Source organism: Cibotium barometz, chromosome 17 (assembly GCF_041138505.1).
Source record: "Cibotium barometz isolate CiBa-2024 chromosome 17, ASM4113850v1, whole genome shotgun sequence".
Lineage (NCBI taxonomy): Eukaryota > Viridiplantae > Streptophyta > Polypodiopsida > Cyatheales > Cibotiaceae > Cibotium > Cibotium barometz.
The window spans coordinates 13,103,390-13,175,478 of record NC_141062.1 but is presented as its reverse complement, the minus strand read 5'-3'; the positions used below and the strand labels follow the sequence as shown (position 1 = coordinate 13,175,478).

General features: G+C 42.8%; 1 protein-coding gene across 1 annotated transcript; it reads left to right on the top strand.

Moving 5' to 3' along the window:
• The first annotated feature begins 43,219 nt into the window (after positions 1-43,219).
• Positions 43,220-71,172, top strand: LOC147629699 (SWI/SNF complex subunit SWI3C-like). Its single transcript, XM_086811240.1, has 7 exons — positions 43,220-44,118; positions 44,867-46,089; positions 67,949-68,452; positions 68,561-68,655; positions 69,758-69,855; positions 69,946-70,148; positions 70,241-71,172. Exons 1-7 carry the CDS (start codon positions 44,085-44,087, stop codon positions 70,598-70,600), a joined length of 2,517 nt encoding a protein of 838 aa, XP_086667366.1. The 5' UTR covers positions 43,220-44,084; the 3' UTR covers positions 70,601-71,172.
• Positions 71,173-72,089: the final 917 nt, after the last annotated feature.

The following is a 72,089-nucleotide window of genomic DNA, read 5'->3' as shown; positions in this document are numbered from 1 at the left end:
TTACCATGAAAAAGATGTGGTTTTGATGGTGATTTGGTGAGGATCGGCTCTCTTTTTTGTTTTGTAAAGAATGTTTTTTTTGCTTAATTTTTAGCTTAAATCATTGTTTTTGTTGTATCATTGTTAATTTGGTTTTTAATGTTCCTAGGGCTTGTACATAGAGTGTATTAGGCTTTTCTTGCTTCCATTGCATCAAAAAATGTAATAGAATGCATTTTTAGTGATTTTTAGCAATTTTTAGCTCTCTTTTTTAGTTTAACATAGAGTGAAAATCGTTAATTTTTACTTGATTTTTATGTTTTTTGTTAGATTTTTTTGCATAAGTGTGTTAGCAATTAATTAGGGTAGCTTAATCTCTCAAAAAATTTCTCAAAAATATTAAAAAAACTCTTCGCATTTACTAATCTTCACTAATGGACTGGTTTTTCTTGTTTAATCCATTTTGAGTTAAAAAATTCATAAATATGTTGTTTGGAGTCCATTTCAATCATGTAAGAGGTCGAAATTAGTGTTCTTGAGTGTGTTGAGAGCATTTAGATGCATCAAAATACCTAATTACATTAATTTCTTCCTTAATTAGAGGAATTTTGCTCTCTTTTGCTTAATTTTGCATAAAGAGAAGAGACTAAAATTAAGAGTTTAATTAATATCTAATTATAGATTAATTTACACATTAATTAATGAAAATAGCTTAGCAATTTCATGCCTTATCCAATGATGTGCTCAATGGTGTGAATTAATTAGTGATTAGTAGTTAATTAGAGTCTTTAATTAGTCCAAAAGGGGAAAAGATTAGTGAAAGAGTTAATCCTTAATTAATTTCTAATCACATTTTTACACAACTCATTAGTGGATAATGAGCATTTAATGTAAAGATGCCAATGAGTTGTCAACTTGTCCATTTTGGGGGTCATTTATGAAGGGTGTAAGGGGGTGTCATAAAAGTGCAGACTTTTTTTATTCCCATTTACCTTTTTTGGGAAAATGCCCATATCTCCCCAATTTAAAATTAAAAAATATTTCCTCCAAAAACTCGAATTTCCGTTGACTCCAAAAAAAAAAAATCATGGTGTGATGAGGTCTCTTCATTTCACGGCATGAAAAGGTCCATGAAAAAAAAAACCCTTCATGGCGTGAAAAGGTCTCTCTATTTCACAACATGAAATGGTCCCTCCAATTCATGATGTGAAGAGGTCCGTGGAAAAAAAGAAGAAGAGCTTTAAAGCATGAGATCCATTTCACAAGCGTGAGATCCTCTGTATTTCACAACGTGAGATAGGTCTGTGAAGCCAAAAAAAAGAGTCCTATATCTCCTAAACTGTGAGGCCGATTAACTTGTGTCCTGGTGCTCATCGAAAAGCCCTAATTGAGCTCTTCAAAATCAGTCTTGTGCATCCAAGGGCAAAATCCATCGTTTTGGCCTCTGACCAAAAGTCTCAAAACTCGAGGCAAAAAACGGGCTTAAAAAGCACTAAAAATCACCCAAAATAGCCCGAAAAAGATCGCATACCATATTCAGGCTACTTTTTGAGTGTCTAAACAACAAAAATCATGAAAACGCCAAAGACACAAAGTTGTAGTACTCCAAAAATACTACAACTCTCTCACACACATTAGGAATTTTTTGGACCCAAAGAGGGCCTCTTGGATTAACTTTTGATTAGGAATGGACCAATAGGAAGAGGGCTGGGTGCACATTTTTGACTTCTTTGACCCTAGGGGGCCTAGGCTTTAGTTTGCTAATAGGGCCTAATTACTACTCTTGTCCCCCTACCTCTTGGGCCCAAACTTAGAGGTCCCCCCACCTAGAATCGCGCAGATTAAAAACCCTAAAAATTGAAAATTTTTAAATTTTTTTCCCAAAAGTGTGTTTTCTCTCTCAAACTTCCCCCCAACATACTCTAGGTTTGGAAAGCTCATTTTGAACCTCTTTCTTCCTCTTCTAAGCTCTCCATTGCTACAGAAACTCCATACCTCTCAAGCTCTCCCTCCTTGTCAAGCTCCCTCAGTCTCAAGCTCCCTCTCCCTCTTTCTTCCTTTTCTAAGCTCTCCGTTGCTACAGAAACTCCATTCCTCTCAAGTTCTCCCTCCTTCTCAAGCTCCCTCCCTCTCAATCTCCCTCTCTCTCTCTCTCTCTCTCTCTCTCTCTCTCTCTCTCTCTCTCTCTCAAGCTCCCTCCCTCTCCATTGCTGCAGAAACTCTATCCCTCTTTAGTTTACTCTAGGTTCAGGAAGCCTATTCTCAAACTCTAACCCTCTTTTAAGCTTTCCATTGCTGCACTGAAAACCCTGAACTTTCTCTCCTCTCCACTCCTCTGTTGTAAAACAAGATTTTCTTTTCCCTTCTTCTCTTTTCTTACCACCATGGCCTCTTCCAGTAATGTGAGAAGACCTAGGGAGAAGGTGGAAGAGCTTGTGCTGCATAACACAAGAGATGAGAATGGAGTTTGGGCTCCAACAAGATTCAGGGTTGGGGCTTGGGTCTACATGCAGCCTACATGCAGCCAAGCTCTAAGGGACCACATCGAGTGCGTCAACTGGGGAATATGCTACATCATTGGAAGGGGCGGCTACAAGGCTTCAAGCATACTAAGAAGGAAGAACTGGTTGCCATAGTGCAACATGTGTATACCCTTCCAGACCTGTACATTCAAGGCCAACGACCAAGGTTTCTTCAAATGGTCAGTGTAACATAAACACAGCTTTAACAACATGCTAATATTGGATTTTTTGTTTCAAATTTTCTTATGATTCTCCATTTTCTTATGTCTCTCTGCAGATATTTTCCCCTCTAATTATGTTGAGGAACAACCACTCCAAAGCCTCACTGGAGTTTTCTATGCTATGCATGCATCCATTGGAGAGGCAATGTTTGTATCTCAAAGTCCAAGTGATCTTGTACAGAACAATATCTTTTTCTTTTCTCACTCATATTTTGTAGATAAAAAACAAGGTTTATTTGGCAAGCTAGAAGAGATCCCCAACCCCCCTCTTAACAATCCCGAATGGCCCAAACCTGATGCTTGGACCATCTTATGCTTAAAGTTTAAGATGGTAAGTGATATCAAGACATCACTCAAGTTTTCAAAGGCATCTAGGTCAGTAGGGCTAAATTGGTTTTGTCCTTTACATGTTTTTGTGCACATGTTCAATTCCATGCCAATGCACCAAACAAAAACAATGTATATTTGTAAGGAGGTACGGTCTGACCTCATTCAAGGATTACTAGGAGAGGGTTGGGAGGTTAATGAGGGGTCACATCAAGGTGATGTGTACAAGTGCAATGTAGTAGATTCTACAGTGTCTTTCAGGTTCTTGAAGGCACGCTCTATTTTGTACATGCGTCTGCACTACCAAAGATGGATGCAAAAGCACGGGACATGGATCCCACTTCAAGCCTCAGAAGAAGAAATTATGCCTATTGAGGTAGCTGTGATGATGCAAAATGGATGGATTGAGCGAGTGGCAGCAAGCAAGCATTGGAGCCTAGCAGACCTGCGTCAACACTTTAGCATCATGGGCTTTGACAATGTGGAAGAGTCAAGTTTTAAGTTGATGAGAAGAAAGGTATATCTGATTCCACTACATGTCTAGAATTAACCCTTACACTTTCTAGTTATTGTGCCACTTTCTATATTTTTACATATTGGGAAGCGTAAGGAGGGGACAACCATGGTCTCAGAATCATGGCAAATGGGGGACCTTGAATTTTCAGCAGCAAGGTGCATAGCCCTACCAACACATAGTAGGCATGTGGAAGAGCTTGAAGATAAACTGAGTATATGGGAAAATAGCCTCTGTTTTGATGCACGTGAGGGGCAAGAGTTTCAGGATCGAAGGTGAAGGCAATGACAAGCTTTCAAGTCAACGAGATGGAGATCAACATGAAGTAAATGTCACAAGAGGGGCAAAAAATGAAGACATTATAACAATTTTAGATTAGATGACATGCTTGTAATTTTGTAGCAGGCTCGTTTTTAACCAATCTTTATTTAATTGAAATCTTAATATTTTTACAAACTGTAATTTTTTTGTCTAGCGGTCTAGTGTGAAAAGGCCAAACTTTAAATTTTAACTATAAATAGCCAAAGGTGCCTTCTTTCTCATTTTCACGCGATAGAAACCAAGCACGAGCTCACACTATCTCTTTGCATTCACATGGCTACCCACTTTGATAACTTCTGTGAGTTCCTCTCCACCACCCCGTGGGGCGGGGCAAGAGCGATCTCTTTGTCATGTTCTCTCGTGACGTCGACTTTGAAAAGTCGCTCGCCCTTGCGTCCCAACATTATGAGACGCAGATTGCATACATGGAGCAATACTTGGCTCCATGTAGCAATACTTGGCTCCATTGCATACATGGAGCAATACTTGGCTCCCCACTCCATCTCCTTTCCCCATTGCCCCAATGATCGATGGGTGCTTGTTGAGCTGCTTAAGTACATTCAACAATATGCTCGCCCCTACATCCAACGCCTTGAATGCTTCATCGACATCTGCATCCCCGTAGGAGCTTACTGTACCTTCAATAAGCAGGAGGTGAAGAGGTTGGGGGGGAGGGAAATTTAGGAACTAGGTTCCTCTCGTGGCTCGCCACTTTTGCGTTCCTCATCATTCATCACCGGATGAGGATTCGGATGAGGAGGTAGAGATGCCTGCATTGCAGTTGGCAGGGTATTTGAGGGATGACAAGAAAGTGAAGGCAATAGGAATGAGTGCTGGTGTAGAAGAGCAGCTTGCATCAGAGCACTTTCCAGAGGGTGCACAATCTGCAGCTGAACAGCCCAATGTAGAAGATGCGGGGCCATCTTCCCCACACGAGGAGAGCAAGGTGCTGCCAAAGCTTGAGATCAATCTCTTGAGCACCATTGTGGTGGAAGGTGAAGAATACTTATTTCTTCATGACCTTGAAAATACAGCTGGCTTGAGAATGGATGAATGCTTGGGCATTATATGCACGCGATGTGAGGTGGACCTTGATACGTCCAACCTCAGCCCTCACCTAGATAGTGCTATATTACCCCTTGGAAAATCTATCGCAGAGACAGTTGCTTTGGTCAAGGAAATTGTGGTTGAGACCGCGTAGCAAGCCCTAGTTCTAGAGGAGCAATTCACAACCTTACAAGACAAGCTAGAGGCTGAAAAGGATACCCTTGCTACTGGAGTGATGGAGGAGACCAAAGCACAAAAAAGGATGAGGCTAAGTCCTCGATTGACCTCTCCACCCTCCGCCCTCCGCCCCCCACCAGCACTTTGGCAAAAGAAGACATTGAGCAAGAGGTAATAATCAACCTTTTACAACCTAGAAACATTTGTAATTATGTATAGGAAAATATTTTGATTTTTCCTTTGATTGCAGAGGGTGGTTGAAATTGACGCATTTGCTGGGAGAGGTGGTGGTAGCAGAGACCAGGCCAAGGTCCATGGACATGATGCTGCATTGGCACACTATCTTGGTCGACTTCCTGTGGATGGCATCGCCATTATCCACAGGGACTACAACCCTCAATCTGCCTTCACTCTCTTCTTTTTGAAAGCCCTCTCTAAGGTGCTCTGTGTAGCCTCTATGGCACAGAGCACCAAATGTATAGTTCTGATTAAAAAATCCCTTGCCTTCGATGTTTTTGGTTCTGGATTTAGGGGTAAGCTTCTTGCTCGTATAGGTATAGCCAAAAGCATAGGCATAGAGGATCCTCAAGAAATAGCCCAATCACTCCTTGAGCACACTCTGCCCAATAACAAGAGAAGGAAGCTCGATATTGTAAGAAAGCTTTTGTAAAGATGATGTATCACTTCTTATTATGAATACAATATAATTTTGCAAACTTATTTTCATCAAGTATATCATTGGTTTTTCTAGTTTGTACCATCAATGTTTTTGTGAATGCATCAGAAATAACCGTGGGAGCCTGGGGGAGCAGTGCCAGAACAGTGCGAATTTTGAGCGTGCACCGCTGCTGTAGAGCCCAAATTCGCACTGTTTAGGCACAGCTTCCCCAGCCCTTCAGGAGCAATTCTGATGCATTGGATGATAAATAATGTATTTTTACACATGATTAAAGGTATTTTTATCTTGTAAATTATTGTTTCTCATAATCAATGTACTCAACTTGATTATAAATGCATCAAAAATGATTCTGAGTGGCTGGGGGAGAAGTGCCAGAACAGTGCAAATTTTGAGCCTGCACCGCTGCTATAGAGCCCAAATTCGCACGTTCTGGCATAGCTTCCCCAGCCCTCCAGGAGCAATTCTGATGCATAAGATGACAAATAATATATTTTTATATATGATTAAAGGTATTTTTATTTTGTAAATTACTGTTTTTATAATTAATGTACTCAACTTCATTATAAATGCATCAGAAATGATCCTGAGTGACTGGGGGAGCAGTACTAGAACAGTGCGAATTTTGAGCCTGCACCGTCGCTCTGCAGAGCCTAAATTCACACTGTTCTGGCATAGCTTCCCCAGTCCTCCAGGAGCAATTTTGATGCATTGGATGACAAACAATGTAATTTTACACATGATTAAAGCTGTTTTTATCTTATAAACTATTGTTTCTCACAATTAGTGTACTCAACTTCATTATAAATGTATCAGAAATGATCCTGAGTGGCTGGGGGAGCAGTGCCAAAACAGTGCGAATTTTAAGCCTGCACCGTCGCTCACCGCCGCTGTAGAGCCTAAATTCGTACTGTTCTGGCATAGCTTCCCCAGTCCTCCAGGAGTAATTCTAATGCATTGGATGACAAACAATGTAATTTTACACATGATTAAAGCTGTTTTTATCTTATAAATTATTGTTTCTCACAATTAGTGTACTCAACTTCATTATAAATGCATCAGAAATGATCTTGAGTGGCTAGGGGAGCAGTGCCAGAACAGTATAAATTTTGAGCCTGCATCGCCCCGTTGCGCTCAACTTCATTATAAATGCATCAAAAATGATCCTAAGTGGCTAGGGGAGAAGTGCCAGAACAGTGCGAATTTTGAGCCTACATCGCCGTGTTGCAGAGGCCAAATTCGCACTGTTTTGGCGGCACAGCTTTTAACCGGAACGGATTACCTTAAGATGAAGTAACATGGCAACTCGCCTCTATGTCAGAGGGTTTTGAGCACCTCTTGAATGCATGCAAAGAGGTTTTATGATCCAAAACAATTAAAAAAAAGCTTTCTATAATTTTTATGAATTCACTGTTATGAGGCCTAAATGAAGCTCAAAATGGGTGTGAATGGTGGGTTCACTTCATGAAAGATATGTCATATCAAGTACTATACTTTGGAGGTTTCTAGAGAGAATTACATGAAGATTTGAAGATATAATGCTCAAGCATGCTCTCTTGGATAGTTTTGTACAAGGATAAGTGTTGGTGGCTTCCTTTGATACCTCACTCGCACCTTACTCATACAATGGTCTCTGACATGATGCATGTTTCAAGGACAAAACATACTTGGGTGGGGATGGTTTGTAATGATGTGGGAGCCCGGATACATGTAAATATAATAATCATAGGCTATGTGCCAAATAATGAGGACAAGAACAAGGGTAATGGGCTTGGGCCAAAAGCCCAAGTGTGGGAGCCAAAGGATTAAGTGAGTATGAACATGGGCCTTGGTATAAAGGATAACTTTGTAAGTTTACTGATCATCATTAAGCATTACTAATCACAATTATAGCTTTTCAAGGTTCCATGGCTTTCTTAGCCTCCCTTTGCTCAAAGATATTGACCTATGCCCATGCCTACTCCATGCCCTAAGTAGCCCCTTTCTTGAAAGGTCTCCTTCCTTGAACCTCTTGCTTTGGATGTTTACATCGAACCATCGTTTTCTTCTTTTTTCTTGGCATACATGCCCACCACCACAGAGTGTAGCCTTGCTTCATCAAGTTTCTTGAGCTCTACAAGTCGACAACTTGTTGCTCATCCATTTCATTTGCTTTTTACCCTCAAAATTGGGATTACAAACTCTATTAGGAGCATAGCATCAAGTTCGAAGGCTAAGTTATAGGGGATGGTCCCAATTAGAGTTTTGTAGGCAGATCTTTATATCCATAATGTGGATGAGAGCTTCTTCTTGTAATTAGTGCATGATGCTTCAACTGCCTTGTTAGTGCTTTTAGCCAGTCCATTGGTTTGCAAGTATCATGGGGAAGACTTACGGTGCATTACCATTAGTTCTAGTAAGAGAAACATCATCAAATCACTTAAGAAGTTGGTCCCTCGGTCGCTAATTAGCTCCAAAGGACATTTAAAGTGATGATATGCTTGTAAATGAGGTTGGTGAGATCATTCTCACATCTACTTTTACTATGAACTTACCCTCAGTCCACATGGTCACATATGCCCTAAGTAGCCCCTTTCTTGAAAGGTCTCCTTCCTTGAACCTCTTGCTTTGGATGTTTACATCGAACCATCGTTTTCTTCTTTTTTTCTTGGCATACATGCCCACCACCACAGAGTGTAGCCTTGCTTCATCAAGTTTCTCGAGCTCTACAAGTCGACAACTTGTTGCTCGTCCATTTCATTTGCTTTTTACCCTCAAAATTGGGATTACAAACTCTATTAGGAGCATAGCATCAAGTTCGAAGGCTAAGTTATAGGGGATGGTCCCAATTAGAGTTTTGTAGGCAGATCTTTATATCCATAATGTGGATGAGAGATTCTTCTTGTAATTAGTGCATGATGCTTCAACTGCCTTGTTAGTGCTTTTAGCCAGTCCATTGGTTTGCAAGTATCATGGGGAAGACTTACGGTGCATTACCATTATCTCTAGTAAGAGAAACATCATCACATCACTTAAGAAGTTGGTCCCTCGATCGCTAATTAGCTCCAAAGGACATTTAAATCTAGTGATGATATGCTTGTAAATGAGCTTGGCGAGATCATTCTCACATCTACTTTTACTATGAACTTACCCTCAGTCCACATGGTCACATAAGCTGTAACTACGATGATGTATCACATAAGTTCTCATTCAGCATGAACTTGCACTTTTCTGGGTTCAAGCATAGTCTATGTATCATCAACACCTTTCCAACACTAATCTTAAATGGGCTATATGCTCTCATCTCAAATTTGAATTCACGTAGAGGTTATACTTTTAATTCACACAATGATCATCCATGAAGTTCTCCAAGAATTTCCTTAGGAAATCCTTGTACGTGGTACTACACATGAGTCTTTTAAAGTAGCTAGCATGTTGGCTAAACCAAACGACATTACTTTATATGGAAATTTATGCATTCTATAGTGTAAATGCTATTTTATGGTGGTCCTTTTGGTCTATGGATACTTGGTTGTACCCAAAAAATCTATCTAAGAAGTTGTACCTTCTTTTCCTACCACTCTCTCAAGTACATGTTTTGTGTATGACAACAAGGGGTAATGATCTTATACCATGGTGGTTGCATTTACGTTTTTCAGGTTAACACACATGTGGATATTACCATTCTTTTTGGGCACAATCACAATTGGCAATACTAATATGTGTGCTCAATTTCGTAAATAAAACCTACATTGAGTCTTTTAATTGCTTTGGCATAGGTTTCATTATACATGTGTATGGTCTTCGTTTTGACTAGACTAGGCCCATACACTAAAGGAATTATGGTCTTTGTTTTGACTAGACTAGGCCCATACACTAAAGGAATTATGTCTTGTGGCAAACTTTTAGAGGGACTCCTTTCAAATCTACATAGCTCTAAGTGAAAACGTCTCTATATTCTTTGAGAACTGCTACATGCTCTCTCTCCTTCTCTTAAGTTAGGTTTGTGGTAATCCACACCAATTTGGGCTCCTCCCCTAGGCACTACTAAATCTACCTATTTTACATCTTCTGGTCTATCATAGGACAGTCATGGTTCCTCAAGTTTTTCCCTTCTTGATGGTGGGGCAGAACACACCTTATGGTTTTTGACTTTTTATAACTCTTGAATCGAGGAGGGACTTGTTTAGAGTCCTCCTCTTAATCATCACACTGGCTATTGGACTTGAAGGCTTAGCCTCCTTCTTGAATATCTCTTCCCTTCTCCTTCCCTTATAGCCTTGTTTTGTCTTCTCTGTCTAGACTTGGAAGTCTTTTTGGACTCCCTTGAGATTATATCATAGGGGTAGTTATGGGCTAGCAATTTAACAATTTTAGGATCTATTTTCATAGCATTTATCCTAGGTCTTTTCATTAGATCCTTCCAGCTCAAGCATAACTCCTTTGTTGCCTTTAAGGCTTTTATATATTGTAAGTATTGTTCTTCTCCCTTGAGGCTTTGAAGGGTATTTATCTCTAATCTTCGTTGATTTCTTAGCTCTTTTGAGTATAGCTTCTCTTTTTTTTAAAGGAAAACTTTGAGAAGGGCCTAGCGACACTTCTTCATTGTGTCCAAGCAAGCAACATGGTGCAATGCTTGTACTTTACCCTTGATCGGCACAAATTTTAGCTCTTCGAGAGACTTTTCCCCCTTTTTTGATTCCTCTTTCCTTGGCAGAATTAGTGTCTTGGGCTTCTAAAGTAATGGGGTCATAGTTCTAATTGGATTTATATCTCTACCACTCTCATCACAAAAATGTGTTCCCATTAGAGTATGACATACATCCATCGTGGTGGCTAGCAAGTGCACCCAGTTTTCCTCCTCTTGGGGGTTTGGTAATGAAGCTATGGAAGCTTCATCCTCTCACTCACCTCTTTTGTCCTTCTATCCACTAAAGTGTGGAATGTGTTAAATTTGAGCGAGTAGTCGTATTTGATCCCAAGTCATAGTAGAAGGCATTCTAGTTACCTCTTTGTATCTATGATCTTCTAGGTCTACCTTGATGGTATTTCCCTCTTGATAGAGGTAAATGGCATCATAACCCCAATCATGAATCATTGAGACAAATTGATGCATGAATGGTTTTCCCAGTATTACATCATAATCGGTGGGCCTTCCAAAGTTAACAACAAATGTATGCTTGTAAGTCAGGCCATACAATGTTACCTTGATGTCTTCCAGAGGGGTTCCTTAATTACCATTTGCTAGTTTGAGGACGGTTTTGGCCCTTTTGAGGGGCTTTCTTCCCCATCTTTACAAGATGTCTTTGACAGCAATGCTTGTTAAATGTTCGATAAAAGCTGCGAACTGGTGGGACCTAAAGAACTGGCCATCACAAACGCAACTACGGCAGGTGGCAGTGCACATGCGCATACATTGTAATCATATGTATTTTCTTGTAATAGTCATGTAGCATAATGTTCTTGTAATAGAAAGGCCAATGGTGGGACAAGAAAGAGAGTCCTTCTAACTTAATAAAGTAGGAAGCAGATAGAATTAAGAAGATAGAAAGAGTAGAATTGTACGAGTTTGAAAAGCACAGTAATATAGAGTGTCTAAATATTATTTATTGTGTACTGTTTGAGTGAGCGAGTGAGAGAGTGAGCATTTGTGTTTTTTGTGTGTTATCTAATCAGTCTGTGAATATATGAGTTCTCAACCCATTGGGCTTAGGCATTGGCATATCCACTTTCAATCAGTAAGTGACTATCTTGTTTGTTGAATTGACCATCGACACTTTGGTGATCCTTCTGGATTTAGTCTCACCATTTTTTAGTAAGGGAGCATTCTAGCGGTGTAACACTCCAATAGGGGAGAAGCACTTCTTGCAGAAGTTATAACAAGGTAGCTCCTTGCCAACTCAATGCAACATCGACTACCATAGCAGAATGCCCTACTTGGCTTGGCAAACGTTTCCCCTCTCCCCAACATCAATCAGAGCCGAATGCCTAACCAAGGAGGAAACAACAAGTATCCTACCTGTAAGAGTAAGAAGGTTGAAGACCCTAGCACACATGTCACGAAGTTCGAGGCTGTGTGGAAGGTGAATCACACTTGCGCAAATGTTCCGAATGAAAGAAAGAGGGATCAATTCTAGGCCACATTCGAAGACATACCAACCAAAGTACCAATATGAACCAAACCACTTCCTCGCCTTCCAAACATGCTGAAGGAGGCATTTCTCAGAACAAATAACTCTGAACTGCAAGATAAGCTAAGAAATTTAAAACAAAAGATGCTACCACTTGAAGACTATACAGCCAAGTTTTGCACTCTCTGTGCAAGACTATCTCTAGCAGATAGACTATTAGAAGCAGTTTTTGAGGTCTGGTTCCTGCATGGTCTAAACAAGAAATTGAAGTAGCCACCAACATCTACACCGAAGGGTTCGATGAGATCATGGAAGTAGCAAACCAAGAAGAATGGAATATGGGCTTAGCGAAGAAGTGCAACAAAAAGAAAAGCACGAAGTATGACTATTTAGACAGTGACTCTGGAAGCGAGTTAGAATCAAAAGACTCAGAATCAAAGTCAGAAGATGAGGAGGATACCAAGCGTAGCAAGAAGGGAAAATGCAAGGGAAAGGTGGACGAAGTAGACGTCCTAGCTAAGAAGGTTGTAGAGAAGCTTGTTGAGACCTCTAACTCATCTAACTACATAATAGGTGTTTTCTGCTCAATTTGCAAGAACAAGGGACATCTGAAAGAAGAATGCAAGATGCATCTGACTTGTGACATCTGCAAAACCATCACACACCTGACATAAAATTAGAAATATAACGTCAAGGGCCGTGCAAGCACATCTATCAATGCAGTAAAAATAGCAGCACCTATGGTTGTCATACACACCAACACCATACAGACCTTATTATGGCCAAGGCCAAGGTCGAGGAAGAGGTGGCACTGGGTAATCGAATGGATTCCAATGTTATTAATGTCAAAAGCTTGGCCACATGCAACACTACTGTAAGCTACTTTAAAAGCACCAACAAGAGCTGTAGAGGAGGGATCAGGAGTAGTGAATGCTACAACACCATCCATCACTGTGATTGAAATCAAGGAGAAGATGCACAACCACCTATGGCTGTAATCACCAGGTCCCAAAAGGAAAAAGAGAAGACAATTGTGTCAGACGAACCAGTCAGTCATCAGAAGGAAACCACCATGGAATGGAAGAGGCAAAAACAGGTCAAAGACTTTGTGACAAAGGAGGTGCAAGAAGCACATAAGGGAAGTTGGAAGAAAACCCCTCAGATCGGAGAAGGTCTAAGGAGAATAGAGGAAACCCTGGAGGATGCAGAAGAAGAAAACATCCAAGAAGATAAGCCTCACAACAAGGAGTCAAATGAAGAAGTTCCATGAGAAGATAAGCCTCGCAACAAGAAGGAGTCAAACAAAGAAGTGTCGCGAGAAGATAAGCCTCACAAGGAGTCAAATGAAGAAGTGTCACGAGAAGATAAGCCTCACAAGGAGTCAAATGAAGAAGTGTCATGAAGATAATCTTCACATGATGGTAGAACAAGGAAAGCTACAAGAAGATAAGCCTCGCAAGAGTCAATTGATGAAGTGAAGGGATAAGAGGAGCCCAGGAAGTCAACAAAAGAAAGTGCGCTCAAGAAGTAGGTACATCCTACCAAAAAGCAACAAAAATATGCATGGATAGAAATATCCACAGAAAGATCTAAATCAGCAACAAGAAGTAGCACAATGAGGCAGGGTCCTCAAGCTCGACGGAGAAGAGAGAGTAGCAAAAGACAAAAGAAGTTCCTCAACGGAATAAGCCACACATAAATCCATGACCACAAATGTGAGGTGGAATGTCATGTCACAGACGTTTACCTTGAGGTCATCATCCTCAGTACCCAACTATAGGAAGAAGTTGTTGAGCAATTTGCTAGGACCCAAGGAACATGACAAAAACTTGTCTAATTCCTCCACTAATGAGTTGAAAGCCGACTGCAAATCAATCAAGAAAATATAAATACCAATAATGGATGATGTTGTACCCCAAATAACAGTGATGATGATAAAGGGAAAGCAGATCCAAGGAAGTAGTACTGGGGATGGCGGCTCAGTGCTATGGGCTACCACAGCTCCAAGAGGGAACTCTACACATTCACCTAATGGATGAGCAATAGATCACAAGTAGCATAGGATACTTACCAATGCTTCGATATTGAGTCCCTTGAGGCCTCCAAGCTCACTCGTTAAGCTCCAAACTCTAAGCTCCACCTCCACGCTATCACCATGGAGTTGCTCACACCTTTGCATAGGACAATCACTCTCTCTCTCACTCTCTCACATAAGCATGAATCATACAAGCATAAAAGAAGCACAATGCTAGAATGCTCTCACTCCTTCAATCTCTCTCAAGACACAAAGGGAGAACTCTCAATAGCACAAAGGGGATTGTGTCTCTTCATTATGAGAAAATGCCTTATATACAATTGGCCCTTATTCACACTTGGGCACCCAAAACTTACTTATGAGGCCTTGGGTGGCCAATATCTCATAATGTACAACTTTTATAGTGTCGTTTCATGACACTCAATTGAGGATCATGTTTGTTCCAAAATGGGATTAACATCCCCCTTCTTGATGTAGGTTCTGTCCTCATAGAACTTGTTACCTAGGTTGGAAGACCTGGTCACCAAACTCATGTTGGTAAAAATTTCTTCTGGATTGGAGCTTTTTAAGTGTTCCTCTAAAGGTTGAATGGGATCTCCAAAATCCAATATCCACCATATCTTCAAATGTGATGTGCATGTAACCTGGAAGACAACGAAGATGGTGGTAATAAAGCATAATACCTCTATCTGATGGGCCTTGGTTCATGTCAAACCTAAAATTGTCTGCTTCATGACCATCATAATGTTCCTTTGGTTGGTCTATGAGGACCACCACGAGCTTCAAAAATATGACACTGGATACACAATGGCGGGGTCAGGAATGTTGCGCCATGCTCTGATCCATGTCAATATTTGTTGTCTTTGTTCTTGTATGTGGCCAAAAGTTGTTGGTACAAAGATTGGAAAATTGTAACACACATGAGAGTTACGTCTTTTGGCTTCGTGAAACTCCATGTACACAATGGATCGACCCGCAATGTGGGTGGCACTGTCATGTACACCTAGCTGTATTCGGGAATCTCGAGGTACTCCTTTCTCCATTCGGGTTGAAGTCCGAAATCCTCCAGGCGAGGGTGCTCTTCAGTAGTGGTGATGGTAGCGTAGTCGCCTCTGGTGTGTATAAGGTTTGCTTTTTGCCATCTACGAAAATAGTAGTTGATCATAAAAGTGACTATTCAGATCTCTAGTAAGTCTGCCAATTGTGGGTTGGCGAGCTTTGTGTGCCTGGCCACGTTTGCCCATAAATGACCCTCTCTTGCCAATGGAAGCAGTTCCTCAAGATCAAGTCGTGGTGAACGAAGAGGGTATGGTACATTATGTTGCCTTGTTGGGGTGACCTTTAAGTATGCCTCTAGCATGATCTGTCGGGTAGGCTCAAAAGGAATAATCTGCATTAGTGCTTTGAACATCAATTTGGGCTTTAAAAGCGGATTGCCTTCTTTGATAAGTCCCTCGTATTCTGTAGTTGTCAAATCATCCAAGACTGTGTCATCAGTAAATGATTGAAGATTATCTTTTGGTGTAGTATGTCTTACCTCTTCAGTGTGCCATGGTGGAGATGGGGTAGTTGCCCGTACCTCCTCGAGCGAGAGTGTTAGTGGGAAAATCAGTCTCATCGTGAGGATAAAAAGATGAGAAGATGCATTCAGCCTAAGAGGTGTTAGTAGGTTGCAAGGTAGGATAGGGGTTAAGGAGTTTACTACTAGCAACATTAGCGTAGACATGGTAAGTGGATTTTAAAAATGAAGAGGTTTCTTCTTGACCTTGTTCTATGCTAGGCGGTGGGTGACTAGGCTTATGAGTCTTAATAAATTCCCTTAAGTCTGGAATTTCCTCTTCGTTTATAGTTGGGTTCTCTATATGGGTAGCATCAAAATTGTATTGTACAGTTGTCATCATGGCTTCTAAATGTTTGTAAATATTATTGTAGAGTTTTAGAATGCCATAAGGGTGATATAGAGTGGACTCACAGAGGTTTAGATGTTGGTGAATATTATAGACTTCTAACCAGCCCAAACTGAGTTATGACCCACTGGTAACTTTGTGTTATGACTTCGTAGTTGCTGGCAGGCATCTCTGGGATGTCATCTAGGACAAACAGGTCTAATTTTTTGACACTGTTGTCTCGAATTTATGAGTTTTGGAGCACACGACCCCCCAACTATGAAGTTTTAAACGATAGGGTGGAGGGGATAGAAAAAGATATATTGTGGGTTAGTCAATACTAAGTCACCTCTCAAAACTCCCATTATTATTGTGGGGTCAGCATCTCTTTCAGTTTTTTGTTTGATTAAAGTTAGTTCACCTAAGCCTATATCTTCAGCAAGGTTTATATCATACTGAAGCAAAGAGAGGGTTAGTGTAGTCAAAAACATAGAAAGAGTCTAAGGAGGGGCCCGAGGAGTTACTGGCAACTGTCCCAACTCGGGCACACTCAATGACGAGATGAAGATCATCGCTCGGCTCCGACCTTTGACTTTATTCTTGTATTGCTGTAGCTCGCGCTCGAGCTCTTGTCGGCGGAAGTCCGTGTTGCTAAGGAGGTTGGAAATGGCCATTTCTCGAACCATCCTTGCAGCATCTAAGTCTTCAAATTGTCTTGTGGGCAACTTCTTGGGCTCACCGTGATTGCTTCCCTTTCCTGAGCTGCAGTAATCTCTTGAAGTATTTGGGCTGCCAGGTTCTGAATCTCTTGGAGCTATTGAGTAGTGAGCAGCGTCACTATTTCTTGGTGTTCCAGCTCTTTTGTGTGTGCTTCCGCCTAGCTTGCGCTTATGGTTTCATTGAGGGCTTGGATTTTCTCTGCATGAGCCTTACTGGTTAGTTCCCATTCTTGCTGTAGTCGATTTGCCTTTTCCTACTCTGCTTTGAGCTGTGCTGTTAGCTACATGATTTGGTTTTGCAGCACTTCTTCCTTGGCCTTGGCATTTTCTTGGAAGACCTATGTTTTTTGCACATGTAGTGCTGTGATTTCTTTTGTGTGGTTCACTTCTTTCTAGAGTTGTTCCTTTGCTTGTTCCAGCTTGGCGTTGAGATCAGCATTCTCTTTGATCTTTTGGACTATGGTCTAGCTTAACACAAGGTTATTATTTACTAGGGATGTGTACTTCTTTTCCTTCTCTTCTGCAACCTTCAAACTTTTTATAATAACTTCCCTGTGTGTTACTCTATTGCTTCTAGGTTTGCCAAAAAACTTTTGCACTTGTGCTGATGTTTCCTTGACTTGCTTCCAGAGTGCACTGTTGCGGTCATAGAGCATATGGGTTGTGAGGAGATGGCATCGCCAAACTTTTTGCTCTCGCTCCCTTAGTGTATTGGTTCCTCATTTTGTCTCCAACCCAGTTAGTGGTTGATTGAGGAGCTCGTCAAGTCCCTCGACAGTCTCCTGCATGAATTGTTGGTAATTGATGTTGTGCAATGAGGCAAGCTATGGTAGCCCTTCTTCATCTTCCAATCGTCTCCGCTTGCTTGGACTTGACGGCTCTAGAGATCTTTGGCATTTGCTTGCTTCCATGGGTCCCTCAGCTGTGCTGCTGGTGTTTGGGCCATGGTTGCCTCTTCAATTCTTGTTTCTTCAGCTTGCATGAGTGTGGTTCTGGAGCTGTTTCAATTGGTGTGTCTACCAGTGTAGAATCCTTGAGAGGAGATAAGGCAGTTATGCTGGGCAAGGCTTGCTGGGGGAGTAAGCTGTTGCTGGGGTTCCTGTTGTGTTATCTGTGTGAAGAGAGTTTCCTTTAGTGCCTCCTGGTAAGTCCGAATCTCGGTGGCTACTTTCTCCTCTATTCTTTGTGACTCTTTTGCTTCATCAGTGAGAATCCCCCGCATCTTTTTATCTGTTTTCTTTTTGCGATCTTTCTTGATCTACTTGATGATGTCCTGTGTCTCCACATCAAGATGGCTTTCCCTTCTTCTTTAGTTCCAGATATTATTTGGGGCTGGTCCTGTAGTAGTGCTAGCTGCATTCGTTCTTCTGGTTGTTCGGGCTCTTTGAGAGGCCTTTTCGCTACATGGTTAAGGACCTATGTGAGGAGGTATGGGTTACTTAGCTTTGACTGGTGGGCTTTTAAATAGTTCTCCATCTCCTTGTGTAGGTAATATGCCCAATCATCCTCTTTATCCTCATGTATCTCAGCAATTCTTTTGAGGCTTACCCTGTTGTATCTGTCTACTAGCTTTATTTGCAGTATCAAAGATATTGCTCTACAAGCTTTTGTTGTTGCCTCATCTCTAATATTCTCATACTCAACAGCACCATTCGAATTGTATGATGGCTTCCAATGGCATCTTGTCAATGCTGTGTGGATGGTGTTTAGTTGCAGCTGGAAGATGTAGAGATTCTCTTATCAAGTCCTCGATGATGAGGAGTTCTTCAATGATGCCATTCCTGCTCTTCCACTCATTTTCCCCTCTCACCTCTGGGCATTCATCTCTTCCCTCAACTAGCCCCCACAGATTTTTCCTCATGAGCAGATACATGGTTTTTGTCTACCATGTGTAAAACTGCTCCCCATTCCTGCTCTTCCACTCATTTTCCCCTCTCACCTCTGGGCATTCATCTCTTCCCTCAACTAGCCCCCACAGATTTTTCCTCATGAGCAGATACATGGTTTTTGTCTACCATGTGTAAAACTGCTCCCCATTAAATTTGGCTATTTCTTGTGCTGTACTCATGATGATGTGAAGGGGGTCTTATCTCTTGATCCAATTTCAAGATTCAAGGGCAGTGTCTACCCTTTTACAACTTAATCTAGTGTTTAAGAGATGATTACAACAGATTTATCAGCATAGAATCACCAGAAATTACATTAAATCAAGGGTAACCAATTTGCACAGAATGGTTGGAGTATCAAACCATCTCCAAATTGCAATCTGAAGTTATAGGGATCTGTATCAGATACCTAATAGTTAATTTGAACCCTCAATTGCACCAAAATATAGTGATTAGCATTGATTAATTACTGATTAGCAAATTAATCCTCTATTTTGTGTGCAAAAAACAGAGTATATGGGGAGCCCAGATCTGAGGCCTTAGAGTTCAAATGAGCTCAATCAAATGCTTTCAAGGCCATCAATAGCAATTAGTCTAGTAGAGGATTAAGCCAAGAAACACAAGATTTGACTAAACATTGAATGCTTAATCTCTGTTTTACCGAAGTCACCTACAGATTTGATGAAGAGCTTGGATCTCACTGTAGAATTTGATCAAATCAAATTCTAACTTCACCAGCTTGTAGAGCATGCTTGAAAACCCCCGAGGCTAAGAGGAATTAGACCCATTTGATCTGGAGTAGCAGAGATATCAAATTCCCTTCAGAAAAACGGTGCCTGCAAATCTGCAAAAATTGGGAGCTTCCGAGTTTGCTGCGCTGATTCAATTGGCTGGAGCACAAATGAAGTAGCTATGTATGGCTAGAGTGGCTTGAGCTAATGTTGAGCCTACAAGGAGAGGGAGCTTCTCCACTGGTGGCTGGGGGTGCAGAGGTTAGTTGAAAAAGAGGTGAAAATATTAATTCTCTACTAATCCTAATTAGCAAAGTGAAATTAGCAAGATAATAGGCTCACAAATTGATGGATTCTAGGCTAGGCTCTCATACCATGTTAAAATTATAGCAATGTGATGAGCTATGGTGGATCAAATGCTAGAATCAATATCATTAACAAAGAGATTAGATGATAATTAAGATGTGATTAGTGAGTAATTAACTAATAGCTTAATGTAGGCATGGATAATCAAAAACTAGCAAATTCTCATTAGGACAGTGCCTCAATTTATAGAGTTTACATCCAAGCATCTAATCCCACTGATTTCTCCTTGATTCACTCCACCTCTTTTGCTTGATTCTCTCCACCTCTCCCAGAATATCTCCACACTTCCTAAATCTTCTCATGCTACCCTTTATTCTCTCCCAGTAGATTCTTCTCACCTTTTCATAGGTTCTCTCACATTTACAAATTCTCTTTTATAGCCCCTAGCCAAGGGCTTGTTCTCGCACACACCCTATTCACTTGTATATTTCAACATAGTCGTGGTATCTTGGAATGACCCCCCATTCGTTGCCTCCATACACCTTTGCAGAATCAGGAGTTCCATGTCTTGTAGGAACGTAGGATTATTGATCATCTGCTCAATATCCTTTTTGGTGTAGAGTCGGTCCTCTACTTCAACTACCCTGCCAGCCAGGTTACCCTCTTCTTCTATGGTTGTAAATACTTCCTCCGTTCTGGATTCCTCATTTATGGGTTCCAAGTTTGGAATTTCTCCCTCGCTTCTACCCATAGCTATTTCTGGTTTCTTCCCCCATGACTAAAGTGGGTTAAGACTTCTTCTTCTCAGCTCTTGTTCTACGAGTGTCGAGCTCTTGTTTCCTTAAGCTCAACTCTCGTAGTTGTCATTCCACCTCACTCCATTTGAGGTCTAACTCCACTTCCTCAGTAGTAGGGAAGAATCTTTGACCCGTCCTAGCCGCAATAACCATGTCTCGTCTTATTCGAGGGGTGCCGATATTCGACAGTTGGAATGGCACTTCTTGTCATGGACCGAGTTGTTAAAATTACAGCAATGTGATGAGCTATGATGGATCAAATGCTAGAATCAACATCATTAACAAAGTGATTAGATAATAATTAAGATGTGATTAGTGAGTAATTAATAAAGTGATTAGATAATAATTAAGATGTGATTAGTGAGTAATCACCTAATAGCTTAATGTAGGCATGGATAATCAAAAACCAGCAAATTCTCATTAGGCCAATGCCTCAATTTATAGAGTTCACATCCAAGCATCTAATCCCACTGATTTCTCCTTGATTTACTCCACCTCTTTTGCTTGATTCTCTCCACCTCTCCCAGAATATCTCCACACTTCCTAAATCTTCTCATGCTACTTATTCAGACTTGGGCATCCAAAACTTACTAACTAAAGCTTTGGTTGGTTAATATCTCATAATGTACAATATTTATAGTGTTGTTTCATAACACTTATTAATGTCCTCAATGGGAGAAGCATCTTTGTTAATCCAAAATGGGATTAACACATTCTGAGCAAGAAATATATATTGAACATAACCTTGTGGAGTGTAGATAACATGGTTTCACTCTGAGATGAAGTGATCCTTGGGTGGAGTGGATGAGGCCACCAAGTGTACCGTTTGTTAGCTGGATAAGTTGACTACACTAAAGATTCGATCCACTTCAACAAGGTAGTTGTATAGCTCTATGAGATGAATCAACCAAAGCTATATGTCCCTAACTTGAACATCCCAAACAAAGAAACTCACTAATTGACTCTTGACCTTCCTTGATACTCACAAGACCCATCCTTGATATTCTCTCCAAGTTATGACTCCTAAACTCCTCAATGCCAAACCTTGCTAATGAGAGACAAAGCTTCTTTATCTTGAGAACTCAACCACAAGCGTCACCATCTTGCATATGAAGGCCTTTGCGTGTCAACCATCCTTTCAATGTGTTAAAACCAATTCGATTATCGATAACCTCCACAAACTCCAAGGCCTCAATCTTAAATTTCTCCCCTAAAAAAAGGAGGCCTCTCCATTGAAAAATCACCACAAAGTGCACCCTAGCAAGCACACACTTGAGTGTCTTAAGAAACCTGACCACCACTGAAACGAGTAGTGAAGAGTCCATGGAAGAAGGGTTGAGATACGCTGGGTTTGGGAAAGAGGAGAAACCACCCTCCCCAACTAGGTCCAGTGGTATCATTGATATCGCCCGAGGATTTTTTGGTCTCCAAACTAGCCATGAGGAAGAAGCGCAATCTACGGGCATGGGTCCGTCAACCAGTGCTATGAGAGAGAGAGAGAGAGTTTTAAGGACTATGAGTTTAGGGACTTGAGGCACTAGTCGCGGACTATCAAGTAAGAGAGAAACTTGGTATAGGGTCCAGGTGTGCTAAGATTGTTCACTTGAGGGGAGGTGTTGAAATATACAAGTGAATAGGGTGTGTGCAGGAACAAGCCCTTGGATAGAGGCTGTAAAAGAGAATGTGTAAATGTGAGAGAACCTGTGAAAAGGTGAGAAGAATCTACTGGAAGAGAATAAAATATAAGGCAATTTCTCATAATGGAGAGACACAATCCCCCTTTGTGCTATGCGAGCTCTTATCTTATCTTGTGTATGTGTGTGTGTAAGAGAGAGTGTACTCTAGTGCATGTGCCTCTTCTATGCTTAGGTGTGGGAGAGTGAGAGGATGGTTGACCTGCATTGTGGTGTGAGTGACTCCGCCATGACAGAGTGGAGGTAGAGATTGGAGGATTGGAGTTCCTACAAGCAAGCTTGGAGAGCCTCAAGGGACGTGAGATCAGAACTTGGTAAGACCCTACGAGACGGTTGTTGTCTGTGTTGCTTGTTTCATTGGTGAATGTGGAAGGCAGACCCCATGGAATGATAGTTGTTTGGCAATAATTCGATCACAAAAAACAAATCGAGCCATGTCCTTACAAGTTTGCCAACAACTACTTAAAGACCGCTCATGTGAAGAGGAAGAGAATGAGATGTACGCGTCGCCTCCACCTCCGGACTTCAGTGAAAAATGGATGCATGTACTTGTCACCATAAATGTATTTCCCCCCACAGAGGAACAAAGTATGTTGAATCGAGAACCATTCCTACTAAATCAATGCACATGGTGAATGTGCAACTCATGGAAGAGGAAACAGAAGATGATGAGGCCCCAAGCACAGGAGTGCCTAGGACGCAAGGTCACAACAACACTAAATGCATCAGGAAATGGCAGAAGCAAAAGAGTTATATCACTCGATGCAATGCCCTATTGCGAAGCAAAACCATAGATGCCCAATGGCTAAGATATCTCGAGGTCACTAAGGTGCATGACAAGTTCTCTAAGAAAACTGGGGTGAGGAGTTTAGTAAGATCACCTTGGAAGGAAACGAGAAGAAAAATTGACTCTTCAAGAGCTTGATCCACCTAAACTTACTAAGGCTAGAAGAAGAAAACAAAATAAGGCTCTAGCTGAAGCCAAGCAAGAGGCAAGGAAGAAGGCAATCGCTTGAAAAGAGGGTGATGACGACAACGAGCCAGACCTGCACCTAGTGCCAGACCATTTCAAAACTTACACGATCGATGAGTAGAAAGTAGTCCAACTGACGACAAATAAGAACTATAGCCTGAGGGTGGCCCAATCTGAGAATGGTTGGCGGGGAATTGACTGTACCACCAATTTGCACTTTCTTCCAATGTTGTCGGGAACAAGACCAAGCGTGCATCATCTTGGTTGAGCCCTCTTGAGTTACACATAGTGAGGAATCACCGCACATGGTCTTCTGCATCTTCACTGATGGTATCTTTGAAGGTTGGTAGTTTAACTTGCATGCGATTAAGGATAGTACCCAATGGCTCCGCGGCCCTGGTGGAGCTGTCATAGGGTTAGAAGAGGTAGATGCTGAGGGGAAGAATAAGGGAACGAGGAAGTACCCTATGATGACTAGTTTGAAGCATAGAACGAAGGGGTGGATTACCTCCAGAAGCTCTAGTCTTCTTCGGGGGCATACACAACACTCCTCTCACCACGATCACAAATCACCCCAAAAAAAAAAGTAGAAGAAATTTTTTTGAGACTATCCTTGACCTCTAGGAAAGTCCTACTGTGATCGCCAAATTTTATCTTAGCTCTAGATGACTCCACCAATCCTCGCTAGGGAACTCACGGACTACCTACACAAACACTATGGTTGGAGGAAAGGGAGTGCAGAACCTCTCAAGGAAGTATACATGCCAAGGATGAATCAACCTCACTGGCTAGACATGCAAGACCTATGCTCTACATTGTCTAGCATGCTCTCTGACCACCACTGCCTAGCACCGCAGTATCCCCACAGGCCACTCACGCACATCACACCCACTAGTGACCACTCACTCACCTCACACACATAGAGAGATAGAAAAAACACTACAAGGGCATAACACTATATACCAAAATGCCAAAAAGAATGATACAAGAGAGATTGTGCTCCAATAGAGAATGTCATACACAAAAGAGGATGTGCTACACCCTAGAATGTCTACACTGCAGAGAGAGTGCTCCCCTTGACTCCTCCTTGGGTGTCCTCTTCCTTGAAGTCCCAACCCCTCATCATGTTGTGTAGAGGGAAGATCTTTCGTTGGGAAAAGGGAGATGGTGCTCAAAGAGGATCTCGCCCTACCTTGGGAAAGGGAGAGGGGTGTTGCCTCCATGAGTACCATCGGAGTTGGCCATGCACGTCGTAGTGCCACTGGCAGTCAGAAGACTCGATGGGTTGGAGATGTTGGAGGGCACCAACGGTGATGGCGGTTGGAGATGTTGGAGTGCACCGGTGGTGATGCGGTTAGAGATGTCGAGGGCACCTATTCTTAGGGTGTTCTCTAACCTTTCAAGCTTTGGGTGTGCCATTTAGACATAAAGATTCGCATTATCTTGGTCGTTCATACTAGGTTTGAGGTGTTCACATGCATTGTAATTTGTGGAGTTTTTTTTATATGTTCTTCACATTCAGGGTGGTTTTGGATTTGATTTGAGCACTTTGGCCTCATTCACGTGATTTGTGTATTGTGGGCTCGATTCGCACACTTTGGATGATTGTTAGCCATGGGTTATTCTTGCTATTTCTACCTTTCATATGATCTCCACCATGGTGTGAGTTCTCAAAATCATTGACATCGCTTTGCTACCATCTCAGATCTTGTTTGTAAAAGAAGTCCTCATGCACTATTATTATGGCTCTACACTCATTATCTTGAGCTTCCACTTTGTCTTGGTACACGTATCTCTTTCCACATTCTCACACACCTTAAGCATTTTGAGGCTTAGATTTCCACACCCTCACTTGTCAACTTCATGCTATGACAAGATAGCCTACTCATACCTTGCTTGAATTTCCCTTTGATCTAGGTGGTTACATGGTTAGCTTCTTCATCGAGACGGGAGTTTGTTATCCTTTCCATTTGACCCTTGAGGTCGTATGACTTTTTTTTATGTAATTCTGGAAGGTCATGCGACTTTGGTGTCAACATCGCACAACTCATGTTTTTGGCATCCATTTGCTCGGACATCAACACCTAGTATGGTTGATTTTGGCTTTTGTATATAGCCTTTTATATGTGTCTATTTTGTGCATGACCACCCTTTAATTTCAAGGACAAAATCATTGCAGAAGGGGATGGTTTCTAATGAAGCAAGAACTTAGGGTGCACATACACTAACCAGGGCATGGTTCTAGGCACATGGGCTTAGGACATTTCTATACATGTGGGATTAGGGCACATGTGGCCTTGGGACTATCAAAGGCACATGGCCTATGCACTTTGTACCTTCTTGATATTATTTTGACATTCTATAATTTGACATAATCTTGGAACCTTTTGGCTTACATGGATTTAGGCTTATGGAAGGCTTTTTCCATCCTCTTAGTGAGAGGGCTAAATCACTTAGGCAATACGGATTTGTATGTGACTATCATCCTAATTATTTCCTTTGTCTCCACTCCAACATTTTATACATTGTAAATTAAAGAAGCTCTTAAGAGATCCCAAACCAATGAAGCCATAACTTACTCTATTACTATTTTTTTAATTTGTTAGAGATATTTTATACCAATTACCCTTCTCTAGATGTTATCGAGTCAATTAGAGAGATCCCAAACCAATGAAGCCATAACTTATTCTATTACTATTTTTTTTCCTATTTGTTTAGAGATATTTTATACCAATTACCCTTCTCTAGATGTTATCCAATCAATTAGAGAGAGAGAGAGAGAGAGAGAGAGAGAGAGAGAGAGAGAGTCATGTTGTGCAACCTCTCTTGAAGATAAGGAATCCAATCAATTGTCCTTCCAAATACCATTTAATATCTATATTTTGGTTTCTCTTTTAAAGAATGAAACATGAGCCTTCTAATTACTAGATTGTATGGTTGAAGGAGATCCATAATAGGCATCTCAATTGAAAAATCACATGAATTGAGATTAAAAGATATGTAGGGGTGGATATCCATAGCAAGAACCTTAAACCCCTTGAAGATAGAAGACCAAGGAAAAATATCCATCAAACCTCATTGACATATTTAATTGATTGTCTCAACTTCTAAATTGAGCTATTTCTGCTCAATAATACGCTCCTATTAATATATTTTTGAAACAATAAATGTGTTTGTGGAAATTAAAATGTTTCTACATGTCTTCTATGAAGGGAATACCAATAAGATAAGCCAAGTGCAAAAAGCCAGCCTAAGTCACATAAATTACAATTGTAACCAAAATTTATAACCATGTAAATCATGACTTACTATAGAAGTAATGCTATCAAAGAAATGTTGTTCTACCCTTCAATTCCTTAAAACATCTCACATTAATAGACATTCAAAACCAATATACTCAACATTAATAGACATTCAAAACCAATATACTCAACAATGAAACCTTTATTGTAGTGACGGTGATCGGAGCAATTGGAGGTGATAGTTGGAGGAGTTGCTCTTGGTGGAGTATGGAGGACCTAGCATCCTATCCACAATCTTTTAATGCAGTTGGCCACCACAAACCTGCCTGCTAGAACACCTTCCATCCCAGTGACCTCTCCATAAAAATTCCCATCGCTTATACCTTGATGCGCTTCTTCTAGCACAGCATGTTGCTCGTGCTTGGGGATGCATCTCCTCAGTATCTGGTCGATACCCATCTTGTAGAGCTACCCAGCCACCACCATGAATGACTTGCTTCGAAGAGTCAACTTCTTTGTCTCATATCTGGTCATGTACTTCGAAAAGGACAAGTTAGATAGGAATTGCAGCATTTCGTCATACCACCTAGGTCTCTCTCCTTCTGTGAGAAAAAGCATCCAAGAAATTGTCTTCCACCCCTTCTGGTTCTTCTCTTGTTTCCAGTCTTGACAGGAAGTATGCACTGTTGCATGCTTATTCCCGGGGGTGTGCCTTATGTTGAACTCAAATTCCTGCAACAACAAGAGCATCCATCTAGCCTAATTTCGTGGGTAGGTCTGGTTTGTTTATTAGGTACATGAGAGCTTTGTGATCTACATAAAATTTAAACATCTTACCCAACAAGTAGTACTTGAACTTCTTGATGGAGTAGATCATTCCCAGTAACTCCTTCTCTGTGGTTGAGTAGTTCTTTTCTAACGTGGACAGCCTCTGCTTTTACATAGTAGACTGGTTTGTACCATCCCTCTTGTGCTTCCTACATTAGAGCGCTGCCAATGGCTACATCCAAGGCATTGACAAACACATGGAATACCAGGTCAAAGTTGGGCTACTGGAAGATGGGAGCTGCTGACAGTACCCTCTTGAGATTCTCGAAGGCCTCTTGACAAGAACTAGACCAAACATATTTAGCATCCCTCACCATCATACTGTATAGGGGCACCAACACATTTGCCAGGAACCTCATGAATCTACTATGCCACTTGATTAGCCCCAGTAATCTTGCAAGATCTTTGGCATTCTCGGGTGGATGTTGTACAATGACTACGACCTTGGCCAAATCCACCGCAAACTCTTCTATAGACACTATATGCCCCAAGAGGGATCCATTGGTTACAAAAATGAAGGCACACTTGGCTGGATTTAGGCTCAATCTGGCCCTCTTGCACTTTTCCAAGCACATTGTGAGGTGTGTAATGTGTTCTTCTTTCTTCTCAAACACCTTAAAGTCATCCACACACCCTCATGAAGGTGGTCAGATATTTATATAGCATTTCCTGAACCATCCTTTGGAATGTAGCAGGAGCATTTCTCAGCCCGAATGTCATCACATTGGAGGCAAATCCCCTCCATTCTATCACAAAAGCAGTTTTTTCTTTATCTTATTAGGCCATTCGCACCTAATTGTACCTACTAAATCCATCCAGAAAAGAGTATGTTTCATGCCCCACCTACTGTATCTAGCAAGGAATCAATGAACGGCAATGGGAATGGGTCAAATATGGTGGAAGCATTCAGCTTGTGGTAGTCTATACAGACCCTCAACTTCCCATTCTTTTTTGGAACAATTACTATCGGTGATAGCCATTCCGCCTTATCCACAGGATAGATGAACCCTATCTTCAATAATTTGCCAATCTCTTCCTTCACTTGTTTGGCATAGTTTGGGTTCATTCTGTATATGCTCTGATTGATTGGGGTTTCATCCTCCTTCGGGTTGATTTTATGCTAGTAGGAACTTGGATCAATCCCCTTCATGTCAAAATAGTTCTAGGCAAATACATCCTTGTAGGACTTCAACAATTCCAAGAGTCTCCCTCTAAACTCCTGATTCAGCTTGGCATTAATCCTAATCATCTTGGGTTGCTGATCATCCTCCAAGTTCACGTCTTCGAGCTCATCTTCTTGAACTCTGATGTTCCTTTTCCTGAGCTCAACTTCCTCTTGCTTTAGAGCCACCATGGCCTTTTCCTATTCTACCTATAACTCTTCCACATTATCCTGAGTGTCCTCTTCCTCTTTATAAGTGCTTTCCTCATTCACTATCACTTCAGGATGCGCTACCAAGACCTCTGGATCATACCTTTGCACAATCCTCTCTATGTCCACTTCAAATAGCGATAACAGGTCCGGATTCTCCTTAAAGATTTTCTATTCTTCATCATCTTCTACCCCTTCTAGGTAGTTTAGGCCCTCTGCGTGCATTGGTCAGCTTACTGGGGGTTTAGCCTGTATTTTCCTAACACTGGAATGCATACTTTCTTTTTGCCTCTCTTGATTGTGATCTTGTCCATCTCCTAGTTGTGCTTTATCATTCTGCTCCTGAACCATGGCCTTTCTAGGAGCATGGGATATGGACTTGCTATCTCGGTCATCTTGAGAACAATGAATATAGCAATGAATCTACATTCTTCTACCTCTATCTGTTATCCTCTGATTATCCCGACAGGTCGGACCCTTCTCTAGTCAGCCATGTGTATCTGGAACGGAGCGGGCTGCATGTCAATAATCCATAGCTTTTTAGCCAGACTATCTGATATTACATTTACCCCTGTCCCTCCGTCCAAAATCACTCTTGTCACTGTCTCACCTCTAATTCTGATGGTTACTTCTAGAATAGACGTATCACAGTCCTGTACTATCTCCACATTTCTACATTCAGTTGTAGCGTGTTCCGGTTTCTGTAATGGCATCCATACCAGATTCTCATTCGGCACTATAGCTTGAAGTAGCTTTTGCTTATAACTGGGAACCATATTCAATATTTGATCTAACGTGATGCTTACAACTTTTGCCTATGATTGGGAACTATATTCAATATTAGATCTAACATGATGTTTGATTTCATCTTGCTGAAATCCTCCCACAAGTCATATTCCTTGCTGCTTTTCTCCTCATCTATGTTGGCGTGTCTTGACTTCTATACATCCTTCTTTCTTTCTCCTTTTCTTCTCTTTCATGTCCCTAACTTCCTTTTGTTAGTATTCTTGTCTAGATTCCCTCCAGATTTCCTTCCTTTTGAGCTAACATATTTCAACACCCCCTCTTAAGGGAGGTGTTCTCACTCACCCATCACCCATACAATTTAGCATTGCCCAATTTATATATAGGTGCACTTTGCAATAGAATGGGGTTGTAAAAAGGAAGAATATACATATTGTAGAAGTTGCACGTGCATTGATAAGTGAGAAAGGGATGCCTGACAACTTTTAGACTAAAGCAATAGTAATTGTTGCTTACATTATGAATAGAACCCCCATTGTAGTAGTTCATAGCATGATGCCTGAACAAAAGTTTACATGCATAAAACCCGATTTAGGACACTTGAAGGTGTTTGGGTGTATTTCATATATACATGTGCGAGATAAGGTGCAAAGCAAGTTGGATCTAAGGTAGCAAAATATATATTTATTGGTTATTCACTTAATGTAGAAAGGGTAGTGTTTAATGAGATGAGTAGTGGGTATACACCCATTCAAGATAGGGGTCACCTGGGCACTTTTGGGCATTTGTTGATGCAGTCGTTTTAGCTCTATGTGGGAGTTTTTAATTGTTTCTTCCACCCAACACAATGTTGTTACTGCCTTGTGGTGGAGGGCTTCTATCTGTGTCCCTTTGCTGAACTTCTTTGTTTCTATCTTTAGGTTCCCTATTTAGTTCTGTAACTGGAGTGGCTAATGTCATTTCTTTGGCAATCCCCAACCCAATTTGTTGAGTTGTCTTTTTGCTCCATACAAGGGTTAGCGAGGTTCCTGCTTGAGCGTCTCATTAAGCTTCTCTAAATCAATTAGCCTTTCAGCTAATGTGTTCTCCATCAGACGTTCTTGTACTACAATCCTTAATCTTGGGACTAGGTATTCCATGGGCATAACTACTTCAACACAATAAGCTAGACGGAAGGGAGTGTACCCCGTTGCTACCTTATACGATGTTTGATATGCCCATAGGGCTGCTGTTAGCTTATGTTCCCAGTCTGTTCGACTTGCTTCCAAGGTTTTTGTCAAGATAGTACACAAAATTTTGTTTATACTCTTTGCTTGACCATTGGCCTGTGGATAATAAGGTGATGATTTCCGATGGACCACTAAGAATCCCGCAAGTAAATGATCAATCACCTCATTAAATGAAATGTGAGCCGCAATCACTAACTAATTCTAATGGGCAATTGAACCTCAAGATAATTTGTTCATATAAGAATTTTGCTATTGTTCATGCATCAGATCTCCTTGAGGCTCTAGCCTCTACCCATTTTATGAAATAGTCCATGGCCACGATCACGTATCGGACTTGGGATGGATGTGCCGTTGGACTAATAGGTCCAACAAAATCTACTCCCCATTTCTTGAATGGTTGTCTTACAATAATAGGGGTGAGCGGCATCTTGTCCTTTTGTTGTGGGATAGCGAAACATTGATATTCTTCACACCTTTTGACAAATTCTATGGCGTCTCCGAATAATGTAGGCCACCATAGTCCTACTTTGAAGCACTTTTCGAGTTGTGATCTCTCCAGCCTGCTGAGCTTCATCCAATATTGTGACGAACTCATCCTCTCTTACGCATCTTCTTAGCACATTATCTTTTCCTAGCTTATATAGTTCTCCTGCAATCAGTTGATAAGGTGCAGTAAGCTTGATAAGCCGTCGCATCTTATCTTTGTTCAAAGGTCTTTCTTGCAAAACCATAAGCTAGATAATCTGAGATTTCCTCACTCCATTCGAGTACAATGTCCAACTTGAACAAACAAGCATCAAGGAGATCATCATCAACACCAGTTTTGCTGGTTCCCCATTTGGAATTCTTGACATATGATTGGCTAACACATGTTGTGTTCCTTTTCTTATAGTGACTGTAAAGTCAAATTCCAACAATAATAGCAACCATCATGTGATTCTCCCTGTGGTGCAAGGCTTATTCACCAAGTATAATAAGGCTTAATGGTCCACAAAGAATACGAATTTGTTGGCCAAGAGGTAATGTCAATATTTCTTGACAGCATAAACCATGGCCAACCCTTCCCTCTCTGTGGTGGTGTAGTTCACCTCTACATCATTTAGTTGATGGACTAGCGAAGCAGACTAGATAGTCCAATTTGTACTCACTAGGCAGGGCTAGTATGTAACCAATAGCAAAATTTGATGCATCAATATGCATGTGAAATATGAGATCCCAATTAGGGGGTCGTAGAATTGGCGCCCTAGCCAATAATTGGTTCAGTCGATCATATGCTTCCTGGCATTCCTCAGTCTATTCAAATACAATGAGGAGCTTGTACAATGGTCTGGCTATTTCAGCATAGAAAATTATGAAGCGGCGATAATACCCCACATGGCCCATAAATCTTTGCACACCCTTGTAATTGGTGGTGGGTGGTGGCAGCTCCAATATCAGCTTGACCTTGCTATCATCTGTGGATATACCTTTCTTTGAGACAATGTGTTCCAATATCACACCATGCTTGACCTAAAACCGACACTTTAAAGGGTTCAGGGATATACGATATAATCAACATTGCTCAAACACTTTCCTCAAGAAGAAGGCCAGATGGTCTTCCCATCGAGAGTGTGCACACAGGTCGTCAATGAATACCTCCAACCACTTCTGTAAGTAGTCCTTGAAGGTTGTGCACATCAACCGCCGTTGAAATGTTGTTGAGGCATTAGTGAGGCCGAAGGGCATAACCTTGTATGCAAATGTTCCCCACATTGTATTGAAAGTTGTCTTGTGGTGGTCCTCTGGTGCTATGGATACCTGATTGTAACCAGAGAATCCATCCAAGAAGCTGTAAGCTTCTTCCCCATCCATTCTTTCCAAAACATGTTCTGTATAGGGCAGTGGATAATGGTCTTTCCTAGTGGCTACATTGACCTTTTTAAGATCAACACATACCCTTAGTTCTCCATTCTTTTTTGGCACTATCACGATTGGTGATAACCAATCCGTATGTTTGATTTCATAGATGAAATCCACAAATGAGCTTGTCTATTTCCTCCTTTACAATTGCCTCTATGTTTGATTTCATAGATGAAATCCACAAATGAGCTTGTCTATTTCCTCCTTTACAATTGCCGCCATACTTAGGATTTATCTGGTATGGTTTTTACCTGGTTGTCTTGACCCTTCCATGATTGGAATCGTATGTTGTACTACCTCAGGTGGTACCCCCTTCATCTCTTTGTAATTCTAGGCGAAACAGTCCTTAAATTCCTTAAGAAGAGTGATGAGCTCATTTTCTTTAGCCGAAGTCAAGTCCTTATTAGCAATGTATATGGGTCGAGCTTCCTCCCCTGGTCCCGCAATATCCACTTCCTTGGCTTCTAACGGGCCATCGTATAGCCCATCCTCCTTAACCCTTGTTGGCGTAAGTCAGTGGACCACTTTTTGTTCGTCATCAACAGTATAGGTTTTGAAGTGGTCGGGTACTAAGAGCAATTCTGGTTTGTCCTCATTTTCACTTTTGGTTTTAGCTATGATCTTTCTAGCCTCACGTTCTGCTTCTGCCCAGGCATTATTGCATTTTCGGCGCCCAGCTTTTGTAAGCTTGCCTAGCTCTTGAAGGGTGACTTTCTCCTTGTGTCTTCCCTCCAACGATATCTTACTTAACTCCTCACCCCAATCCTTGGAGAACTCATCATGTACCTTAGTGGCCTCAAGGTATCTTAGCCACTGGGCATCCGTGGGTTTTCTTCACAATAGGGTATTTCGTCGGGCTATATATCATTTTTGTTTTTGCCACCTTTTGAGGCGTTGAGCATTGGTACCTCTTTGTGCTATGGTCCCTTCTGTACTCGATGTCTCCTCTTCTGATGCTTCATCAATGGTCTGCCAATTAACCATATAGATAAAGGTCATGGGGATAGTTCCAGATTCCACATACTGGGTCCCCCTGGGTTGCATCACATACTGGGTCCCCCTGGGCTGCATCACATCTATGGTGGCCAACACATGCATCCAGTTTTCACTGAAGTCCGGAGGAGGAAGTGACACATACATTTCCATTTCCTCTTCTTCCTTGGGATCCCCCACCGAAGGCTGGCATATTTGTACAGAGGTGGTCCGTTTCGTTGTGACCGAGTCATTGCCAAACAATTGCCCTTCCATGGGGTGTGCTTTCCATGTTCTCATATCAATCTTTAAGATTTGCGAATCCCTACATACATACACGTGATCTAAGGTCCAATCATACACCAATTTGGATTCCCTCATGAAGGGTCTCCCCAATATTATGTCATATGAATCAGGTTGGTGCAGGAAGTCCATGACCACAAATGTATGATGGTAGTGAAACGTAAAGAGTTTGAATTTCACATTCTCCAAAATTCCAATGGGCCTCAAAGATGTTCCGTCAACCATTTTAACGCGATTATATTTGCTTTTTTTAGATCAAGTTTCCCCCAGTTTTCCCAGCAACGTTTTGTGATGATGCTAACCCCCGCCCCACCATCCAAGATAGCTAGTGCCTGGTACCCATTATAATGAATCGAGATTATAGCATTTGTGTCGTCGCTTTTGTAATAATGCCCCAATTGATTAACTGGTATCTTAAAACGACTCAGGTTTTCCTTGTGTGTCTCAAGGTTCTTTCTACCAGAGAGGTGGCAGAGCCTCATCTATAGTATCGCGGCTGGCTTTAGTTCCCCCTCTACCCATTCTTTTATGTCTGTTCATAGGGTTGGTGAATTGTGTAACAGTTGCCCTAATGGCATTTGTACAGGCGTGGACATCACAACCGCGAGACTTCCTATGGCTATGGGTTCTTTGGAGATAGAGGGTTCTCCCCACGTGTGTGACTCGCATTCCTCTCCATAGGGAAGGAATGGATGGACTCCCCCAATGCATTTTCCTCAAACATTCTAGATAGTGTGTTTGCTTGGGATCCCTCTTCTGTTTCTTTTGGAATTGGGGTAGGTACGTCCAATTCCCTTTCCCTGGTTGGCTTGTTTTGTGGATAAATTGTATCCATGACCTAGTTAGCCCTTATCTTGGCTTCATGAAGCCGTTGGCATTCTTCGACTAAGGCCCTGATGTCTTCGAGCTTTCTTATTTCCTTGTCGACATTGGGGTATTCACCGACTCCTTTAGGAGTTGTTGGTTGCTCCCTTTGTTCTTCTAGGTCCGGCCCCTTGTGATTGATCCTTTGATCCCCCTCTTCTCTCGATTGGGTGGACCCGGTGTCGATTGTATCTTCTTTGGATACCTCTTGGATTGTGACTCTTGTTGTCACCCTTACCCACTTTTTTAACTCTTCTCCCGCAGCCAGTTCTGGAAATAGTTGCATCCGCTCGATTCTTTCCCTTGTCTCCTAATTGAGTTTGAGCTCTTGTTAGGATATTGAGTGGTGTGATATTTCCAAGTTGTACACTAATGGTTGGGATGGTGGCCTAAATGGCAGTAGAAGTCGAACCACTTGCACGGTATGGACAATCCTTGATCAAATGATCAATCCCACATTTAGTACTACAGGTGAGTACTGGCATGTCATTGGTTGGGTGCAGTAGCCACTTGTTGGGGTTGGTGTGTATGAACCATATTCTTGTTTGGGCACTCGGCGACTCGATGCAGCCCTCCGTAACCAAAGCATTGTAGCGGTCCTCTTCTCAGGTTTGAGTTCATGTCCTTGCCCTTCCACTGTACCATGGTTTGAAACACAGGTACTTGCGTGTTATTCTGTAGGACGTAGAATTCAAGCGTGACTTTCGCCGCTTCCTCATAGTACTCTCCGCTAAGTTCTACTTCTCGCACCAGCCTGCGGTTGTTGTGGTGGTAGAACTGGTGGTGGTAGAGGTGAAGCGTCTTGTACCCAGAACATCCCCCTAGGTAAGTAGGAAGAGTTAGGTTGTCCAACAGTAAGCGGTGATCTGTATAGGTGGCGCAAGTAAAGCCAATGGAGCTCTAAGTGTTGGTAGCTATGAAACATTTTGAAATCTTGGATATCTGCACATTGAAGTGTCATGATTTCCTAATTTTACACAGTGGGCACAATAGAGTAATGGCCTTGCTCTTAATTGTGGACATTCGGTGGTAGTGTGATTCAATCTGCACATAGAGTACCACACCAATTCCCTGTGGGTGTAAAGATGATTATGCCCATGCCCAGATGTTTGTCTTCCCTCCTTTACTTTCATTTTCTCTAATATGGCATTACTGAGCTAACCCCCTGTCATGTTTCCGACTTGCTTGCTACGAGTTCCAATTTCTTGGTGACTCGAGACATGCGAAGTTGTTGAAGATGTTTTGACATCTTCCGGTATTGGCAATTCAAGCATATTATCTTCATATTCAATTGCCAGTTTGCAACATGCATCAAGAGTAGCGGGTCAAGCTAATACTAGGTAATCATATATTTTGTGGTCTCTAACTCATCTCCAAAAGCAAGGCAATAACTGATCAGTTAACCTCTCTAACCCCTCTCCAAAAGCAAGACAATAACTGATCAGTTAACCTCTCTCGTAGTTTACACCTTGAATTTAAGTGCTTAAGACGACGAGACACACAGTCTCTCATCGACTCAACTTCCTGTTGTTTGATATTATGTAATTGTGCCATATGGCTTCATTTGTCACCACTTCGGGCAAAGCTGGGCAAAAAAACATTCTTGAGTCTTGTGAAGTTAACCTGATCCTCGGGCTTAAGGGTTTGGAACCATTGATGAGCTTTTCCTTCCAAGGTCAGTGAGAAGGCATGAATCATTGTCACATCGCTGTGACACAGGCTCGTAGGTTTCACATGCGGATTCAAAAATCTCTACATGTTGGATAGGATCTCCGTCCCTAGAGAATTTTTTGACTAGTTTGGAAATGATATATGGCTTCATCTGGGAGGGTCGGGATTCTAGAGCAATGCCTAGTTCTCTGACCATCCTCGGCCCATCTTTGCTGCCATATTTAGCAGGTCTGTCCTTGTGGCTGCATTAAGGTCCATGGTTGGATCCATCCTTGGCCTTTGAGGAATTGCTCCCCGCCCCTTCCTAGACCTCATCCCCTTCCTGTATTGGCTCTTCTAGGTATTTTTGGTCCATGGGATGGTCCTGCTGCTATACCTTAGAGTGGCTCATCATTAGTCGCCTCCGTACGTCTTTGTAGAATCAGAAGTTCCATGTCTTGTAGGAACATAGGATGATTGATCATCTGCTCAATATCCTTTTTGGTGTACAGACGGTCCTCTACTTCGCCCGCCACTCTTGCTATGTTATCCTCTTCTTCTATGGCTGTAAAACCTTTCTCAGCTCTGGATTCCTCATTTATGGGTTCCAAGTTTGGAATTTCTCCCTCACTTCTTCCCATAACCAATTCTGATTCCTTACCCCGTGATTGGAGTGGGTTTAAACTTTCCGTTTCCTTTTGCTCAACTCTCGCCCTTCGAGTATCGAGCTCTTGTTTCCTTAAGCTCAACTCTCGTTAGTTGTCATTCCACCTCGCTCCGTATGAGATCTAACTGTACTTCCTCCCAGGTGGGGAAGAATATTTGACCTGTCCTGGCCGCACTTTCCATGTCCCATCTCATTCAGGGGGTGCCGGTATTCGATAGCCTAGAATTTGATGTTTGGATGGGCACTTCTTGTCATGGACTAAGTCCAACGGTGGCTGGTTGATGGACCCATGCCCGCAGATTGCGCTTCTTCATCTCATGTGACTGGTTTGGAGACCAAAAAGTCCCCGAGCGATATCAATGATACCACTGGACCTGGTTGGGGAGGGTGGTTTCTCCTCTTCCCCAAACCCAGCGTATCTTAGCCCTTCTTCCATAGATTCTTCGCTACTAGTTTCAACGGTGGTTAGGTTTCTTAAAACACTTAGGTGTGTGCTTGCGGAATGTCCTGATCCCACACTTCTTTGATAGGAAGATCCTGGGTGATTCGATGCACTATCGTCACGTGTAAGATTGTCTCCGATGAGTTTTCCAGATCTTAAGTGCATGTATGTATGATTTGATAAGCTACTTTGTCGACCCAATTTGATTTTGCTCCGATTCTATCGCTCTGTTTCTAAAGCCGTGAAACTGCAGAGAATAGTTCACAGCGTGAAGTGTCAGAAAAAGAATCACCGCGTGAATGAACGTTTTTTTACACTTTCACGTGTTTAAATATTTTTGCTTTTAGGGTCAAATCCCCTCTTCTTTGCTATAGGCGTCCCTCCCTTACCGACCTTCGTGGCCTTGGCTTGACTATTCATTAGATTGGACTAAACCATGAGTCTGTAGAAAAAGTTCATGTCGTGAACACAAAAGAGTTCACGCCATGAAGATTTTCTAGAAGGGTTCACGGCGTGAACGTTTTTCTGAACTTTCACGTGATCAAAAATTTTGTCAAACTTTGTGACATCAGAGGTGTCAGGATAAGGTTGCCTATTTTTGGCAAGGCAATCCCGTGATTTGCGGCGCTAATGTCGGGAGCGATTAGCAGCGTGAAGTTGTAGAAAAAGTTCACGACGTGAATATTTTTCTGCAGTTTCACGTAGAAACTTCTCGCGTCGAATGTTATGTTTTTGGGTGCAAAATACTTATCCAACGGATCCCAAATTGATTATGCCACACCTAAGGAATGGAATGCAAGTTCTTGGCACAATCAATGGCTCCTTATGTTTTTGATTTTTTTGTGAATTTTTGAAAAAGATGAAAAACAGAACACCAACCTGTTTGTTCACGTTGGTCCTTCCAATGATGTAAATATCAAAATTAACAAGAAAAAACAGTGAAGCTCTATCTTAAGACCACTCCACCACACACATACACAACATCACAACTAATTTCTTACGATTTCTTACTACCGCACAAATCTTCTCCAATCATTTTCTACACACAATGCACTACCAAAATGCAAGGGCAATCATGAATCTTATGCAATGGGAGGTTAAACTCCAAGAAGATGGAAGAAACAAAGGTGGTTCCCTGGCAGCGGCACCAAAAATGTTATGGGCTACCATACCTCCAAGAGGGAACTCAATGCATTCACCTAAAGGATGAGCAATAGATCACAATTGTCGTAGGGCACTTACCAATGCTTCGAGCTTGAGTCCCTTGAGGCCTCCAAGCTCGCTTGTTAAGCTTCAACCTCCAAGCTCCACCTCCACGCTGTCACCATAGAGTTGCTTGCACCATCGCATAAGGCAATCACTCTCACTCTCCCACACAAGCATGAATCATATAAGCATAGAAGAGGAACAAGTGTAGAATGCTCTCTCTCTCAATCTCTCTCAAGACACAAGGAAGAGCTCTTTATAGCACAAAGGAGATTGTGTCTTTTCATTATGAGAAAATGCCTTATATACATTTGGTCCTTATTCACACTTGGGTGTCCAAAACTTACTTAACTAGGCCTTGGGTGGCCAATATCACATTATGTACAACTTTTATAGTGCCGTTTCATGACACTTATCAATGTCCTCAATTGGAGGATTATGTTTTATTTCGGATTAACAGCATGCAAGCATAGAGATTTATGCATGCCTTTTGTGCATAAGAACTCATAAGCATAAGCATGCATATAGATCTGTGTAAAAGAGTCTTATCCATGCATATAGCTCTATGAAAAAGAGACCTCTATGCAAGCATAAGGACATAGAACTCTTATGCATAGAGCTCTTTTGTATAAGAGCTTTATGCATAGGTCTCTCCTATGCATAAAAGCTCTAATATATCTCCATGCATAGAGATATCTATCATAAGAGCTCTCCATCCATGAAGAGAGATATCTATACATAAGAGCTCTCCATGAAGAGAGATATCTATGTAAAAAACTCTTATCCATGGAGCTTGTATGCATGTCTCTTGTTCTCTATGGATGCTTCTTGTGCATAAGAGCATAAGAACTCATAAGAATAAGCATGCATAGAGATCGTGGATTCACATGGCGTCATTGATGGGTTTGGTCATTGTGGTGCACATTTCAAGTGAGTATAACAGTTATATTGGCTCTACAGTAGTACTTATAGTTCTCAAGGATCTGTAAATAACGTAAATTCACTAGAACATCTTAAAGAAAATAATAGACTTGTTTTTATGGGTTTATAGGTGGCATGTGCAGTCTAGAATCCCAGTGATTTGGAGCTTCTTTGAGACTTGTCATGGGAAGGGTGAGCATAATGGGGCGGGCATGTGTTTGAAATGTGCTTTGAGACGTAATTGTGGCAAGTGGTCGAGTGGTGTTCCAAGTATTTGTGTGGGAGCCTAGCCTCACCCTATCCCTCACGTGAGATGCACGCCATGCAGTCAGGTTGTGTTCCCAATATTTGTGTAGGAACCCAACCTTGTCTTATCCCTCACGTGATGCTCGGGATTATCAGGAGATTTTTTTTGGTGTGTGAATGGTGGCCTTATTCGCCATAGAGGCCCACATGATTGTGACACAGTACCAGGCACCTTAGCATTCCATTCCATCAGAAGTATACACACGATGATCTGCATGCTTTTGCAGAGCATGTATGGATGGTGATTAGTCGGATTGTGCTTCAAGAGGATGGGCAGTTGCATGGATACAGACAATGCTCTCTCCTAATCATCCTTCACATCCAGTGTTGTTCAATGAGCACATTGGTCCTGTATTCATGGCAACTATGATGAGCTAATAGATTTGCTATATAGGAGGGTGATGTATTTGCCATTATTTACTGATCAGGAGCAGTAGACTACTATCTCAGGAGTTGCCCTAGGCCAAAGTGCATCCTCGACTAGGATACGACGATGATCATGGGTTTTCTTTTGATGCCCACAGATCTCGCCTGCATTTTTGGCTTCGAGTGATGACCATGAGAGCATTTGAGAGCATTTGAGAGCATTTGAGAGCATTTGAGAGCTAGAGAGAGTGCTATGATGAGTAGATCTCTATCATGATTAGGGAGTCTACTTACCATCATAGTACTTTTGTTCATTTCATGGTTGTACTTTTAGAGGCATTTCATATTTACTCACGTTGACATTCCTTCCACCTCAATTTTATTTTGGTTCTTTATTATTGCGGTTGATCTTTATGATTATTTTATGTTCTGTTGATCATGGCGGCTTCAACTAAGTGCCTCGTTTATTTTGTATACCAACTTGTTTTAAGATTTAAATTGTTTATGGTCCCTTCCACATGCTTGTAAATTTTGGCACACTGGGTGGTATTAACATATGAAACATCATCCAACGGTGACCAAACTCTACAAGCATGTGGGGGGGTCCATCGGAGGAAATTTGGGTATGATGGCATGGGAAAGAGCAGGATTTTCCTAGGCCTCTCAAGCACTAGGAGACTTGAAAAATGCACATTGGGTACTACTTGACATATGAAACATTGTCCAATGGTGACTAAACTTTGGAAACATGTGGGGGGGTTCCCCTTCCCACATACTTGCAAAGTTTGGTCACCATAGGACGATGTTTGGGTATGATGGCATGGGGAAGAGTGAGATTTTCCAAGGCCTCTTGAGCATTAGAAGACTTGAAAAATGGACACACTGGGCGCTACTTGACATATCAAACATCGTCCGATAGTGACCTTAACTTTGCAAGCATGTGGGGGGACCCCCACATGCTTGTAAAGTTTTATCACCAATGGTTGATGTTTGGGTATGCTGGCATGGGGAAGAGTGGGATTTTTCAAAAGGCAACATGATAGCCAAAATGTAATGAAAAAAATCCATAAACCATGAACATCGACTAAAATGCAATGATCCTGCTAGTATTGGTTTATCCATTGTCTCAATAGATCAAAGTACAATGTAAGTGAGCTAACCTAGCTAGTCTGAGTTTAGAGTCAATAAATCTAAGTACCTTGTAAGTGAGCTAATCCATCTAGTCTGAGTTCAATCACTATCAATGGGCTCCCAATCAATATCGTCATCAATCACTGATTGGCGATCGATGTGCACATCGAGGACGCTATGCACGTCGAGGAGGCTATCTTGGTGGCTAAAGAGGTGGGGGGGTTGTTGAATCTTTGCGGATAGGTCTACCTCAAAGACAAGATCATGAGCTGGTGGTGGTGTACTCGAGAGCTCAAGAGTTCCATAAGCTGATACAGCCTGCTCCCTCTCTCGATGCCGTGCTACTGCAAGATGTCTCTGTTTATAAACCTAAAATCTATAATCAGCTATGGTCCATGGCTACCACTCTACATGTGTAAGGTTCTCTATTGTAAGGACACATTGTAAGGACACACTGCTCATGTGAAGCAGCACTACAACCACCACCATTGCCAAGGTGCCATTAGGACCAGCACCACCCACACGCTCGTGTCTGTGAATCTGTGAGCCTACTCTCTTGAATCAAACTTGTATGCACTCCACTCAATCTCGAGACACCTTAGGCTCCTGAATTCTATCCTTCGGTGACACTCCTGAGTCACTAAGGTGATGTAAAAAGGCTTGTTAATCCTAGCATCGACACAAGCGAAGCGTGGGTGGAGGTTGTCAATGCCGAGAACTCTATGCTCGGTAAGAGGAACCTGATGAGAAGCGTACTAGCTCCTGGTGAGTGACGTAGGATAAATGGAAAAAATGTCCATGTTCGAGTGCATATCGCATCTATATCCTCGAGACATAGAGCACAATAGGCCTCACGAAGAAACGGTGGTGCCTCTTGCGCGAGATAGGTCACCGAAAAACCTCCGTAAAACATGCCATGGATATAAGGGTACGTAAGGCACTGTCACTTCGGAACACCTACATAACTCTTGAATATGTAAGATGGCAACTAGGCAATCCTCTCCATGATACTACGCTACTCTGCCTCAGCTCTAGCATTCTTTGCCTCTGCCTTGACATGCTAAAAAGGTAAAGCATACAAAAATTGATTAACTTAAGAAATTTATAAATTTAGACCTAAATTAAAAAGCTTTTAATTACAAAGAGAAAGACCTACCCCAACAGTAGCTAGATGTCAATCTCTCTCGCCTGATGTGTCTCTGTAGTTGCTGCCTCTGCAGTTTGCAATGCTACTTCTGTAGGACGGTCAATCTCTGCTCTCGCCTCTAGTAGCTCATGTGTGAGTCTTCCGCTCGTCTCGCAGATGTGGGACCCTAGGTGACACAATCAACCACCATTAATTTTACAAATATAGAAAAGTAGATATAAATATATAAATGGAAAAATATACTACTATGTAAAACCTATAGAAGCAATAAATATGTATAAATACCTCGACATCCCATGACATCGATCATGAAAAAAGACGCACCATGTGTTAGATGCGCTCAATGGTACTACGTATATCGATCCTCACTTAACCTCAATAATAGACAAAGGCACAAATGGTGGGTCTGCTGCAATAATGACACATAGGGCTGGTGGAGGCCATCTCCCCTGGTGGAGGCCATCTCCCCTGGTCTTAGAGACGACCCCGGCTAGCACTAATGGTGGGTCGATGTAGTCAACCTGCTCCCCCAAGATAAACTCTGTGTATAATTGCTTTGCAAACTAGATGGGGATCTGGCAGTTGTTCAGCATCCTCCTATATATGGCAATATATCGACTATAGATATGTGCCGCCATACGAGGATGCACCGCAATATAGTAAGGGGCTTCCCTACCCTAGGTTGCATCCCATGGCTATCAAGAAAAAGGTCCAAGCTCACACACCTGACAATATGTCAAGCCATGTGATACTTGAGGAACAACATCGTGAAGGCTATAAAGGGATGAGAGCATTGACTCCGAGTCTTACACAATATGTAAAGTAGATGTGGTGTGTCTCTAGCGCTCCTACGGATAGCTGCTAACTCATAGTCCATCTCTACGGATGAGGTCCACAATGGACTTGTTGGCTTCTTAGTTTGCTTAGCCAGGGCGAGTGTTCAGGTGAGTGAATTGACATGAATCTTTCTCACCATGAGTTGAAGAGGAAAGGACAATTTTGAACAAGCATGTTCTTCATATTTTCATCCAACTCCTACTATTTTTAGAAAAATTCGATGAAACATTTTTTCTCATCCTCTAAAGATGAGGCGAATTTTTCAAATGTTTAGCAGGCTTGGCTCTAGAATGAAGTGAACCCGTCTTTTTTCCGAACTCTGGCAGGCTTTTGGCAGCTAGCCTCATCCAAAAATGTTTCATGTTGAGGCCTTCATTAAATTTTTTAGCCTTAATCGCATCTTAGGCAATATTTTGAGCTCATAATCACGTTTGGCCAAGACCTAGTTAGCCTCAAATCTCCTGGATTTGAGCAGAAATTAAGCTTGCAAAATCCTCTGTGAGACGTTTCTCTAATAAGTTTATTTTAATTCAACGACCCCTCAACCATGACTGTCTGTTGGGTACCATCTATGTCTCTGTGGATATACACAGGACACCCATGGGCTTCAAAATCATATGTGCAGATGGTAGCGCTGCATGCAGACAGGGGATGCGGATAGGAGAGACCCATATTTCTGATTCAAGTTACATCACAGCCAGCATATAGAAGAGACATGAATTTGCCATACAACATTGTAGACGTGCAGAGTCCGAACATATCTTCAAAGTGGGTGTTTGGGCAAAGGGGTCGGCTGGATTGGTGAGGCTACGAGGGCAGGTGTTTTGAGTAGAAATATGTCTTCTCTGTAGTTGTGGCTGGTCTGAAGGAGGAGGAGGAGATAGCAAAACAGGGTGGTGGATCTGATGAAATGAGGAGTGGGCAGTAACACCATCAGCAGAGCTTAGTAAGGGCTTTTGGGTTTTTTGTTTTTTGGGTGTGTTGGGTGCTGTGTTGTGTTGTGGGTGCGGTGTGTGGCAGGACACAGCCACGTAGCTATGGCAGCACGCTCTGCTGGGGCCAATCCTCCTGGTAAGTCGATAGACCATTCTCTCTCTTCTTTAATTTACTACCTTCACCCTCCTCTCTCTATCTCCCCGTGGTCAAGTCAAACCCTCCATTTGAGCCCCTTCCTTTTGCTGTGTTGTACTGCTGCAATCTTGTGGTATGTGTTACCACGGGTATGCTTCCTGTCTTGTGTTTCGGCATCTTTTGCGTAAAAACCTGCGCCTTAACGAGGCTTTTTTTTTTCCCAAGAAAAGAGACTTCTAAGCACCCCCCCTTTTTTGGTTGGAGTTGGCCTGAACAAGGAAAGGCATAGGATAGATCAATCACGTTTTTCTATGTGAAATCTGGTGTACTGCTAGATGAGGGTTTCTGGGCGGAGGTCGGGTTTCTGGTGTACTGCAAAATTAGGGTTTTCTGCTGCATAGACTGGGCTCCTACCTGCTAGACATCAAGAATTGGGGAAACCATTAGGATTTTCTGGGCACCTTGAAATGTGCACCATTTTGACAGGTTAGGGTTTCGTGGGCGGCATGGATTGGTCACCTGATTGGTTTTTTAGAAGCACCTTGTTGGCATGTTAGGGTTTCTTGGGCGGCAGGAGGTAGGCAACTGACTGCCAGATTACGGGTTGGGCGGCCCAAGTTAGGGTTTAAGGCAGCCTGATTAGTTGTGGATTAGGGTTTTTCTCACCACCTGTTTTCTTTCTATGTATTTTCTTAGTAAATCTGGCCATGCCCTGAAGTTCACTTACAAAATTCTCCATGATTTCCAGCTCTTAAGATCAAGCTAAAGCCACGCAGGGAGCTGCTGCCTGTTTCAACAGCAAGTCAGAACCAAAACCCTTACTCTCCAGAGCAGCAAACCATCGCACTTCAGCAGCAAACATATTCGGAATCTGAAGAAGATGGCAAAGCAGGGGGATTCAAGCGAAAGAACCCATTGCCCACTTCATCACTTGTCTCAAAGAAGATCTTCAGAGAAGACTCTCCCCTTTCTGGAGAGTCGCCCAAAGTTTTCCCTGTATCAGCAGGACTGCCAGAAGTTTTGCCAGAAAGATCTGAGCAGCTGTCAGCTCTGGTTATCAAGCAGCGGCTAGGGAACCACCATGCCTCCATAGCTGCTCTTATTCAGAGAGATCAAAAGGGTAGAGTGGAAGATGATGATACCAGGTCTATTAGGCTCAGGAGCTCTGCCATTGCACTGGAGAATATCTCCCATGGCCAACTACAGGTCATCTCTGTCGTCCCTTCCAGCGTTGCAGGTCCTGGGTGGGCAATGTCTACCCCAGATGACTTGTGTCAAAGTGATTTTATTATGCGGGCTTCCATTGATGCCACTGTCCGCCAGCAAGTGTACCCATTTACATCATGGACAAGGCCCGATCCTCAACCATGTAAAGGCCACAATGTTGCTATCATCCCCTCACATGCAGGTTGGTTTGCATGGGATCGCATTCACAAGCTGGAAAGGCAGGCTATGCCTCAATTTTTCTATGGAAAGTCCAAATTGGAGTCTCTGGAAACCTTCATGCAGGTGAGGAATGCTATAATAATGAAATACAGACTAAATCCTCAGACACCCATCAGCCTCCTCAACATAAGAGGAGTAAGTAATCTTGGTGACAAAGAATTGGGACATATCTTGGAGTTCTTGATTCAATGGGGTCTTGTAAATTACCAAGCCGAACTGAACTCAGAGATGGACGGATTCAAATACCCTACAAAGGTTCCAGTTTATCTCACAGAGGATGAGTCAGGTGTTCTGAGAACATCACAGCTTTCTCTAACCCCATTGGAATGCTTATACCGGTATGAAGCCTTGCAAGCTCCTGCTATGGCTTTGAAAAATTTAGCATTTGACGAAGAACCTTTGAGTGTTATGGCTGAGAATGTGGTCAAGGAAGCAAGTGGCACAGCTTTGAGTGGTACTTCAGGAACCTCCTGCAGTGCATGTGCTGGAGACTGTTCCCAACGCTACTTCTATTGCGAGAAGCAGGTACCTTTTATTTGCTATTCCTTTGAAATTGATTTGTTGCTGGCATTGTTTCTGATTGCTGAATTTTTATTGGATTAAGAGATTATAAGTGTTTCCAATTTTAGGTTATGGAGTCTTTAAAAAATGTGATTGTAATGATCACACGATTAGGAGTTTCCAATACACTTTTACGTCCTTAAAGACAGCTCAATTGTCTCTTTGACTTTATATCTAAATACTTCAAATTTAACATTAAAAACCAAAGAGGGGCCTTTCCGTGTTGGACTTGACATGCCATCTAAACTGCATCAACTATGGTTTTTATGGGTAAAGGGAGATGATTCCTCTTTTGTTTTAACTTGAAGGGTGAACATTCCTATAAACCTAGGCCAACACTCCTTAACAATAAAGAGGGCCACCATGTCACGTGCACTTGTTGTGCGAGGGTGCCACATGGACATCCTGTGTAATCAATAATGTGTGAGATGGAGGTCACTTGCATACCTTGTGAGTTCTACTTCGTGGTTATTTCTATGTTACCTTTGTGGTACATCCTCTATGTGAGCACATGTACTATGGACATCTCCTTTGTTGAGATTCTTGGTGATGCTTCCTTATGGTCTCTCTGGGAGATCATGGGAGATCATGATCCTTCGTGGTGGTGAACTTCATCGACTTCTTGATGGAGATCAAATCTTGGTGGTGGTTCCATTCCTATGTGCTAGATGGGACTTCATTCATGATAACTACCTTGGTGGTGTCTACGTCGACTTGGTGACTTCTTTGTGGCTTCTTTGTGATGGTTTTCTCTTGAAGATGGCATGGGTGGCAACATGCTCCTATTCAAGACCTTTGTGGACTTCTTCAAATAATCATGAGTGGTAGCATGTTACATTTGTTGGTGATATTACATTTGCATGACATTTTATAGCCTGTGGGGCATTTTTATCTTAGTGATATCTTAGTGAATTGTTTTTCCTTAGTGGTAGATCTGATCCAAGCACACCCTGCGTGGTATGGATGCTTGATTAAGAGAGGGTGTTGAGATTTGTGTGATCTAGCATCCATTAGCTTTAGTCCTTAGTGGATAAATATTGTGTGCACCTTAGGGATAGATATCCTAAGGTCATTTGGTCTCTAATTACCAGGTGGTGTGTGAAAACAGTATTTTTCCCAGCCCTAAAAAGGGGATTTTTTCTGGGATTTTTGGTTTTATTTAGGGATTTTATGTCTTTGCTGCTGGCCGACAGCCTTTAGGCTGACTGACCAGCAGTCCCCCCATGTATATATAGCCTTGCCTCATTATTCACCACGGTGTACCACTTCATTGTCATATCCGGTACCACTTTTGGTGCTGTTGCTGCTGCTGGGGACTGCACATCATCTGCCTCATCTTCATCGGCTCTTCAGGTCAGCACATCAGCGTTTTATATCTGGCCACACATCGGGACAGCAGCCCACTCTCTGCTACAGGCCACACCGTGGGACAGCAGTCCTCTTTGCTACCTTCAGCGTTCACATCAGCGCTTATCTTCAGCGTTTACATCAGCACACCATCAGTGCTTACATCAGCGTTTATCATCAGCAGATCATCAGTGCTCACATCAGCACATCAACGTTTTCTCCACAGCTCATGAGACAGCAGCCCCCTCTGCTATACATAGAGCACTTCAGCATTTTTGCCTCAGCTCTCACCATCGGGATAGCAGCCCACTCTCTCCTACATCACACCATCGGGTCGGTAGTCCACTCTCTATGTATCTTCACCATCGACATCACTTCAGGTATGCAGCACCCGTGTCACTAGAGCTTGCACCACTCAGGATGGCAGCCGCTCTGCTCCTTACCACATGAGGTACGCAGCACCCGTGTCACCAAAGCTTGCACCACTCGGGACGCAGCCCTCTCTGCTCCTCACCACCCCTTAGGTACGCAGCACCCTTGTCACCAGAGCTTGCACCTCTCAAGTACGCAGCACCCTTGTCATGAGCCTGCACCCTTCAAGTATTGCAGCACCCTTGTCATCAGAGCCTGCACCACCACCACCACCTCTCGGGACCTCTTTGCTCTTCATCTACCACCTCAGGTACAACAACACCCTTGTCACTAGAGCCTGCATCACCTCATCTTCCGTTGCCACTACCACCTTAGAGTGCCTCTACTTCCATTGATGCGAGCCTTCGACACTGACCATCTCTAGGAGTGCTTTGCCTCACATCGATGCGAGCCTTCGTCATCGACCGTGCTTCAGCTTTGACATCATTTCTGCTTCTGCATTGGTCTTTCTACTCAGAGTCACCTCACATTAGAGGGCTCTTGTACATATGTTCACTCACCATTATATATAGATATTTCATGCTGTGTTGTTTTGCTCTGATCTCTCGTACATCTAGTCCTTTCGTTTTTTTGCCCTCACAGGTGGTTCCCTTGATGTAGGAGTCACTTTATGGTGAGACTGGTGAGATAGTTAGGGGATGGTAGAGCCAATCTAGGGAGCTCACACGTTTTCCTCTTGGTTCTCTATATAAACAAGGTCCTACACTCTTTGTGTAGTGTAGAGAGGAGCCTTTGTAAGTGCTTTGAAGTTTGTGCAAGTGTAACATGCGGAAGCTTTGGGAGTCTTCTTTCAGCCCTAAACACCGTCTAGAACATGCTGATGCAAAAACGCAGACAGAAGGGAGAGTAGAGAGAGAGAGAGATGCTGGAAATTCAGTATATTCATACGGTACAAAAAGGTACCCTAATCTACAGCCATAGGCTGCCTTACATAAAAGGTGGTAAACACCAAAATCTGTCCTAAACTAGGACCCATTCCATAAGGGAATGAATGATCTACTCAATGAGCTCATGTGCTATTTATAGGCCCTTTTGAACACTTGGAGAACTGGCCGACTGCTGTCGGCCAGCTGACTGGACATAAAATCCATCATTGATGCGTTTTTCAGCCGCCTTGTCTTGGTGCAGTCGACCTTCTTCTGGTTCAGCCGACAGACCACTTCAAGCAGCCGACAACATCCTTTTCATGTTCTTCTCCTAGTCCACCTTGCCACTTCTGCACAACATGCTCCAACTTCTGGTTCTAATGCTCTTTTTCTGGCTGCCCCTTCTGAATTATCTTCTGAGAATGTCCATGGTAGTTCTTGCACATGACATCCCCCTATGCTAAACTTGATGACGGGATTCCACTTTTTTCTTGGATGACTGTCATCATCCCATTCTGTTTCGGGAGTCCCTCTGTCATCCATCCATCCCTGGCAACCCTTTTCTCTAAAAACCCGGCCTAGTCTTCAAAACCACTCTGACTTTGAATAAGATCTATGCATCTGCTCCATCCAGTCCCCAATCCATTCTTGCCCTGACTCTGAACACTGTCTTGGTCTTCATTCTTGAGAAATGAGTCTGGCACTCTCACATCACCCCTTGGGACCGTTGCTCGAGAACCTATCTGGCTCACAGGACTGCCATCCCCTTTGTGGAACACCACCAACAAACCTCCTGGGAGCTCTTCCCGTTCTTGTGTTCCTTGCCTTGGGCTTCGTATCCGCGTACTTTCCTGTACCTTGGACCTGTACACTATCATATGGGACTGAATCAGTGTTTAGCTTTGCTGAGCTTGATGCTCGTCACGTGCACACCCATTAGGTGTACAAGTGGCATGGCATCATCAAGCATTAATCAGGATATTTAAGGATTATTCAGGCATGTATCAGCATGAGCATGTATATGGGGGTGTTTCAGCACCAACATCAGTACTTTAGTCATCATGAGCATATAAGGCATTCATGTGCATCAGGTCGGGGTTGTTAGCATTAACTGACAGCGCATTTGCACCAGTCGATAGCATTTTATGACCAACCGACAAGCATTTATGGCATTTATGGCCAGTCGTGAGCATCCAGGAGCTGGCCGACTGCAGCAAGGCTAGCCGACCAGCATCTTTCACACATAAATAGAGGCGCATCCATTCAGTCCATCAGATATCAGCGTTTCAGCATACAGCATCTCATCTCAGTTCAGCACATAGATCATCCATCTCAGTTCAGCGCATCATCATCCAGTTCAGTCCATCATATCACTTCAGCAACGCATTGAGCATCCATCTCCTTAGCGTTCCCTTCCCAGGCAACAAGGAGAGCATCAGCATCAGTTGAGCATCGCATCAGTTCCAAGCCATCCCTTCAGCGTTTCCTTCTCAGGAGACAAGGGAAAGTCAATGGGACAGCAGTTCATCCAGCATATAGGCAGCATATTCAGCATATAAGTCATCATTCCTATCTCCTACATAGAGGGAAGCCGGCATCGAAGGGTGGACCTCAGCATCGGAGCAGGGAACAATCCTCAGCATCAGCATTCACCACATCCATCTCATCCCGAGAAGGATCTTCATCTAGGACAACATCATAGATCTATTTAGATCTCATTGTAACCCATTCATCTAATATAGCTGCATTGCATTGCATTGACACTATCTGTCTTTTCTTAAGCATCATTAAGTGCAGTTTAGTTAGCCTAAGGTTGTGTTTACGACGGTCAATTCTCCCACATGTCACATTGGTATCAGAGCGTTACAGGGTAATCAGCCTTAGATAATTCAGTCATTCAGTCATTCATTCCATCAGTCATTCAGTCAGACATCATGATAATCGCTTCCGCATAGATAAACCCAGTTCTCAAAATCTTACATGCCATCCTTAGGGATTTTCCCTTAGGTATGCATTAGTAACCCATCCATCTGCATTCTTGCATAGCATATAGGGTTGCACATGGCTTGCATAGCAGACATCTTAGTAGTTAGTCTTGCATTTGCAAGGCATACATGTTTTCTTTGGGGAAGAATGACATCCATCATCAAAGGAGTACATAAGTTTTGGGCTTCAACTGGCAGCAGCAGGGGGTTCTCTTCCACAGAAGAAGACGGAAGTTGGCTCCAACATTGCCTCAGGAGGTTTAGAGTTTCAGGAACGACGGAGATGGTAGGTGAAAGGATTCCACAGACAGGTCAGGGGTGACCCAAGTATTTCCAAGCAGTTTTAGCAGCATTTGCCATTAAGTTCCCGCAACAGGCAAGTCTTTGGCTCAAAGGATTCAACTCCTACAGTCGACCTCAATCCCGACAGAAGAAGTCAGAAGGGGGCAGTGGGTTCAGTGGAGAAGGATCACCAGAGGAGTCGAAAGGTTGCCAGGCATACCACCTAGCAACAGTTTAGCAGAGGGGAGTGTCACGTGCACACCCATCAGGTGTACAAGTGGCATGGCATCATCAAGCATTAATCAGGACATTTAAGGATTATTCAGGCATGTATCAGCATGAGCATGTTTATGGGGGTGTTTCAGCACCAACATCAGCACTTTAGTCATCATGAGCATATAAGGCATTCATGTGCATCAGGTCGGGGCTGTTAGCATCAACCGACAACGCATTTGCACCAGCCGACAGCATTTTATGACCAACCGACAAGCATTTATGGCATTTATGGCCAGTTGTGAGCATCCGGGAGCTGGCCGACTGCAGCAAGGCTAGCCGACCAGCATCTTTCACACATATAAATAGAGGCGCATCCATTCAGTCCATCAGATATCAGCGTTTCAGCGTACAACATCTCATCTCGGTTCAGCGCATAGATCATCCATCTCAGTTCAGCGCATCATCATCCAGTTCAGTCCATCATATCAGTTCAGCAACGCATTGAGCATCCATCTCCTCAGCGTTTCCTTCCTAGGCAACAAGGAGAGCATCAGCATCAGTTCCAAGCCATCCCTTCAGCATTTCCTTCTTAGGAGACAAGGGAAAGTCAGTGGGACAGCAGTTCATCCAGCATATAGGCAGCATATTCAGCATATAAGTCATCATTCCTATCTCCTACATAGAGGGAAGCTGGCATCGAAGGGTGGACCTCAGCATTGGAGCAGGGAACAGTCCTCAGCATCAGCATTCACCACATCCATCTCATCCCGAGAAGGATCTTCATCTAGGACAACATCATAGATTTATTTAGATCTCATTGTAACCCATTCATCTAATATAGCTGCATTGCATTGCATTGACACTCTGTTTTTTCTTAAGCATCATTAAGTGCAGTTTAGTTAAGCATTGAACACTATCTGTTTTTTCTTAAGCATCATTAAGTGCAGTTTAGTTAGCCTAAGGTTGTGTTTACGACGGTCAATTCTCCCACATGTCACAGCTCCGATACCAATGTAACATGCGGAAGCTTCAGAGAAGATCGGTAACTTCAATGCTCTGAAATCAGCACACTTTTCACGACGGAATTAACGCACAAAACTGAATGAAGATGCGCAAAAAATAGGAAGAGAGAGGGAGAGATGGAGAGGACACAGTATTGGGTCCCAAATACCCTCTGTAGGCCCCCCACCACGGATGGTGTATTTGCTTTATTAGAATGATGTGAATCTGAAAAGAAAATACTGAAATCTTGACTTTTCTTGGCTGAGAAATCTCTGCCCTTGACCTGCAGTCTTTCACCCCTTTGCTTTAGCAACTCCTTGGCTTGTCTAGCCCTTGTTTGCCTTGGCTCTTGGTGAAATATGAGATAACACAATGACTTGAGCTCTCACCTATTTATACTAACCTATAAACAGTAGTCGGCCAGTTCTTATTCCAGGCGGCCAGCATAAATTCTGTCCATGACTGTAAAATCAGCATTAAATGCTGAATAAATCACATAAAATCTGTGCATCATTTCCCTTGATGGCTAGACACTAGGCGTTTGAAAACAAGGGGCTGGGCACTGTTTTGCAATCAGTTTGGGGACTGGGCAGCCTGTATGGGCTGCCCCATACTTGCCCTACAGCCATATAAATGCTGCATGAACTGTCGGCTGCCCCTGGCATGCCCCTAGGGCTGTCCTACAGCCCTTCCATGGCTGGTGGGTTCAGCCAGGGCCTTCCTGGCCCTCATGGGGGTGGTTTCACACTATCCCCATGCCCACACAAAGACCTAGGGTAGCCCTATGGGCTGGCCCCTTGTCTAAAAGCAAACCCTAACTAACTACACAATGATCTGGCGTCTGGTACCATACCAGATACACATAATCACTATCATCATTCCAGAGGGAGACTCACAACGCGGACTGGCATTGTTTCATGTGCAGGACAATGCACACTTGACCTTGGACTCCTGTGCAGGACAATGCATACCTGACCTCGGACGACTGGGATGGATCCCTGGTTGACTCGTCCCGGACTGGGCTCACATGGGACCAGTTTACCAACCCAGGTCCTGCACCTTCTGTACAGAAATGTTGATGTGGCATCCAAGTGCGGGATGCACGTGACATCCCCTTCTGCCTAACTTGACGGAAGCTGCATAGCCTCCTCCAAATAATCCGTCAATAACGCCGGATAGTCTTCAAAAAACTCTTTGTCAAGCCATACCGCTTCATGGGTCCCTCGGTCCTGAAACTTCGTGAGGAACTGTCTTTGTCTTCGGCCTGAGCCATGCTTGAAACGGTGCAGGAGGATCTGTTCCGGAACCATAACTTAATATCTGGTTCCGCCTCGTCTTTGACTTCTGAAGGGATTGGACCTGCGTATGGCTTTAACCAACTAACGTGAAACACATCGTGCATAGTCCAACTCGAAGGTAACTTTAACTGCATAGACACCTCATTTATCTTCTTCTTGATGGGGAAAGATCCGAAGCTCTTGAAAGACAACTTTGGGCATCGCTTGCCCACCTGTTACAACCTTTGCTTCATAATCCGAAGATAAACCCAATCCCCTTCCGAAAACTTCATATCCCTTCGGTCTTTATTTGATGAGTGTAGGCCTCTTGCGCTTTTGTCTTTTACTGACTCTAAAATCTCCTGGTAAGACTCCGTCACTCTGCTCGCTCTTCAAGTACTGAAGACGAGGTCCTGATCAACAACGACTGGAAAGGTCTGCCAAACGCTGCCTCATATGGAGTCCTGCCAATAGTTGAAGAAAAAGAATCATTCAAAACAGCTTGAACTAAAGGCAAATAAGATTCCCACTTACCTTGCTGATCGTGGATATAACACTTCAGCACATCAAAGGCCAATTGGTTGTATATCTCTGCCTGGCCGTCCTTCTGTGGGTGATGCATTGGAAAAATTCAATTTAGTACCAAAGTTATCAAACAATGCCCTCCAAAAATGACTGGTAAACTTGGCATCTCGGTCTGACACTATGGTCCTAGGAATCCCGCCAATCGGGTGCCAATGCCGAATAAACAACTGGGCAACATCCTCGGCGGTCACATTGGCCCTACAAGAAATAAGCATAACATATTTGCTAAATCTGTCAACAATAGTTAAGCACTGCGTATTATGCTTACTCAGACTGGGAGGCAAATTCGTGACAAAGTCCATCGAAATATCTTGGAAAGGACCCTCAGGAATTGGCAAGGGTTGTAACAACCCTATCTTCTTTCCACAAGGAGCTTTCACCTTTTGACGAATATCACAGCGTTGTACATATGTAAACACATCTCGTCTCATCTTTGGCCAATAATATTGTCGTTCCAATTTCTCCACAGTCGAATTCATGCCCCTATGACCACCTGTAATGGCGTCATGGGCATCATGGAGAAGAGCCGCCCTGAACGACTTCATGACACACAGTCGGCCTTTGTAGAAAAGCCAACCATCGCGTATCAGAAAGTGGCATGGTCCTGTGGCATCCAATGCCTGTTCCCACTGTGTACCGAATTCCTCGAAATCCGTGTACGTGTGCTTCATCTAGTCCTGTACCAATAAGATTGAGTCTAGTGGTTTGAATCGTAGTCACTTGTCCCTTCCTGCACAAAGCATCGGCCATTGGATAAGGTACTCAATCATACCACCGAATTGCTGGAATATCTGACTCCAGCGGTGTTGTCGATCACTCCACTGTGCACTTGGCATTGTCTGAATCCAGCGTAATGCCTGATGGTCAGTGCGAACCTCAAAGTCACGGTTATACAGAAAATGTTTCCAATGTTTCAAGGCCTGTATAACTTCTAGGAGTTCACGATCATAGACTGAATAGTTTTTCTCTGCGGGCAATAACTTATGAGACATGTAAGCTAATGGATGACCATTTTGTTGCAATACACCTCCAATTGTGATGTTACTTGCAACGGTGATCACCTGAAATGGCTCGTCCCATGAGGCAAGTGCTAAACAAGGCGCTTCTGATAAAGCCACCTTGAGGTTCTTGAATGCCTCCAACGCTCGTGGAGTCATTCGAATCTTTTGCCTTCTTGTCTTCACACCCTTTAGCAGATTGGTGAGATCCGCCGAGAGATCAGAAAACTTGTCTATGTGGGTGGAGTATGCCTGGCATATACCCACAAAGGATCTGATGTCATAGGTTGTCTGAGGTATTTCCCAATGGACAATCTCAGCCACTTTAGCCGGATCAGGTCGAATGCCTTCTGCACTTATTATGTATCCCAAGTAATGCACCTGGAACAAATAAAATTCCGACTTCTTTTCATTGACGTAGAGCTCGTGGCTTTCCAGCAACTTAAGAACATTCTCCACGTCAATGTCATGCTGCTCAACCGTAGCTGAAAATACTAGTATGTCGTCCAGAAATATGAACACACTTTCCAATCAAATTCCGGAAAACACGCATCATCATGCGGTTAAATGTAGCTGGGGCGTTCGTTAATCCAAATGGCATGACCACAAATTCATAGTGGGCCCGTTCCGTACGGAAGGCTGTCTCGGGGATGTCCCCCTCCACAATCCGCACTTGGTGGTACTGTGACATGAAAAATTGATATCTTTCATTGTCAATTTTGTGCATATTTTGATGGTTTCTCAATGGTAATAAGGTGGAAGCTTGTCCAAGAAGATTGCGGCGCCCACAATGGAATAACGGCGTGGTGATGCGGCGGCTTGGCGGCTACCCCGATAACAGCATTCTATCTTCAAATATAATGGTTTTACTTGATTTAGGGTGCACACATTGTAAATGCCACAAGTATGCTTGATAAATACTTTGGTATGGTAGATAGGCTAGTGATGTGGAAAATAAAAGTGGGCCTTCATGCTCACATGGATTTTTATTGTATTATTAATATGGTATTCACCATAAGGCTACAAGTTGGGGAGTGTGGAAGGCATGTGGAGGAGTGTGTGTAGGTGCATAATTGGGAAAGATTCTTCTAGAAGGCCTACATGGAAGAGGAGAATTCTGCCATGTGTAAATGGGATCTTCACCTACATGCCACTTAGACTTGGCTATTATCTCATAACACTCTCAAAGTCAAAAAGTCTTCAATTTAATAATCAATAGAAGACTTAGCCTAAGAGGACAATTGATGGTGACATCTATCCTAATGGAAGGGTTGAAGATTTTTATGTTGTAATTTGTAACAATGGAAGAGAGGGTGATTCTCCACCTATAAAAGGAGCCCTCCTCTCCCTTTCAAATCAAGGAATGAGCCTCCTCAATTGAGCATTTTGTGTCATTGCCATTCTCTTATCTTTCAAACCCCTATTCAAACACTCTCTTTACATGTGAATGTCTCATTTAGCATTAGCTTCTCATGCTTAACCCAATTTTGGACCTTTTTGATGATTCATGATAAGGCAAGAGACTATGTGAAAATTGAGGTTTCATACAAAGAGAGGGAAGTGCAGTTTTTGTGGTCTAATACCCAATTTTCAACCGGTAATTACTCATTACTCGGGTGTTGGTTTCTTAAATTGATCATATGGCTAGGAAGCTCTTTATATACTCTTTCCACTCATGTAACTAATTTCTTAATCCCTTACTTCATTGATGATCAGAATTTCTCCCAAATTTGCTAACTTTTAGGCGAATTTTGGCAGTTTTATAGTCTTGTAGTAAAATGCTCATAACTTTTCACTCGGTTGTCCGTTTTTGAAAGTTTTTATATAGGCGCGAAGCTCTCTTCAAGCTCTACGCATCTATCTAATCCTCTCTTGCACAGCCTACATGGATTTAAAACTGCAATTCTCTGTGTATCAGAATTTTGGCAGTTTTATAGTCTTGTAGTAAAATGCTCATAACTTTTCGCTCGGTTGTCCGTTTTTGAAAGTTTTTATATAGACGCGAAGCTCTCTTCAAGCTCTACGCATCTATGTAATCCTCTCTTGCACAGCCTATATGGATTTAAAATTGCAATTCTCTGTGTATCTCTGTTTTTATAGACTTTTGGCCATTATTTCTTCTTAATCATGATTAATTCCTCTTAATCTCTTATCAAAAGGCAAACCCCATGTGTCTTATCCTCTTGTAAGTGATTGCTATATTCATTTTCTTTAATATGTTCCGTCCAAATCGCCCAATTCGAACGGATGAACCTTACCAATATTCCTCGTATGTTTCCGTTCACATAATCCTGAGTCGGAAGATTTTCTTCCAACAAAGAATCGCCCTTTCGTTTGGAGCTACAAGACTGGTAGAAATTCTTGCTTCTTCGGAGCCTTTCATCTTTCCTTCCATGAATTATGATCTCACCTTGGATGTGTATATCTTTATCTTAACCTAGGGAGAGAAAGGGAGGTGAGGAGGCTGTGAGGTTTCATACAAGTGTGTTTTGATTCTAAGAAGTGACCGAAGTCCAAACCCCAACTTCGTGTCACGTCTTTTGGTGGAGACGGCGGGCAGGTTTTACTTAGAATTATTCTATTTTAACCTCAAGGCCCGCATGATCAAAGGAAAGTTATTTTGAAATAAGCAAATTTTTCTTGTTGCTACTCATCTTTTGGTGCAAGATGTTCAAGATTCCGGTGTTCCAAGGATCGGAAGGAGAAGACCCGGGGAGTTATCTGCGAGAGTTTAACCGAGCATGCCGCTTGACGGGTTGGTCTATGAAGGAGAGGGCCGAAATACTCCCAGATTTCTTGGAGGGTGTGGCCTTAACTTGGCATGAGGCTTTGCCAGAGGAGTCCAAGAATGATTGGGAAAGGTTGACCAAAGCAATGAAGGAGAGATTTGGGACAGTGGAGTCGCCAAATGCTTTACTATTGCAATTGAATCAAATTTTCCAAAAGGATGGAGAGTCAGTTTCTGCCTTTCAGTGAGGTATGAAGCCTTATTCATCAAATATCAACAAGCAGCTTTACATGTTGTTGCTTCTTCTTCTTCACCTTCTATGGGAGATTCAAAGAGTTCTTTAGCAATGGAGCACCTTAAGATGAGCAAGTTTATCAGGGCTTTGGATCCCCGCTTACATGGAAAAGTTCTTAGCAAAGATCCCACTAGTTTTAAAGAGGCTCTTCGTATTGCTTTGAAGAAGGAGGCCACTCTTCATATTGAGTCCACATTCCAATCTTCTCCGAGTGTGCCAACCCCACCACGAGTAGAGATAGCCTCAACATCTCAGGTACAAGCTCCATCCTTGGATCATAACATTGCACAACTTATGGCAGAATTTGCTGATTTGAAGTTACACTTAGTCAATGCAAGGCCACCTAGGGTTCCACGAGCTGAGGATAAACCTAGGGATAGAAGTAGTGTCACATGCTATGAATGTCAAGAGAAGGGGCACTATCGTACTGAGTGTTCAAAATTGAGGAAAAGAGAGAATAAAAGTTTGGCACTTTTAGAGGAAACATGCTCAGAAGAAGAAGAGGAAACTTTGATGCCATTAATGGCAAAAAGGGGTCGTAAAACTAGGAGTCAGGAAGAAGAAGGACAAGAAGATAAATCTGAAGAAGAGGAGAAAAATAAGAAGAAGAAGAAGTCGTCTAGGAGAAAAATTAGACAATCTGATTTTCCTCTTGGACAAGGATCTCTTAGTTATGACCTCTTGACAGATCTTAGGGAGAAAACGGCACAAATCACATTTGGACAGCTTTTGGCACTCTCTCCCAAGCTCAGAAAGGAATGGGGTAAGCTGGCTAGCACAAGGGAATCTAAGAAAAAGAAGAAGAGGGATAATGGGACTCCTATGGTTCAAAAGGTGGATATTGATGTAGGAGATAATGTGCCTGTGATTGATGTCATCATTGAGGGGCAAACAATTTCTAATGCATACATTGATGGAGGTGTGTCAATCAATGTCATGAGTGAAAAAACAATGAAAGATGCTGATTTAAAGTTGTTTTCTACCAACTCTCCCTATCGCATCAAACTTGCTGATAATACCAAGGTGAAAACCTTAGGAATTGTCAGGAATTTGGGAGTGGATGTATGTAGTATTTCTGTGCCTACAACTTTTCAGGTCATTCCTACAAAGCCTGATGCTAGGGCTTACCCATTGATATTGGGTAGGCCATGGCTTCGCCAAGTGAAGGCAATTCAAAAGTGGGAGACAGGTGATCTTATTCTACAAGGTGAGAATAAGAAGGTTCACTACAACATCAAGAGTCGTCGCAAGAAAGTGGTAAGAGGTGAACCTTCAACTTCCGAAAGTTCAGAGTCAGAGTCATCCGAGGAAGAAGAGACAAGTGGTAGCTCCGAGGATTCCATCTCAGAAGGGGAGGTGGAGGGAGTTGCATTTAGTCTTTCCCTGGGAAGGGATCGAGGGGATGCTGAAGACAATGGAGCCTTGGAAGGAGAAGCTTCTTCAACTATGTGCAAGAAAGGAGATGTGGACCTTACTAGTCTTTACCAACAGAATGAACTTCTTCTTGATGAGTCCATAGCAGATACTGAAAGGGAGAATTACTTAAAAATGTTGGATGGATTTCCTAACCTTTTTGCAAATAGCTACTCACAAGTACGCCAAGTTATTCTAGTAGAGCACAAGATTGATCTCAAGCCCCAAAGTAAGCCAGTGGTATAGCGGCTAAGGCGTTTGGGAGTAGTGCAAGCGGAGGTGCTTAAGAAGGAGGTAACTAATTTGCTTGAAGCTGGATTTATTTTTTCAGTAGAGAATTCAGAGTGGATTTTCCCAGTTGTAGTCACTTCCAAAAATGGTGGAAAATGGCGTGTGTGTGTGGACTTTCGCCCTCTGAATGCATGCACAAAGAGGGATTATTATCCTCTACCCTTTCGGGATGAGATTTTGAATCAAGTTGTAGGTCATGAGTTGTATTCAGTGTGTGATGGATACTCTGGATACTTTCAAATCCGAATTTGTGAAGAAGATCAAAGGAAAACCTCATTTATCACCCCTTGGGGAGTATATGCCTATAGGGTGATGCCATTTGGCTTGACCAATGCATCAGCAACTTTTCAACGCTTCATGAGTCAGGTATTTGCACCTTACTTGGGAAAGTTTATAAGGGTCTTTCTAGATGATTTTTGCATTTATTCAAGCCGCGTGGATCACTTGGAAAAGTTGAGGTTGGCCTTGCAAAGTATTGATGATGCAAAAAGGTGTCTTAATCCTGGAAAATGCCGCTTGGCACGAAGGAAGGTGGTTCTCTTGGGACATGTTATCTCAAAAGAAGGCATAGAGATGGATCCTGAGAAGGTGCAGGCAATTGTGACCCTCCCACCACCTACCAATGTAAGGGAGATAAGGAGGATTTTGGGTAAAACAAAGTATTACCAACGCTTTGTTGACATGTTCTCTGAGAAGATGTATCCTATAAATCTGTTGACAAAGAAGAATGTTTCTTTTCAATGGGGGCCCGATCAAATTCAATCTTTTTGTTTGCTCAAGGAATGCATGAGTCAAAGTCCAATTGTGCAGCCTCCTAGGTGGGGGGAGGACTTTTATGTAAACCCAAGTGTCTCATCACATTCAGTGGGTGCTATACTCTTGCAAAAGGGAGAGCAAGGGCGTATGCAACCAGTGTATTATGCAAGCCGACAACTCACTGATGCCGAGGAGAGGTATGGTGAAATGGAGAAAGGTAGTTTGTCTCTTGTTTTTGCAGTAAAGAAGTTCAGGTCATACTTGTTACCTCGCCCTTTTTTCTTCCTCACATCTCAACCTTATTTACAATTCTTGGTCCGCAAACCCAATCCTGCAGGAGGGAAGTTTGCAAAGTGGATTTGTGAGCTTCAAGAATTCTCTTTCACTTTTATTACAGAAAACACCACTAGGGCCTCTCTTGCAGATTTGCTTACCAGGAAGGAAGAGGAAGAAGGAACAAGAGCAAAGGAAGAAGTATATGAAGATTTGGAGACACCACCAACTGCTTTCACTATGCATTTTGATGGAGCCTTTAGTCCTTCCAGGCAATGTGGGGCTGAGGGGATAGTTTTATTTGATCCAGGAGGAAAAGAGGTATGGGCCAAGGGTAGGGAATTTCCAAAGGCTATATCAGATATTTTACCCTCGAGCACCATGGCCAGCAGACCCCCAAGACAAGCATGGAGGATCTGCTGGGGGGGAGGAAAGATGTGACGTGAAAAATTGATATCTTTCATTATCAATTTTGTGCATATTTTGATGGTTTCTCAATGGTAATAAGGTGGAAGCTTGTCCAAGAAGATTGCGGCGCCCACAATGGAATAACGGCGTGGTGATGTGGCGGCTTGACGGCTACCCCGATAACAGTATTCTATCTTCAAATATAATGGTTTTACTTGATTTAGGGTGCACACATTGTAAATGCCACAAGTATGCTTGATAAATACTTTGGTATGGTAGATAGGCTAGTGATGTGGAAAATAAAAGTGGGCCTTCATGCTCACATGGATTTTTATTGTATTATTAATATGGTATTCACCATAAGGCTATAAGTTGGGGAGTGTGGAAGGCATGTGGAGGAGTGTGTGTAGGTGCATAATTGGGAAAGATTCTTCTAGAAGGCCTACATGGAAGAGGAGAATTCCGCCATGTGTAAATGGGATCTCCACCTACATGCCACTTAGACTTGGCTATTATCTCATAACACTCTCAAAGTCAAAAAGTCTTCAATTTAATAATCAATAAAGACTTAGTCTAAGAGGACAATTGATGGTGACATCTACTCTTATGTCATTGAAGGGTTGAAGATTTTTATGTTGTAATTTGTAACAATGGAAGAGAGGGTGATTCTCCACCTATAAAAGGAGCCCTCCTCTCCCTTTCAAATCAAGGAATGAGCCTCCTCAATTGAGCATTTTGTGTCATTGCCATTCTCTTATCTTTCAAACCCCTATTCAAACACTCTCTTTACATGTGAATGTCTCATTTAGCATTAGCTCCTCATGCTTAATCCAATTTTGGACCTCTTTGATGATTCATGATAAGTGGGATAAGGAGTTATTATCTTGGTGGGCCTGTGACTTCTCAAGGTAGCCCTTGCCTTATTGCCGCCCTTCCTTGGAGGTACCAATGGTTTTAGCGGTAATGAGCATGTGGAAAGACTTTGGGGATCATAGGTAAATCTTTACGATTGTCCGCTGAGCAATGTTAACCCTTACCCTCTAGCTTGAATCATGAAGGAGATGAAAGGCAAGAGGCTATGTGAAAATTGAGGTTTCATACAAAGAGAGGGAAGTGCAGTTTTTGTGGTCTAATACCCAATTTTCAACCGGTAATTACTCATCACTCGGGTGTTGGTTTCTTAAATTGATCATATGGCTAGGAAGCTCTTTATATGCTCTTTCCACTCATGTAACTAATTTCTTAATCCCTTACTTCATTGATGATCAGAATTTCTCCCAAATTTGCTAACTTTTAGGCGAATTTTGGCAGTTTTATAGTCTTGTAGTAAAATGCTCATAACTTTTCACTCGGTTGTCCGTTTTTGAAAGTTTTTATATAGGCGCGAAGCTCTCTTCAAGCTCTACGCATCTATCTAATCCTCTCTTGCACAGCCTATATGGATTTAAAACTGCAATTCTTTGTGTATCAGAATTTTGACAGTTTTATAGTCTTGTAGTAAAATGCTCATAACTTTTCGCTCGGTTGCCCGTTTTTGAAAGTTTTTATATAGACGCGAAGCTCTCTTCAAGCTCTACGCATCTATGTAATCCTCTCTTGCACAGCCTATATGGATTTAAAACTGTAATTCTCTGTGTATCTCTGTTTTTATAGACTTTTGGCCATTATTTCTTCTTAATCATGATTAATTTCTCCTAATCTCTTATCAAAAGGCAAACCCCATGTGTATTATCCTCTTGTAAGTGATTGCTATATTCATTTTCTTTAATATGTTCCGTCCAAATCGCCCAATTCGAACGGATGAACCTTACCAATATTCCCCGTATGTTTCCGTTCACATAATCCTGAGTCGGAAGATTTTCTTCCAACAAAGAATCGCCCTTTTGTTTGGAGCTGCAAGATTGGCAGAAATTCTTGCTTCTCCGGAGTCTTTTATCTTTCCTTCCATGAATTATGATCTCACCTTCGATGTGTATATCTTTATCTTAACCTAGGGAGAGAAAGGGAGGTGAGGAGGCTGTGAGGTTTCATACAAGTGTGTTTTGATTCTAAGAAGTGACCGAAGTCCAAACCCCAACTTCGTGTCACAGTACCCACTCTTTAAATCAAGTTTCGAGAACACCTTTGCTCCATTCAACCTCTCGAGAATATAATCAATTCGAGGCATCGGGAATCTACTCTTGATAGTCAGCTTATTGAGTGCACAATAATCGACACACAAACGGGAAGACCGATCTATCTTCTTGACAAATAAGATCGGGGCTGCAAATGGCGACACGCTGGGGCGGATGAAGCCAGATTGCGACAATTCTTGGAGTTGGCGGTCCAACTCCGATTCCATTGCCTTGGAAAGGCGATACGAAAACTTGCTCGGGGGTTCCGAGCCTGGGAGGAGGTCAATCTTGTGGTCCTCCGGTTTGGACGGGGGGAGCTGGGAAGGGAGGCTGTCCCAAAGAAAAATCTTCTGGAACTTTTCATGGAGAGCCGAGTACTTCTCGGAAACACTGGCCACCGTCTGGGCTGTCTGGATGTATATCATCGCACACTGTGCGCCTTTCCTGACTGCTCGCTTAGCCTGCAAGTGGCTTATGAGCGGAAAGTTAGGAATTCTTGGCTCACACTTAATGGTCACTGGGGCGTTTGACACATTCCGATTGATCTCGAATATGTGCTTGTCCCGCTTTACATTAGGAAGAAACTTGTGAAACCACTGAATGCCCAAAATTATGTCTGCTCCTACAAGAGGGGCAACCATAAAATCACGCACAAATCCTATGCCCTAAATAACTAACTTAGCACCTAGAGCTTCATACTTGACGCTCGTTGTCATGCCTGTGCTAAAACCCTCAACCTGTTTGTCCACCGAAGTCAGGTCGAAATGGGCACGCCTAGCGGCCTGTTCCGTGACCACATCCTCCGTGCTGTCACTGTCAAACAAGACGACTCTCTGGTCACCTATGTAGCCAAAGGACTTGAGCAATTTGTTGCGGTCATACTCCTGGTCAGGGGCGCCCTTCTGCTTATCTTCGAGCTCTCGGCTAATAATTGCTCCAACTGAAGCACCGGGGTTTGAAGAACTAGGGGCAGCCACTGGGGTTTGTGTGGGAGCTGAGCTCACCACGGAAGCTGTGGAGGCAGCGGCGGCGGGCTTTGGAGGCTTCTTAGGACAATCCCGAGAAGTATGTCCTTTTGTATGACAAAAGAAACATCTACCCTCCTCCCTGTACTGAGAAAGCTCCTCAGCACTCAACTTGCCACCTGTCTTGCCTGCCTCCGCTTTCTGGTCTGGAGTAAGCTTAGACGCATTGTTCGAGTTCTTGGAGCCAGAGGCTCTCGGGCTCTGTCCTGGGGAAGACCCCGTCTGGTTCTGGCCTTTGTCTCCCGAGGCGGTAGCCTTGGGAGAAGCTGGCTGGGAAGTCTTGGGCTTGCCACTATTATGCTTCATTTCTGCACTCTGCGCAAGCAAGAGTGCATCTTCAAAGGTGGCTGGTCTAAACATACGCACCTCCCATTGGATTTGCGTGTCAAGGCCATACAAAAATTGCCCTTTCTTGTTTGAATCAGATAAGCCTAATTGCAAACATAAGGTCGAAATTCTATTGGCAAACTGAAGGACTGGTTGCGCGTTCTGACGCGCTCCCCTGAACTCGTCTTCGAGTCGCTCAAGGTAGTGGGGCGGTAGAAACCGCTGCTTAAGGTTGCGGACAAACTCGTCCCACACATAAGTTGCCATACCTAATTTGGTGTGGGCATGAGTCCACTGAGTCCACCAAGGAATGGCTTCACCTTCCAGGTACCAACTGGCTAAGATCACTTTGTCAGTATCCGTCTTTCTAACTGCGGCAAAGTAAGCTTCAAACTGATGTAACCATGAATAAAGAGTTGTGGGATCGAGTTTACCATTATACTTACTGAAATTTATTTTATCGGGAAAATGATTCGAGGGTTGCCGCCGGTGTCAATCTGGCGTCCAAAGTTGCTAGGCAACGCTCGTGTTCCACGCGTCGCATGGCTTCGTCTTCACGTTGTCGGATCTCCAATGCACGCATCTGCAACTCAAGCAAAAAGCTCGGCTGCAGTCGTGACCCCGTGAGAGGGTCCCTGTGTCGAGGATCTGGAATCTGGGATATGGAAGGAGAGGGAGGAGGAGATGGAAAACGTGACGCTGGAGAACAGGTACGCTCTTCTAGAGCCAAGATCTGCGCCTTCTGCTCGTCCAACTTGGTTGTCTGGTCTGCGATTGCTCGCATCATCTGCGTCATTGAAGCTCGCCATAGCAGGAAAACGCACTTCCTTTCCGGAGCGCAATCTGACCATCCACTATCTGTGTGGGAGACGTCCGGAGGCTGAAAACCAACCGTCCTTCGAGGGACAGGAGTCACTCCGAAAGGGGTAGTCCACCGGCATCTGAAACCAACCACACGAGCAAGAAAAAATTCTGGTTTCTTTGCTGAATCTTTGCACTTGAAGTAGGCTTTGATACCAGTGTAACATGCGGAAGCTCTGGGAGTCTTCTTTCAGCCCTAAACACCATCTAGAACATGTTGATGCAAAAACGTATTATGCTGCAGAATTCCTCATTGGTTTCTTCTGTTGGTCTAATTGGTGTCACCTTTTCTTCAATTTGCTATGTTTGACCTTAGGCTTGGGCTCTTGTTTTAGGTACTCTCTTGTCTTGCTTTATCATTTTTTTCCATCTTTTAAGATGAACTTCTTCCTACAAAACAATATCTTGGCCCATTCACTTAGCACATTTCTTGCACCTAACCAGCTTTTGTCTTGGGATAAACCTTTTGTCACGTGCATCCTGCACTTGGTAGCCATGTGGCCATATATGTACAATAGATGCAAGTCTTAGACACTCCTTAGGCACTTGGGCCAGCATTGGGAGATTCCATGAAGCCTTGTTGGCCAGCAAGAAGGCTATCGGTCAGTAGGAGGGCTGTCGGCCAGCATTGGGAGATTCCATGATGCCTCATATGAAACAAGCGCTCATCATTTAATGCAAATGGAGCTAATAAAACATGCCGACAGCCTTATGAGAAAACCAACCAGCATAGGAGGGCCTATATAAGCAATGGGCAGCAATTCGGCATAATCATCTCATATCTGTGCAAGTGCTGAAGTCCAAGGGCTCAAGACTAGCCAAGAAAAGGAGCCAATCAAGGTGGAAAGTGTAGATCAAGGGATAAAATCTTCAGGCTGAGAGTTATCTCAGCCAAGGGAAGACATCCAAGTCAATTCAGTCCTGGCTATTTACAGCCAGAAATTGTTCATTGTACTCATTCAATAAAGCAAATGCACCATACGTGGTGGGGGCCTTTCAGAGGGTATTCGGGACCTAGTACTGTGTATTTCTTTCGTCTCTCTCTCTCTCTCTCTCTCTCTCTCTCTCTCTCTCTCTCTTATCTTCTCTACATTGTGCTATACATCGTTAAGAACTATTCTCTTTTCTTCTCTATAACCATAATATAAAAGAGATAAAGAGTGTTAAAATATGTGCATCTCTATGTGTGGGAACAGGTGCTTGTATTGGGTTGGGAATTTTATCTCATGTTTTATGCTAGTCGTGGGCTGATTTACAGTCGGCCAGGTTCATGGAGCAAGTCGGCCAACTCTCCTGCCCTCCTATATAAAGATCTCCTTTCCCTTGTTTAATCATTGAATCCCAGCGCATATTGTCACGCCCATCTGCTGGCTGTACTACCCCTTGTAACTTCTTTGCTATGATAATAGAACTTGATCATTGCCTACTTCCCCTCTCTTTGACTCTCTCTCCTTTGTCTATTGTGATTGCTTCCGCCTATGCACACTTTCAAATGGTATAAAATATCTAGCTCCTGGCTCTCCACCTCTAGGCGACGCCCTCATCTGCGTTTTTTTTGGGGCAAGAAGTGCTGCTGCGTTTTTCAACAGGTGGTTGCATTTTTTCTTCTCTGAAGTGTCTTGCACATCAGTGTTTCTTCTATGGGCTGTCCCTGCTGCAAAGTTTTTGGCTAGGCGTAAGGGGCAAGCTACAATTGGCTGCGTTTTTTGCCTCCACTGGCATTTCCAGCAGCAGTTCGTGGTTCGATGGCTGTTTACAGCTTGGACGGCAGTGAAAAGTGAAGAGGTGGATGGCTGAATTTTTCTTCTATTCTCTTCTCCTCTATAACCATAATATAAAGAGAGAAGGGCTGAAAGTATTTATCAAAGTATAATCCTCGTTTGTAAGCTTCCGCATGTTACACCTTTGCTTGTTGGTCTTCCAATTTCCATGATTTTGCTTCGATGTGCAGTTTGTGGTCCTGATATCTTGCTTTTGGCCGCTTTTTGGTCTGGCTTTATCTGTTTCTGCTATCTTTTCATGCTGGTATGGTTCCTCCCTATAAATTTAATGGTGTGGAATTTAAACCAACCCCTCCTCCTTCTCCCTCTCCCTCTAATAAAAAGCACCCTTGTTGGGCATGTGGTGTGTGTGGAAGTGGAGTTGCCACCTCTGGTGGGTAGGGTCTTCACATATTTTTATTAGAAATATATGCTTGCAAACGTCTCATGCTTAGCTTGTAGGATTTTGTCAGTCTATAGTCTTGCCTTGTAGGTTTACATGTAGAGCTGTTCTCTACATGTTGGTGTAAGCCAAATGATCTAGAAACATAATATACTAAATAATTTCCATGATTTTGACAGGCAGATTACACTGTATGTTCTGACTGTTATGGTAATGGGAAGCTTGGCATTGGAATGACAACAGCAGATTTTGTTCCTTTAGATGGCTACCCCAAGGTGGCAGAATTTTATGATAATGCCAATTGGAGTGACCAGGAGACCCTGATGCTGCTAGAAGCCTTGGAGATCCATGGTGACAATTGGACAGAAATCTCGGATTTTGTGGGAACCAAGTCCAAGGCCCAGTGCATTTCGTACTTTATCGGCTTGTCTATTGAAGACAGATTTTTTGAAGATATGGAAGTACCAAAGTCATTTAGAAGAGTAAGAACTAGACAAACTGATTCTCACCAACCAATAATTTCACAAGAACATTCGACTACTCTAATCGACCTAGAAGCCAGAGTACCAACAGGATCAGAAAAGCCCGAGCAGATCATGGGGGCCACAACTCCTGGTGAGTTGCAAGGCGAACCTGAAGCTCACGTGGTGTTTGAAGGGGCAAGCAATCCGGTGATGTCTTTGGTATGTCTTCTGTACCCTACCTTGATCTTCAGTGGTAATTTTCTCTAGCAAGCAATGAGCAGCACCTAAATCATTAATAGGGCATTTCATTCTCTTGCGATCTTGTAGGTGGCGTTTTTAGCAACCACTGTGGGACCTCGGGTGGCTGCAGTTGCTGCCCATGCTGCACTTTCAAGCCTTTCAGAAGAACTCCAGACCACCCAGTAAGCATGAAACTCTCATTTCCACCATACGCCTTTTTATTGATTGTTAAGGAAAGAGGGAGGGAGGAGGTCTGCAAAAGACACAAAGGTTCTATGAGACCGAAAGTAGTACTGAAAGTTCGGATTGTGAAAAGAAAACACGTCCTTAAGTAAACAAGATGCTTCCAAGCAGAACAAATCATGCTGCATACATAGTTGCTTCTACATATACAGAAGGCCTTGATGGGGAGTCATGTGCCATCACCATATACAGAACACCTACTATCTATGTCCACATCATGTGGTGAAAAATCCTGTGCTTCTGGAGGTCGTCCCTCATCAAGAGAAAGAAAGAGAGATCTATTAACATCTACTCCAAAGGGTATGTGAGACCAAAGTGTAGTACATGTGTAGACTGAGAATGCCAAAAAAACATGAAAGTAAAAGAGCTGAGTGTCCAAAAAACAGGCCCATGTACTAAGAGAGCCCTGCATGTACAATGAACAATGAGAGTAGCCCATCCCATCATATAGGATCCTCATCAAGGACCAAGCAAGTAGCATCAATGTCAACCTTTCGTGGCAGTGTCTCAGCCCGCTCTATGGCGGTGGAGTATATCTCTGATCTGGAGCTGTCTGGATGAGGGTCCAGACCTTGGGGCTCGAGTGTATCTGGCTCTCTGAAGAATCTGTGCTCCCTCTTGGAGGACTCCACGTGTGCAGATGGTCAGTTCCTGTTGGGTGTGGAGGGTACTCTCCTGCTAGGGTCGAGTGGGGCTCCCATGAGCTTGCTGTACCCCCGGAGTGCTGACTGGTGCTGAAGAATTCAGTAATAGCTGTCTTCTGAGTATCACACTGGACTTGTGTCCCTGTCTGCAACCTCAGCAGAGTGAGTCTCTTGGTGGTGCCACATCAAATGGCCAATGCATCTCTGGTCTCTGTAGTGCATCATGTGGACAGCAGACCAAAATCCTCCCTGAACAGGCAGTGGGAACTTCTTGTATCTCACAGTAGACTGGGCATCTAAGCAGCTAGTGCACCTCTGAGAGAGAGAGACAGACAGAGAGAGAGAGAGAGAGAGGGGGAAGGAGAGAGAGAGTTTGGTCTTTGTTGGAACGTTGCAGGGTGGCGGCAGGTAAGCAGGATCAGAACAGCACTGCAAACTCTACAGGTTCTAAGGACATGTCTTCTGAAACGACAACAAATGCAGACAATGGCACAGGTGGTTTTCTCATCTACACTTTTGCTGAAGCTGCTGTTCTTGGTTTTCATGTTGCATACATTAAATGGCAATAATTTTGTCTTTTCCTAGATAAAGACAGTGCAAGAGAAAAGAGCAATCTGGAAGCCCTGCATCGTGTACCCACTGACAGCCACCAACTTCATCTTTCCAAGGAATTGATGAGAAAAATAATGTCTGCTGCATTGGCTATGGCTGCAATGAAGGGAAAACTGCTTGCTGATCAAGAGGAGCGTGAGGTGCAGCGGTTGGCAGCAATTGTCGTTGACAATCAGGTATGACATTTAATGGTTTTAGGAGAAGCAGCATCATTGCCTCTCTATTGCTGACATTGGATGTTCTACTAAACCATGCTGTCTATTAGCAGCTGAAAAAGCTCACTGTCAAACTGAAGCAACTCGGAGACATTGATTCTGTCCTTGAAAAAGAGTGTGAGCAGATGGAAAGGAACAGACAGCGTCTTTTCATGGAGCAAATACGCTTCATGAGCACCCGCCTAGGTCCTACAGCTCTCACTCCTCAGATGCCAGTGCCAGGGAACCTGAATCCCTTGAATATGAGACCGACAGGTCCTCTCTCTGGGTCAGGAATTCCTCCTGCCATCATGCCAATGGGAGCTGCTATGCTGTCAGGAGCAGTTCATCCTCCCCATATGCTTAGGCCTACCTTGTACACGAGCAGTATGGCGATGCCGGTCTCCGCCTCTGTGGTCAAGCCACCATCTTGATGGAATTTAGCATAATGCCTGGTGTGATTTCACTTTTGCTTCAAAAGAACTCATATTCAGCAGAGAATGATGTGCCCTCTTTGCATGGTGAAGAAATTTCCACATATTTTCACCTGGTGAATTATGCAAATACAAGAGATGGCAAAGCAGGGCAGTAATCCTTCGGTGCCAATGATGATGACAATGCAGGGCAGTCATCCTTTGATGCCGATGATGATGGGTTCCGTGTATGTTGCCAGGTAGATTTTACACAGCAGTGCATCAGGATAAGTTCTTGATTTGGATGATGAGTTTCACGTATGCTGATGAAGTACTTCTCCAGTAAGATTAAATGGGAGGTATTAAAGTGAGGAAAGCATTTGCTAATCAACAAGAGTCAAATTGGTCTTTGTTTGTAATGTGGGCAGACTCATTGCTGGGCTCCAATCAATTTGCTTTGATTTTAAACAGTCTGATGGGGTTTAAGAGTATTATTTATACAAGATAAATCTCCCATCTTAGGAAGACACCCATCCTAGCTTGTCTAATCCTCTGCATACATGGGTTAAAGAAGAATTATAATTGTTAAATAACATCGGTGTTGTGATGATTACATATTTTAACACCGGTGTGCAACATTCTGAGGTTTTTTAGTCCTGATTGGGTTCAGTATCATTTGCAGCCTTATTGATGTTAATAAAAAGTGTAGTGCGGCTATGACGTAAAAACCTCATCTATTCTCCCCGCAAAGAACAGATGCAGTGTAGGCAATGACGTTAGAAAACTCATCTCATCTCGCCGCGAAGAACAGAAAAATATAACCAGTGGCCTTGTGTGAAAGGGGCTCAAATGGGACAGTAATGTCACTCCCTCAATGTTGCAAATAACTCAACTTACTCAAATTTTATATTGGTGGTGTGAAAGATGCGTTTTTAGCTCATCCTTCTTGTATTGTCTACCCTACTATATATATATATATATATATATATATATATATATATATATATATATATATATAGATATAGATAGATAGATATCTGGCTCACTTTCTTTCCTCTCCTCCTCATGGAATTGTAAATCTTTACAAGTAATTTTCGTCCAGAGAACTACCTCCACATCTCTGTATTTTGATGCAAGTTGGGCTCTCTTACCAAGGGTGACAACTTGAGTGTTTTTTAATGCAAGTTGGGCTCTCTTACCAAGGGCGACATCTTGAGTGTTTTTTGATATAAGTTGGGCTATGTCACCAAGTGTAAGATGCCATCCCGCGATCATTCTACATCTAGAGCACACATGCAACACATGGCACAGAAGGAAAGCAATAGGTACAGACTCACTACATCAAACCACCCTTGAGCTTTGAAGAGAGATGCATACAGCACCTTAGCATGAGGCCTTTAGATATGTGGACCACCTCACAACTTGTCTAACATCATGCACATCCCATGCCACCATGGTACCATAAAAGATCAGGGCTTGTGTTGATTGAGACCCACATAAGGCATGCTGA

What these genes read in the sequence shown, in the direction of transcription:
- LOC147629699 (XM_086811240.1), top strand. Translation starts at nt 44,085, where the DNA reads ATGGCAGCACGCTCTGCTGGGGCCAATCCTCCTG. An exon ending in GCAATCCGGTGATGTCTTTG is followed by an intron (nt 68,453 to 68,560) that starts GTATGTCTTCTG and finishes GCGATCTTGTAG; the next exon opens with GTGGCGTTTTTAGCAACCAC. An exon ending in AAATGCAGACAATGGCACAG is followed by an intron (nt 69,856 to 69,945) that starts GTGGTTTTCTCA and finishes GTCTTTTCCTAG; the next exon opens with ATAAAGACAGTGCAAGAGAA.